The sequence below is a fragment of the Musca vetustissima genome, unplaced genomic scaffold (assembly GCF_032173495.1).
Source record: "Musca vetustissima isolate MV318-11 ecotype Yass unplaced genomic scaffold, APGP_CSIRO_Mvet_v1 utg23234, whole genome shotgun sequence".
Lineage (NCBI taxonomy): Eukaryota > Metazoa > Arthropoda > Insecta > Diptera > Muscidae > Musca > Musca vetustissima.
Genome location: NW_026873816.1, coordinates 21,858 through 93,946, shown reverse-complemented (window position 1 = coordinate 93,946; position 72,089 = coordinate 21,858). Strand labels below are relative to the sequence as shown.

The window sequence follows — 72,089 nt, the reverse complement described above, 5'->3', positions numbered from 1 at the left end:
GGAAATTATTACAATTTGTGATTATTACAAGACACGGGGAGGAAAATCTTGATTTGTTTGTTTGCTATTTTTTCTTACACAATTTGTATCATTAATATTTGTGTACAGATTAAATATAATACTTGGTCATTGCTATGATTGGGTAGTGATAATAATCAGTAGAGGAGAAACTTTATTGTTCTGCTAATAATTATGGAAAGAAAAGATTTTCTATAAGAAAAAATAAATGAACAACTAAAAACAAAATTTCAAAAATCTCACGTAATTATAAACAAAATATATTTATACCTTTGTATGCTATTTTAGATTGATTAAAATGTAGTCCTAAATCAGAATTACTTTTAACAAATTTTGACTTTTGTATGAAATTTTTGCTTATAATATACAAGTCCCATCTTCAAATGTTATATAAGTTTGGTTAATATATTAGGTGTGTGTAATGGTTTGTTCAAATCGGGTACTCAATAAATTTTCAGCAAATTTTTAACAATAATTTGTATGGGAGGTCCTGAAAGTAAATGGACGATATTTCTCATCTTCGAACTTGATTTAATTTTGGAGGAAAATAATACGATTTCCAAATTTTCGAATTGATTGTAATTTCACAGTACGAATTTTTAGTGGGCAGAAGATATCCTAGTATCCTATAAGTCATAAATTTCCCATAAGTTATAAGTTTGGCATAACCCCATATGTCATTCACGTATATTGAATGACTTATCCGGTATATTGATGGTCATATCCACATTTTCTACCTGAAGGGAACAAATATCGATACAATGCAGAATTAGTTTCGGTATATTCATACTTAAACCGAATTGACTGAAATTTATCAATTCGTTTTTAATGAGAAATAAGACTTTTACAAACATTTTTAAAAATACCATGTTCTGAAAATCTCTTCACATTTCTGTGCTAACCGGTGTTCGATATTTTGAAGAGAAATATATGCACATAACATTTTCTAAAAACTCCACGTTCTGGTTCTGTTAGTAGTTCTGATAGAATTTGCTATAAATTAGAAGTTCGACGTTTGAATGGGAAAAATATCCACGCTTCATTTTCGAACCGATTATCGGTTATTCATTCAATTGAGCTTGCAATAGTTCGTCAAATCAATGTTTTGCTGCCCCCTATCTCTATCAGAAAATTGTAAATATAAACATATACTCAGGAAAATAGATAAAAAACCTTACTGAAAATTTTATTGTAGGAGAAGTTTATGTCAACAACGACACCCTTTCACCCATCATATTATATGGATCATATATAAAAGATTTTTCTGGAGTTGGATGTTTTCTCAATTGTCAATGATTTAAAATGCCTAGATTGAAAGTAAAGTTAAATTTGCTATATTTCGTAATGAAAACCATTCCATTACTTTCGTGTTACTACTCTTGGCAATATTCGATTAGTCTTTGTGTTATTTTCGTTAATCATTGTTTTTTTCTATTCCAGCTAAATAGATGGTTGCTCTGTTGTAGCCTGTCCTATGTAATAGAGCTACCATCTATCGATGTCTAGAAACAACGCCTCATTAAATTGTTTTGCAGTGGTCGGGCCCTTGCTTATTTAGTGTTACAATTTTAGTTCTGGGTGGCGCTATTTCCTATCATTCCAATATAAGCCTATATTTTGGTTATCAAGACATAATCAGGAAGGAATATAGAAAATAATCAAAAAAATTTACTGTTCATGTCAACAACGACACCCTTTCATTCAAAACAGCCATCATATAAGATGGAAAATTATTTTTCTGAAATTGGATGTTTTCTCGATTGTCAAGGATTTAACATGACTAGACAGAAAATAATGACACGTTTCCCATATTTCGTAATGAAAACCTTTTAAATATTTTCCTGTTACTACTCTTGGCAGCATTAGTCTTCCACGTAACATCGCCATCATACTTGATCGGTCTTTGTGTTAGTTTCATTAATCATTGTTTTTTTTTATTCCAACGAAGTTGATGATTGGGGATTTTACTCATTTAGTTGCCATTGTCCTCTGGGTGGAGCTATCTAATCATGTATTGTTTATGACAACTCCAATTAAAATTTGTCCAGGTAGTTTATGTCTTTGCTTATTTAGTGTTACAATTTTCCTCTGGGTGGCGCTATATACTGTCATTCCGATATAGTCCTATATTTTGGTTGTCCAGTCATAATCAGGAAGGAACAGAAGAAAACCACACTGAAAAGTTTGATGTTCTGAATAGCCATCATATTATATGGAAAATGATTTTTCTGGAGTTGGATGTTGTTGTCAAGGATTTACCAAAAGGAACGAAAACCTTTTTAATACTTTCCTGTTACTTGTCTTGGGAGCAAATTTTTTTTATATTCCAGCTAAGCAGATGGTTGGTCCTTGGTGATGGAGCTGCCGCCAATCGTTGGCTAGAAACAACGTATTCTTGAATTTTGGCCAGTGATTGGGATCTTTACTTATTTAATGTTGCCATTGTCCTATGGGTGGCGCTATCTACTCATGCATTGGTGTTCATGCCGAGATTCATTTTTAAAATTCCCGCCTTGTTAAGCTTTCAAAAAAAATATCCTTAAAAAATCTACGCCTTGTTAAGCTTTCAAAAAAAATATCTTTAAAAAAATCTACGCCTTGTTAACCTTTGAAAAAATATCCTTAAAAAATCTAAGTTTTATATCTTAAAAAATATCCTTTAAAAAATCCACTAATTTTATATGACAAAACTTTTTAGGCAAATTAAGAACAGAAACATTTTTTTAATTCATATAAACAAAAATACCTTTTTATTAAAAAAATGTCCTAAGACATTTATTATTATTTTTAATTTCATATACCTTACAAATATAATTTTTTCAGAGTTTTTTTCTACCCAAAATTTCCTAAGGCATTGCAAAATACTTTTGATTTCAAAATCTACATTTTTTCGGGCTATTCAATTATTTGCATTGTTTGGCAATTGTTTGCTGAACCAAATATTTTGTAGATTTTCCATGCACAAAAGAAAAAAATGGGTGCAGTATTTGATACCCCACACCCCAGCTACCACCAAAAAACCGAAAACATGAACAAAAAATAATATTTTGCGCAAAAATATTAAAAGAAAATGAATGTAGGCATATTCGTTTGTTTGGTTTGTCAGCATATCATTGTCTTTGGTTATGTTGAAGGTGTCACAAAATCAAATTTGCTATATTTTTTTTCTTTTCGTTTTTTTGGGTAGCTCAAAAAGTATTCTTAAATAAACGCTTCTATTGTTGGTTTCTATATAAACAAATGTTTGCCAAAAATATATACGGCTGCAGTTGTTTCTTTAGTATCGATGATTTATGTCTGGTGTCATTACAATGACATAGTTTTTGAGAGTTTGTTGTTTTTATTTTTTATTTCATTTTCATTTTGGTTTACATATAACAATGTCTCAGTAATTAATTGGCATTTAACCAACAAATTTTTGACATTATGACGTGGCGTGTGTTGGTATTACGCATTGTGTAATGTTTTGGATAAACAACAAATTATATTAAAAAAAAAAGAAAAACAAAAAAAAAACAAAAAAAAATTTTTGAAAAATGAAAATTAAATAAATGAAGTTTTATTGAGTGGAGAACAAGGAAATAATAAAAAATTGTTAATTAATAATTATCAATAATTTAACTAAGTGGGTTAAGTTAATTTTTTTTAAATTTTTGTAATTTTTATTCATATTTTTTCTAAAAATTAAATTAATAATAATATTTAATAATTATTTAATTTTTAATTTTTGTTTAATTTTTAATTAATAATTTAATAATAATTGATAATTTTTCTTTATACTTCCAGGTATGCATCTAAACATTAAATTAACATTTGTAAGTTTTTTGCAATAAGTTTTGCTGCAGAACATAAGAATTAAAAAATGAATATTTTTAAATTGTGTGTCATTAATTTGCTGCTAAGAAATCTTTACAAAAAAACAAACACATTTATTGTAAATGTTGAGCACATTTTCTAATATACCTTCCTTAAATCTCAACCACTCATTATTCATAAATATAACATCAAACAATAACAATTGCCATTAATTTCTGATATTTATTTCTCAATATTCTGAATGAAACATCTGAATGAAAACATCGTTTTCATGATGATGAGTGTTTTTTGCATAAGTGTTTATTGCATATTTTTTGCATATTAATTAATACATTTTTTATATTTATGGACGATAATAAGTATCATCATTGTGCCGATCGGTGTTGTTTTATGTCAGCGAAAAAAACATTAATTACTTCGCGAGGTGATTAAAATGATTTCTATTACATGAAATGTTCTAAATGACCAATAAATCATTTCAAATGTAAACTGCTGGAGATGTTAAGCACTCACTACTGATATTAAATCAACAATTTAATTGCTGAAGAGCTAATGATGTTGAAATGTGTAAAATTCAACATTTATTATTTTATATGAGCAATAAAAATTGGATTCTTACAATTGAATTAAAAAATTAAATAAATAAAAAAATCAAACATAATTAAAAAAATTTTTGACGCCTGGTAGTCTTTGAAAAAATTCTTTAAAAAATCTACGCCTGGTAGTCTTTGAAGAAAAACTTACGCCTGGTAGTCTTTGAAAAAAATGTACGCCTGGTAGTTTTTGAAAAAACCTACGCCTGGTAGTCTTTGAAAAGAATTGTTTAAAAAAGCTACTCCTGGTAGTCTTTGAAAAAATTCTTTATAAAAAACCTACGCCTGGTAGTCTTTGAAAAGAATTGTTTAAAAAAGCTACTCCTGGTAGTCTTTGAAAAAATTCTTTATAAAATCTACGCCTGGTAGTCTTTGAAAAAAAATTCTTTAAAAAATCTACGCCTGGTAGTCTTTAAAAAAATTCTTTAAAAATCTACGCCTTAGGCTGAGATGGTCTTTGAAAAAAATTTCTATAAAAATCCACGCCTTACGCTTATATGGTCTTTGAAAAAAATTCTTTAAAAACCATACGCCTGGTAGTCTTTGAAAAAAATTCTTTATAAAATCTACGCCTGGTAGTCTTTGAAAAAATTCTTTAAAATATCCAGGCCTGGTGGTCGTTGAACACAATTCTTTACAAAATCTACGCCTGGTTGTCTTTGAAAAAAATTCTTTAAAAAATGTACGCCTTGTTAAGCCTTCGAAAAAAATATTCTTTAAAAAATGTACGCCTTGTTAAGCCTTCGAAAAAAATATTCTTTAAAAAATGTACGCCTTTTTAAGCCTTCGAAAAAAATATTCTTTAAAAAATTTACGCCTTGTTAAGCCTTCAAAAAATATTCTTTAAAAAAACTATGCCTTGTTTAGCCTACAAAAAATATTCCTTAAAAAATCTACGCTTTGTTAAGCCTTCGAAAAAAATATTCTTTAAAAATCTACGCCTTGTTAAGCCTTCAAAAAAATGTTCTTTAAAAAATCTATGCCTTGTTAAGCCTTCGAAAAAAATATACGCCTTGTGTTGCCTTGAAAAAATATTTTTTAACCAGTAAGGATAGTAGTAAAGTCGGACTGGGTCGACTATATATATATATATCCTTTACCACTTTGGGGATATTCTACATTATTCTTTTCGAAGGAACATTGAGATGAAATGGAACGAACTTAAATGTGCGATCTTTTTCTATAAGTGCCATTCTGCAACCTATTCCATGCTTTATATATAGATTCTAAACAAACTTTACACACGCTAGTTGGTATGCTTCACTGTTTAAAATGTAATATCAATCAGGCAAAATTTCATGCATATCGAAAGATATATAGGGTCCGATTTAAGGTAAATGGGGCTACCTTAAATCGGACGAAAATATATATGGGAGCTATATCTAAATGTTATCCGATTTTCTCGAAACTTGGGACACGTCATTCTGGACCTAATTCAGTACTCTATTCCAAATTTCGTGCAAATCGAAAGATATATAGGACTTTGATGTTCCATTTACTTTAAATCGGACGAATATATATATATATATATCCCGATTTTCTCTAAACTTGGCTCACGCCATTCTAGACTCAATTAAGTACGCTATGCACACTTTCGTGCAAATCGAAAGATATATAGGGACTTTAATGCCCCATTTACCTTAAATCGGACGAAAATATATATGAGAGCTATGTATAAATCTGAACCGATTTTTCCCAATATCAATAGGGTTCATCCCTGAGTCAAATAAATGGGCTGTGCCAAATTTCATCCAAGTTGGATCATAAATGCGACCTGCACTTTGTTTACAATTTAACATGGACAGACAGACGGACGGATATGCATAAATCGACTCAGAAAATGATGCTATCCATATTCTCAAAAGGAACCACAGGTGTATCTCGTTTCCTTTTGCCTGTTACAAACATATGCACAAAGACATAATACCCTGTACCACAGTGTAATGATGGATGTAATAAATCTACGCCTTGTTGGAACTGCAAAAAATATGCTTTAAAAAATCTACGCCTTGTTGGAACTTAAAACAATATTCTTTAAAATATTTATATAATATTAAAAAAATATTCTTTTAAAAATGTAAAATTTAAAAAAAATAAAAATTAAAAAATCTACGCCTTGTTGGAACTTAAAAATTTTTATAATACTCGAAAAAATATTCATTAAAAATCTACTCCTTAATGGTACTCTCGAAAATATTTTTTAAAAATCACGCCTTGGTGGTACACAAAAAAAGATGAAAAAATAACTACGGTTTTTTTACTAAACAAAATATTCTATTTCAAATCTTGTTTCCGATATTTTTCTTATTCATTTCCATTTTCTCATCCATATTCCAATTTTTATTAACTGAATTTAAAAATATCCCACAGGAAACCTGATGCATTGCCAATTATATAAGAACACATTGCCAAAACAATTATAATTCACAACAAAGAAATTTGTTTAGCTAATCAAAATTTATCTTTCAATCTATTATTATTTAATATTCCAGATACAAGTCTTGGCTTCTTCTAGCTGGAAGTTCATTGACTTGGATTACTTTGGCGGGACTATTTCATAATCATTTAATACAACAACAAATAAAAAATAACAGCAAACAACCGGACAATAACTAAATCACAGGACCGATAATAAAATTTGAATTTTTGTTTTTCTACTTCGTCTTTTCACACGAAAAAATAGAGAATAGAATTTTTCGCTCCACAATAAATGAGTAAAACAAAAGACTTAAGCAACAAACGTGTATGGCATGCATAACATGATTATGTGTTATGTGATATTGGCCAATTACTATTTGTCACTGCTAACATGACATAGATTATTAGCTGGCCACACTCGATTACTCACATGCTGATGTATCCAATGATCATTACAATAACAATTAACACTACTTTTACATGTGGGAATTGTCTTGTCTTGTATTTCAATTCAATTAATTGTTGTTGAAAGTCTTATAACACATGACAAAAACAACAACATCGACATTAAACACCATTGACACAAGATGTAATGTTTGATATACATAAGCCATGATTATGTCAACTTATGTCACCAAAAAAATACACATGTAATTTCATGTAACATGAAATTGATTTGGAAGTATATAAATAACAACAAAAACACCAAAAATGTGTTATATTGACAGCCCAGTATTGACTTCATTATTACTTCCATTGCCTTCATTATTTCATCCACAGGTCTTTTTTTGATTTTTAATTAAATTGACACAGGCACAAGTAAAATAAACTTGTTGAAATAATAACCTCCACCTTTCATTGTGGCCAACCATAATGGACAATGTCTGCGATCAGAAAGAGTTATTGGCCTAAGGGCATTACATTGCATGTACAAAGCCCAATCGATAGGCAATAGGTAACAGCAACCAAACCCACGAAAAATAATGTGGTCAAACCTGAGATAATATAATAATAAAGTTTTCGAGACACACATACACGTGCTTAAGGTATTACTGGTTTAAGCCTGTATCGAAAGTTCGGGCTAATTTTTTAACTTCTTAATTTCCGGTGAAAGGTTTCTAAAAATTGGAGTATTTTTTGTTAGCCATTATATTCAAGATATCAAATATTTAGTTTAATAAAACCTTGAAAAATATTTTTTTAATAAATCCACGCCCTTATTAATCCTTAAAAAATATTTTTCTAAGTCCACGCATTTGTCAATCCATGGTTTTTTTTTAAATCCACGCCTTTGTCAAACATTAAATAATGTTTCTTTTTTTAATCCACGTCTTTCTCAAACCTTAAAAAAATTGAATAAATCCACTCCTCTATCAATCCTTAAAAAAATATTTGTTAATAAATCCAAAATTTGTCAAACTTTGAAAATATTTTTTTTTAATAAATCCACGAATTTGTTAATTCTTGAAAAATATTTGTTTAATAAATCCACGCCTTGGTCAATCCTTCAAAAATATTTTTATATCCTTCACCACACTGTGGTACAGGGTATTATGTCTTTGTGCATATGTTTGTAACAGGAAAAAGGAATCGAGATAGACCCATGGTTCCTTTTGAGAATATGCATACAATCACTTTCTGAATCGATTTACGCATGTCCGTCTATCCGTTCGTCCACACATGTATTTTTGTTAACAAAGAACAGGTCGCATTTATGATCCGATTTAGATGTAATTTGGCACAGCTTACTTATATGGCACACGGACATACCCTATTGAAATTGGAGAAATTTCACAGAGTACTGAAATAGGTCTGTGAAGTTTTGTTTAAATCGGTTCAGATTTTGATATACTCCCAATATTTGTCCGATTGGGACAAAATTTTGCACAGAGTGTAGAATTAGGTCTTGAAGTTTTGTTGCGAAGTTTTGTTAAAATATTTGTCCGATTGAGACAAAATTTTGCACAGCGCACTGAATCAGATCCATACTTATGCATGCGAAGTTTTGTTGGAATCGGTTCATATTTATATATAGCTCCCATATATAATTTCGTCCGTTTTTATGTGAATAATGCACCAAACTCCCAATATTTTTCTGATTGGGACAAAATTTTGCACATAGTACTGAATTAGGTCCGGATTGATGTCTGCTCACATATATAGTTTCATCCGATTTTTTGTGAATGATACAACAAACTCTCAATATTTGTCAGATTGGTAAAAAATTTTGCACGGGCTACTGAATTAGCTCCAGACTGATGCATGCGAAGTTTTGTTAAAATTAGTTCAGAATATAGATATAGCTCCCATATATAGTTTCGTCCGATTTTTTGTGAACCATACACCCAAATCCCAATATTTGTCCGATTGAGACAAAATTTTGCACAGAGTATCGAATTAGGTCCAGACTGATATCTGTGATGTGTGATAAGGTCTGTTGAAATCGGTTCAGATTTTGATATAGGTCTTATATATATATTCGTTCGATTTTATGTAAATGTTGCACCGAATGGCCGATTTACACCAAATCTGGCAGACGGTATTAAATTGAATTCAGAGTGATAACAAAAAACAAATGGTGTATGCAACGGTTGCTCAATTAGGTCCATGTGTTTATATATAGATCCCATACATCATTTTACTCGATTTCATACAAATGGTACACCAAAGAATCCAAGTCTTCCCGTTTGGTTCAAATCTCCGACTCCGTCCGACTTTTGAACTTTCTTTTTAAACCAGGCCTTTGGCAATCATTGAAAAATATATTTTTAAAGAATCCTTGAATTTTTTCAATAAATACATGTCTCTGTTGGTCTTTTAAAAAATATTCTTCAATAAATTCACGCCTAATCTACTCATTATTAAGCCTTCTTCAAATTATTCTTTAAAAGATCTACTCATTTTTAATCCGTTCAAAAATTATTCTTCAAAAAATCGTATTTTTAGGCTTTCAAACAATTATTCTTCAAAAAAGCCTTCAAAAAATTATTCTTTAAAAAATCTACGCATTGTTAAGCCTTTACAAAATCATTTTTTTAAACATCTACGCACTGTTAAGCCCTCAAAAATTATTGTTAAAAAATCGATCATTGTTAATTACTAAAAATACCAAGATAATCATAATTAAAATATCATAATAACAATTAAAATCATAATTTAAATCCTAAATAAACCATTCAATAAAATAGAAAAAGTTGGAGATACCCTAACTAAACGTTAATAAGCATTGAAGTGTCATCCACCTGTTTTTTTATATAGATTGCGCAAGTATTTGTTTTTGTTTGTGTTTTTACTGTCTTTATTTTTTTTCAAATTCATATTTTATGGTGCTTTACTGCCACTGCAGCGATTTGTTGATTGACTGGGTTGCTTCCCATTAACTCTCTCGTGCGCGCACTCGCACACACATCTATATCCACACTCACCATTTATCTGCAGATGATGATGATGAATTCAAATAGACGCAGGCGTCGTCGGCGCCTTGCGCTTTCCAACGTCACATGTGAACTTGAATCAAGGTCTTTGCCACACCACCAAAATGCTGGAAAAAAGTTGTGTTATGACTGCTATTTTGGTGTGTGGTGTGTTTGAATTGTTGGCTAACTGGCTGGCTGGTTGGCTCTATGCCTGTCTGCTGTTTCCCTACTTAACAGTGAATGACAGAGAAACCACTTTATGATTCCCGTAGCCGTGGCTTAGCATCATGTTTGGCCCGTGGTTTGTTTTTTTCTCGGCTCATCTGTGCTTTTTTTGATTCCCGTGTTCAGCTTCTTCAGTGTATGCTGCTGATTTTTTTTCGTATGTTGTACAACATGTTTGCCTGCTGTCTTCACGATTGTCGCTTCACATGATGTATGAGTTGTTTGCTGTTTGGAGATGTATCCAAACATACTTTCATAGCCAAGACCCGGCGATCGTATAGAGGAAAGCCAAAAATGTTTTTTGTGACTAATAGTAAACATTTTATTTCGAAGGCGTCAGTTTTTGGAGTTTGGCAAAAGTTCGGTTGTTATTTGTTTGCTTGGCGGATACATGTGTTGACAAGTCAGATGGCTATCTTGAAGTTTTATTTCCTTGACAAAGAACGACGTGCTATAATCCTAATATTATTATTAATGGTTAGGTAGAAGCTACTCCTACTAACTAGGCTATGTATATAGAGAATATAAGCTATATTTAGATGACCACTGGAAAAAATCGTAATAACTACTAACAATAAAATCGTATATTACTTCGAAAATATATTTCAACAAGTGAGTCCTTAAATAAATTAAAAACCTATATGGAAAGGACCAATGTCAAAGAGACCGACTCTATACAAGATGTGTTGGTGAGCGGACAAAATCTGCATATTATCGGATTTTATGTAAACGATGCACCATTCACATAAAATCGAGTGGTGTATACAAGAAGAAAACCCGGAGTTATAAACGGTCTGGACGAATTTCGTATACCCTCCACAAGATGGCGAGCATTCCAAATAGGTAAAATCGGTCGATCTGACGAATTTTCATAAAGCATAATTAGCCATAAATTGCGCAAAAAATTTACATTTTCTGCGACCTTTATATTAAAAATCTACTCTTATGCTATATCAAACAAAGTACATTGAATGATAGGTCCTTGAAAAATATTCTTTAAAAAATTGACGCCCTCAAAAAAATTTCTTTAAAAAATCCCACCCTTTGTGAACCTCAAAAATAGACCAACAATCAAAATTTACTACGAAGAAGCTCTTTACTCCACATGGACTCCAATTTCCAAAATGCTGTTGCATTGGATGGAAGAAGAGTTACGCACCATCAATATGATAAACATTGGGTGGGGCCTTCACATTGCGGCAATGAAGATTTTGGACCTCAAAAAATATGTTTTGAAAAATCCAATGGAAAAATATTCGGAATACCTTTTATGGTATTGTTAAAAGGTTATAGGAAGACATGGACCTATATTGAAAATTTTCTGCGAAGAAGATTTCTAATTACCAATAATCCACGCTTATAGCACAGATATACCTCGTAATAAAAAGTCCTTAAATATAATTCGGATATGCGCAGAAAAAAGGTGCTATAAATAATACACTTTTGTAGCACGAATAGACCCTTGATCTATTGGAACTATTAAAATATCATTAAAAAATCAGGCTTGTAACCCATAAATGCCCTGAATTTGCTCGCATATACCATGACAAATAGTACCGCATATACCATGACAAATAGTACCTAAACCTTGAAAGAATATTTATAAAAACCATGCCTTTTGTGCACCACTAAAAAATCGTTAAACTATTAAATATGGCTTGAAAAAAATCCATGACCTTTGGAGACCTCGAAAAAATATTCATTTAAAAAATCCACGCCCTTTGTGGACTTTGAAAAATATTCTTTAAAAAATCCAAGCCCTTTGTGGACCTCAAAAAAATATTTTTTGGAAAGCGCCCTTTGTGGATCTCGAAAAAAAATATTCTTTGAAAAATCTACATCCTTTGTGGACCTCAAAAAAATCTTCCTTAAAAAAACCACGCCCTTTTGTGGACCTCAAAAAAATTCTTTAAAAAATTCACGCTCTTTATGGACCTCGAAAAATAATCTTTAAATAATCCAAGCCCTTTGTGGACCTCGAACAAAATTTTATAAAAAATCCACGCCCTTTGTGGACTATGAAAAAATATTATTTATAATATCCACGTCCTTTTTGGACCTCAACAAAATCTTCTTTAAAAATACCACGCCCTTTTGTGGAGCTCAAAAAATATTCTTTAAAAAATTCACGCTCTTTATGGACCTCGAAAAATATTCTTTAAATAATCCAAGCCCTTTGTGGACCTCGAACAAAATTTTTTAAAAAAGCCACGCCCTTTGTGGACTTTGAAAAAATATTATTTATAATATCCACGTCCTTTTTGGACCTCAACAAAATCTTCTTTAAAAATACCACGCCCTTTTGTGGACCTCAAAAAATATTCTTTAGAAAATTCACGCTCTTTATGGACCTCGAAAAATATTCTTTAAATAATCCAAGCCCTTTGTGGACCTCGAACAAAATTTTTAAAAAAAGCCACGCCCTTTGTGGACTATGAAAAAATATTATTTATAATATCCACGTCCTTTTTGGACCTCAAAAAATATTCTTTATATAATCCATGCCATTTGTGGCGCTGTATGGCTTGAAAAAAAATATTCTTTAAAAGACCCACTCCTATAGCTCTGGTATGGCTTGAAAAAATATAGCTTTGGTATGGCTTGAAAAAATATTCTTTATATAATCCATGCCATTTGTGGCGCTGTATGGCTTGAAAAAAATATTCTTTAAAAGACCCACTCCTATATCTCTGGTAATGCTTAAAAAATATAGCTTTGGTATGACTTGAAAAAATATTCTTTAGAAAATCCACGCCTATAACTCTGCTATGGCTTGAAAAATATTCTTTAGAAAATCCACGCCTATAACTCTGCTATGGCTTGAAAAAATATTCTTTAGAAAATCCACGCCTATAACTCTGCTATGGCTTGAAAAAATATTCTTTAGAAAATCCACGCCTATAACTCTGCTATGGCTTGAAAAAATATTCTTTAGTAAATCCACGCCTATAACTCTGCTATGGCTTGAAAAAATATTCCTTAAAAAAATCCACGCCTATAAATCAACTATGGCTTGAAAAATATTCTTTAGATATCCATGCCAGCCTGGCTTCAAACAAGTTCTTTAAGAATGCTAGTCTGCTTTGGCTTCAAAAATTATTCTTTAAGAATCCTCGTCTAGTGCTCTACCATGGCTTAGAAAAAGTATTTTTTATGCATGGAAAATCATAATATCGAATAGATCTATAATTTCCATTAATTAATTAATAATAATTAATTTTCAACACTTATAAACTTTATTATTTTATTATTTGCTATTAAATGTAAAAACCTGAAAAAAAAACAAAAGACTTAAGCAACAAGCGTGTTTCTCTCCCTCTCTCTATAAAGTTTCTATTTGAAAACATAACAACTTATTGCATAATCCATAGCAATTATTCTAACCATGTTCTACTATGAAATTATTCATATCTCTCAAAATAAAACAACAATAACAACAACGAAACTAGTCAAGGCCTTTTCACAGCCTTTGTAATTATTATTTTGAAAAAAAAAATGCTTAGGAAATATTACAGCCATTTAACTTCCTTTAATTTTGATATCAACACCAACATGATGAAATTTAAAAAAAAAAAACTACCTTCAAAACAAAACGAAAAATTTTCAACTTCCCTTCTCATAGTAAACAAAACCCAAGTCATGGAAAACTTACAGCAACAACAACAACACGGCTAACGTTTACTATTTTAACAACAAAACGTCATTCATTCTAGAAGACGGTAGTAGTAGCAGCAGCGACTAGAAATTAGTAGAATTTGTTTTATTTTATTGTTGTCTAGAAGCATTACAAAGAAATCACAGCACCGCCAGGCAGTTAGTGAGGTGCTTAACGTCTTTGCAGAAAATCTGCTCGAAACTCCATTAGCTTTAACACCATAGTGTCTGTGTCTAAGTCTTGTAATAAGATGGTGTGTGGCGTTTCTACTTCGTTGTTTGGATTTTTGTGTAAAATTCTAGAGAATTGTTGTTGTTGTTTGCTGTTTAACATTTGCCAGCCGTTTTGCTGCACTTGTCACGCTCTAATTTCAAGTTCCCATGACTTGACTATTGTAATCTGGTTAGAAAAATTCCCCACCAACATGTAAGAACAATGGAATTGGATTGGTTGCGGCACCAGCATATGAAATGGAAATTTCAAAATGTGGAATTTTTAATATCAGAAAAAAATCTTAATAAATAATTTATTTAGTCAATGGTTTTTATGGACTCTTTGGAAAAATGTATACCTTTCATGAGCTTGCTATAAATTACAGATCTCATCTATAAACCAAATTTTCCAAATTGACATTTGAGATGATTTTTTGAGTAAAATCTGATCAATAATGTTAAAAGGTTATTCGATGGTATTTAATTTATGTAGGAGATGTTTCTTTTAAATAAGAAACAGTAATGAAAAGACAAAAGTTGTATTGGGCCGAATTGATGATGCCGTACACCACCTTGGGTATATATATAAGAGATGTGTGATCCCAAGATTCTTATTGATAACCTTATATATGATAGATATATGAAGACTGATTTAAATCAAAATGTAATTTAAATTTAATCAGAGGAAATCATAAATGGAGGCTATATATTAATCTGAATCGGTTTCAACGAAACTTAATACAGGTCATTCTAGACTCAATATTTTACGCTATGTAAAATTTCGTCATTCTATACCCATGTGTAAAATTTTGTGTCAATCCGAGCCTTTCAAAAATATTTTTTTAAATCCACGACTTCAGTTTTTTTTAATGCTTTGTTTCAAAAATCCAAACATTTAAAAAAAAAAATTTATTTTAAAGAACCCACTCCTTTTAAGATTTTTTTTAAGAATCCACTCTTTTTCATAATCATTATAGCCTTCACCACTCTGTGGTACAGGGTATTATATCTTTGTGCATATGTTTGTAACAGGCAAAAGGAAACGAGATAGACACATGGTTCCTTTTGAGAATATGCATAGAATCACTTTCTGATTTATGCATGTCCGTCCGTCTATCTGTCCATGTTAAATTGTAAACAAAGTACAGGTCGCATTTATGATCCGAATTGGATGAAATTTGGCATAGGTCACTTATTCGGCCCAAGGACGAGCCCTATTGAAATTGGGAAAAATCGGTTCAGATTTAGATATAGCTCCCATATATATATTTAACCGATTTAATGTAAACGGTCCCTATATATCTTTCGATTTGCACGAAATTTGGTACAGCCTAATCATTTAGGTCTAGAATGATGTCTGCCAACTTTCGTGAAAATCGGTTCAGATTTAGATATAGCTCCCATATATAGTTTCGTCCAATTTCATGTAAATGTTGCACCAAAGTCCCTATATATCTTTCGATTTGCACCAAATTTGGCATATCGTACTGAATTAATCCTAGAGTGATGTCTGCCAAGTTTCGAGAAAATCGGTCCAGATTTAGATATAGCTCCCATATATAGTTTCGTCCGATTTCATGTAAATGGTGCACCAAAGTCCCTATATATCTTTCGATATGCACGAAATTTGGCATATCGTACTGAATTAAGCCTAGAGTGAGTGATTTCGAGAAAATCGGTCCAGATTTAGATATAGCTCCTATATATAGTTTCGCCCGATTTAAGGTAAATGGTGCACCAAAATCCCTATATATCCTTCGATTTGCACGAAATTTGGCATAACGAACTGAATTGAGCCTAGAGTGATGTCTGCCAAGTTTCGAGAAAATCGGTCCAGATTTAGATATAGCTCCCATATATAGTTTCGTCCGATTTCATGTAAATGGTGCGCCAAAGTACCTATATATCTTTCGATTTGCACCAAATTGGGCATAACGTACTGAATTGAGCATAGAATAATGTCGGCCAAATTTCGTGAAAATCGGTCCTGATTTAGATATAGCTCCCATATATAGTTTCGCCCGCTTTCATATAAATGTTGCACCAAAGTCCCTGTATATCCTTCGATTTGCACGAAATTTGGCATAACGTACTGAATTGAGCCTAGAGTGATGTCTGCCTTGTTTCGTGATTTAGATATAGCTCCCTTTCATTATAGAGTGATTTTAAGTAATTGACGCACCAAGGAACCAATAGGCTGATAGGAACAAAACGTTCTGAAATTAGTATAACCTAACATGTGACAAGTTTGTTTGAAATCGCTTAATATTTGGATAGAGCTTCCATGTATATTTTCGCCCGATTTCAAGTAAATTGGGCATCAAACTCCTCATGTTAGTCAGATTGACATCAAATTTTGCACAATTTACAAAATTGAGCATAGAATTACGTAGTTGCGTTTTCTAGAAGTACAGACATAGCCCAACGGATGACCTATTTATGTTTGTTCGAAGTCGATTTATATACTTTAGTCGATTTATATCACATATTTTATTTCATCCTATTTCATGTTAGTAGTCCTGTTTAATATACCCATAGTGGTGAAGGGTATCATATAGTCGGCCCCGTCCGACTTTACTACTTTCCTTACTGGTTCAGATTAAGTTTGATGTGTGCGAAGTTTTGTGGAAATCGGTTCCGATTTAAATATAGCTCCCATATATAGTTTAACAAATCCAATATTTTTATTTCAAAATCTGACCATTTTAAAAACATATTCACCCTTTATAAATCATTAATAAATATTACTTAAAAATTTACGATGTGCTTGTCCCCTGGGAAATATTCTGTGGACAAAACCACGATTATGGCCCCAATACAAAAATATGCTTTCAAAACAACTATGTAGCTCCTATATTCCCTAAAATTCCAGGCTTATAGCTTTGTAGGTTATTTTGAAAAATATTTTTTAAAAGATCACCCCTTATGCACTCTTGGTACCTTGGAAAATATCCTTTATACATTCATGAGTATATTATATGGTCTCTTGTCTATTGAAGATAATCCTACACTGATTTTCTTGAAGTTTAGATCTCAAATCTCCCTTTTAATTTTAATACAATATCGAATAAAGTTGCAGCATGCAACAAGTTAATAGAATTCTTGTCATTCAAGTCAGCTTTTTTATTGATTTCCCATTCCGAAAAAAACAAACTTCGATATCTATTTTTGCAAAATGTTAACACCAGCAATATTTACCAAAAAAAGAAGAAGAAATCTTCAAAATAATGCCAAGTAAATTCCATAAGTATGACATTTACTATAAGGTCAACCTGATCGACTAGACTTCAAAAAGCAAGAAATTCAAAATACAAAAAATTGGAGAAAAAAAAAACAAAATAAAAAAGCTACAACATATTTATTGAACACGAATGTGTGATAAGCAGTAGTAGCAAGCAGGTTGCAAACAACAACAAAATCCGTACAACAAAAGTAACCAACAAAAAAATCATCATCACATACATTAAAAGTTCAAATTCAAAGAAGATATTTCAAAGACAAGCCTCTAAAAACAATAAAAATGTTAAACGTCTTAAGAATTTGAAACAGCCAGTAAACAAAAAATGTTTCATGGAAAGCCCCATAAGTGACCTGTTGCTCTAGCAGATGAAGACGAAGAAGAAGAAGAAGCTACCAAAACCAACGTGTTTAAACATTGAATGTCGACTTAAGTCGAAGTTTTTTGCCCAGTAATTGATTGGTAGCTTCTTTGGGGGTTATGCTGTATCACAGATCCGACAACAACAAACCATTCAACGAAGAAATAGAAGAAGAAGCAGAAAGAAGTTGCTGATGGATAACCAGCATTACCATCAACATCATCACCACAGACTAATGTTTAAAGTTGCCAATGTTTATGTTTTGAAGTTGTCTCTACCCCCTGGTTGGGTTTTTGGCAAAACACCATTGCCAGCAGCAGCACCAACACCACCGCCATCAACTCCAAATAGGAGCAGCAGCAGCAGCATCATCATCGTCAGCATATTCTGGCACCAGGTAGCAGTCGTGGCCATAGAGATACCCCCATTCAAAATAGTTGACTATGGATAATGACTGACTGTCTGGCTTAATGACTGACTATGCAGTCTTGAGTTATTTTAAATATTACTTGACTAGGTAGTTCGGTTTGTTTGTGTTGTTGTTTTTTGTTGGGTTACTCTCGAACGTTTTTCCAGCACAAGTTCATCATCATTTTCGCGTGTCCAAATTTTCAGTTGAAGTTTTTTTTGGAGGAGAATTTGTTTAATGTTTAACTCGTGCAACACTTGTCGGGAGGCTAGCTATCTCGCTTGGTTGGATGGTTTGTCGTGCCACAGAAGTGTGATTTGGTTTTTTTTGAATTTTGCTTATATTTGAATGATGTCCACGATGACGACGAAGATTCGTCGACTTGGTTGTATTTAAATGTTAAATTGATTGATGACTTTGCCGGTTGTTACTATAATTTATGATTTACAATATTATCGATAGATAAGTCATTAAAAATTGACATAAAGGTGATTGGAAATTTGTTAAGAAAGAATAAGTAATACGAAAGACTTAAGACACGAACTTTAGATGTTTTTATGTTTATGTGTTTATAGCCAAGAATAGAACGAAATAAAATGCTATTGTAATTAGTTAAAAAAGACAATTGATTATAAATAGATTATAAACAAACACCGTCTAGAGGTCTGCAATGTGAATAACAATTGATTATGCTATGAAAGGATTATGCTCCTTTCATTCCTAACCTCATTAATTGACAATAAATCAAAAAAAAAAAAAACAGTAAGGAAATTAGTAAAGTCGGACTGTGCCAAATTACAGTCAATTCAGCTGAAAATCATGTCCAAAATCTTCAAAACAAAAAGTGGACTTACAGCCTTTACATGATGTTAAGCCAGCGACAACAATAACAAAAGAGATTCCTCTATTTTTATTTTTTTAGATCGATGAATTTTGCCTCTTTATACATAACTGTATCAAAATCTCAATTCTCGAAATTTAGACTTGTTGCCTTTACAAGTTAAGCAGGCGATATATTGGAGCTATATCTAAATCTGAACCGATTTTCACGAACACACATCATTCTGGACCCAATTCAGTACCCTATGCCAAATTTCGAGCAAATCGAAATATATATAGGAACTTTCGAGACCCATTTACCTTAATCGGACGAAACTATATATGGGATCTATATATAAATCTGACCCGATTTTTTCGAAACTTGGCACACGTCATTCTTGACCTAATTTAGTACGCTGTACCAAATTTCGTGCACATCGAATGATATATAGGGACATTGGTTTCCCATTTACATGGAATCGAACAAAACTATATATGGGAGCTATATCTTAATCTGAACCGATTTTCACGAAACTTAGCACACATCATTCAGGACCTAATTCAGTACTCTATGCCAAATTTCATGCAAATCGAACGGTATATAGGAACTTTGGTGGACCATTTACCATAAATCAGACGAAACTATATATGGGAGCTATATCTTAATCTGAACCTAATTCAGTACTCTATGCCAAATTTCATGCAAATCGAACGGTATATAGGAACTTTGGTGGACCATTTACCATAAATCAGACGAAACTATATATGGGAGCTATATCTTAATCTGAACCGATTTTCACGAAACTTAGCACACATCATTCAGGACCTAATTCAATACTCTATGCCAAATTTCGTGCAAATCGAATGATATATAGGGACTTTGGTGTCCCATTTACCTTAAATCGGACGAAAATATATATGGGAGTTATATCTAAATCTGAACCGATTTTTCTCAATTTCAATAGGGTTGGTCCTTGCGCCAAATAAGTGAGCTGCGCCAAATTTCATCCAAATCGGATCATAAATGCGACCTGTACTTTGTTTACAATTTAACATCTACAGACGGACTGACGGACATGCATAAATCGACTTAGAAAGTGATTCTATGCATATGCTCAAAAGGAACCATATGCACTAAAACATATGCACTAAGACATAATACCCTGTACCATAGTGTGGTGAAGGGTATAACAAAACTGTTTTTGAAAGAGTTTTTACACGGCTTTGTAGTATGACTTTCTACTGCACTACGCCACCCTCGTATTGATCCTTTATAAATATGTTTTTGAATTTTGAAATATTAGTTGAAGACCCTGGAATTCCTGTCGGTTTGTTTTCAAATTCATAAGCTACATTTTAAACCAATCTCAGAAGCCAGGCTTTCTTGTGGTCCTTTAAGAATTATTTCTTCAGCCCGAGGCTTCCCTGAAGGCTATAATCTTTTTTTTTGGTATACAGAACTTTTTTGGACTTTAAAAATATTTTTTTTTTAAATGCAATGCCTGTTTTTTGTGCTTTGAAAATATTTTCCTTGCGCCAAATAAGTGAGCTGCGCCAAATTTCATCCAAATCGGATCATAAATGCGACCTGTACTTTGTTTACAATTTAACATCTACAGACGGACTGACGGACATGCATAAATCGACTCAGAAAGTGATTCTATGCATATTCTCAAAAGGAACCATGTGTCTATCTCGTTTCCTTTTGCCTGTTACAAACATATGCACAAAGACACAATACCCTGTACCATAGTGTGGTGAAGGGTATAACAAAACTGTTTTTGAAAGAGTTTTTACACGGCTTTGTAGTATGACTTTCTACTGCACTACGCCACCCTCGTATTGATCCTTTATAAATATGTTTTTGAATTTTGAAATATTAGTTGAAGACCCTGGAATTCCTGTCGGTTTGTTTTCAAATTCATAAGCTACATTTTAAACCAATCTCAGAAGCCAGGCTTTCTTGTGGTCCTTTAAGAATTATTTCTTCAGCCCGAGGCTTCCCTGAAGGCTATAATCTTTTTTTTTGGTATACAGAACTTTTTTGGACTTTAAAAATATTTTTTTTTTAAATGCAATGCCTGTTTTTTGTGCTTTGAAAATATTTTCCTCAAAATCGCAGATTTGGCCAATTAGTTTTTATATTTAAATAATATTATTTGCAATCTCCACGATATTAGGAGTTATAACTTACACTCCTCTTGGAGCATAGGGCAATAGTCTGTCCTAGATTATGGGGGCTGCCATCTATTATTGCAGAGAAACGCTGCCTTCTTGAATTTTATGCACTGGTTGAGATCCTTGCTTATACAGTGATGCCACTTTTCCATTGGGTAGCGCCAATTCCGATCATCGTCATTTAACTTGATTAGTCCTTGTGTTAGTTTTTATGTGAGCTAAGTAGTAGCTTTTCCTAGGTGATAAGGATGCCATCTGTCGTTGCTTAGAAAAAAATGCCTCGTTGAATCTTGTGCCGTGGATTGTGTCCTGACTGTCATTAGTTTTGCAATCATCGTCTAGATGGCGCTATCTTCTGGAATTCCCATTTTGTGTTTTCCTTATGCTTAGATGCTGAGGTTGGTTATTAGAATGGGTGATTGGGGTGTATTTCATTTAACGAAGGGTACCGCCATTTCCTGTCATCGTCATTTTGCCCGAATAGTTCTTGTTTCGTTATGATTTTTGTAATTTCACCTATGTAGATGATTTGTCTGTTGTAGCCTAGAAACAACGTCTCCTTTAATTTTGTTTGTGCATTGAGATATATTTCATTTGAAGATGGGTGGATTTACGCCACCCCTTCCTTCCGAAAAAATATTCGTTATAAAATTCACGCTTAATCTGAAAATAAATCCCCCACCAACCACCGCCACACCAAATCCAATAAACCACTAATATTCAATTATTTGACATGTGAAATCCAATGAGACATCAAACAATAAATCACTTCAAACTGATCCATACATATGTTACAAGTATTCTAACCTCTGACAACCATAAGAACATCGTCGCTGAAAAATAAAACCAACAACGATATGAACATTTTTATTCTAACAACTATAAAAGTCATGGTTAATCATGCAATCGATCTATGACCAACTAACTCATCAAGTCGGTAAAACAATAGACCACAAAATAAAACCAAAACTCTAAAATTCAATAACATGGCCAATATCAACAAAAAACACATACAGACTAACACATATCGGGCGATCGTGGTCCCAAGAATCGTTGTTCTAGGTAACAAAAACAACAGCAGTAAAAAATAATACATAAATCGTAAATTACATGATGATCTTCAGTCAGCTGCTGCTGCTGATTCTCGTCAATTGTTCCATTGTCTAGTCAAACAGTTAATTAGAAAAGCAAAAACCCAGTAGCCAATGGCTACTGTTTTGGTTGACCTTTTTATAAAATTCAAGAAAAAAAAAACCGAGACAAGCTGGCGGCTAAACCTCAAATGGGATCATTTGCTAAACTTTAATTCTAGTACAAATAAATAAAACAGAAAATTGAATTTTGTTATTAATTTAATTTTTCTTCTTAAAATTTCATTTCAGCTGCCCAATCACAAAGCAAACGCTCATCCCGCATCACCAGCTCACGCACCAGTTTTGGCACAAATGTGAAAAGTTCCTCCACATCCTCGTCATCGTCCAATTCCAATTCGAATGGTGTCAATTTCGATTGTCCCGAAGAATTCGGCTATTATCCCCATCCCACAGACTGTACTCAGTACTATGTTTGTGTATTTGGTGGCGCCCTTTTGGAAAGTTGTACCGGTGGTCTAATGTATTCACATGAACTGCAAACATGTGATTGGCCACGTAATGTAGGTTGTGAAGTTGTCGATAGCGGTGATCGTGATGTTGTTATTACCAAACAACAACAGCAGCAAGTGCAACAACAGCCACAACATGTTCCTAGCCGTATACGTTTTGGTTCATCGTTTACCAGTCCCCAGGCCCAGCAACAGGAACCTCGCCAGCTGCAACAACAACAGGTTTTGAAACCCACTGTGCCACCTCAATATCATCGTCAACCACCACAAGTCATTCAGGCTCAAGTTCAGACTATACCACCACCACCCCAACTGAAGGTGTCACCCAATCCCGTCATTACATCCCGCGGCCAGCCCAAACATTTATTGGAAGCCCAAGAGGAAATCGCTAAGGTAAGTAATTTTTGGATCTCAACTTAAATATTTTGAGGATAGAATATTCACGGTCGATGCTTTTATTAAATACGATTAGTGGACATATTTTCAAGAGTTTTTGATACATTTTATACACATGGAGGGTATCATACATTCCTGTATAATTTATATACAAATGGAGAATATCATAACGATTATGATAAGAATCCACCTCCAATTTCTGATCATTATCCTCCACTTCTCTATAATTTATGACCAATTTAATACAGAAACTAGAGTTGAGTCGTTCCAGAGGGAACCACTTTAAACGAACTATTCAGCAAAAGGAACGAGCGGTACTTCTTTCTTTCATATAGTTATATTTGCCTTCCTCCTTCAATTTTTTGCTCTCGTTTGCCAAGTTTCTTTTTGATCCAAACGTTCATCTACATCATCACGTTTACTGGCGTCTCAATGAACTATAGAACTTAAAGGAACTAAATGAATTACCTACCTCCCTTTGCGGAACACATTGCGTCTAACAACATCTCATTTATGATAATTGTATCCCACATTTCTGTATAAATTATTGACGATTTATCATAGTAGCTAGAGTTGGGTAGCTCCGCGGCGGATTAGTTCAAAGCAACAATTCCGCCAAAGAAACGATCGGCATTATCCTTCCTTTTGCTTCAATCGTTTTATTTTTACGCTAGTTCGCCTACTTTATTCCGATGCAATCGGTCATCAAAATCTTCCGTTAATTTACTGAATTAAATGATATGCACTTATGAACTATTGAACTAAAATTAACTATGGACCAAATTAATTTTGCGAAAAAAAGTTTTGTTGGACCGTTCCAGAGCGATCTTGTTCAAAGGAACAATTCTGTAAAAGGAACGATCGATACTAGATATGTTTCCTTCGTTTATCTAGTTCCAGTCATTCATGTTTTCATTCTTTCACCAAGTTCCTATTAATTCAATCATTCCCGTACATTCACGAAATGAACTGACGTGTACTAATACACAATTGAAATAAGAGGAACTATGGAACTAAATTAATTGCTTGGTTCATTTTGCGAACCAAAAATAAATGAAAGAGAAACGTATATCATTAAAAATATCTAATAATCATCAGGAACTGCATTAGAAGTTTTAGCATTAAAATATCCAGATTTGATTTTTTTTTTCATGAAAATCTGTGTACTTTTTTCTGGTTCATCAGCTGTTTTGCCAAATTCCGGAACTGTAAATTATTAGAAATTTTTAAGAATCGTCATGAACTTAATCAGAATTATTAACATTACTTGATCTGCTCTTCCTGGTTCTAGGAACATTTTTTAATGGATTTCAAATGAAAAATATGTATTTTGACAGCTTAACTGATGATCAGAAGTTATTTTTAATGTGCCTACGAACGATTCATAAACCAAAAAATACGATTAAGAAACTTTTTGCTATTTTGGTAAAAAGAAGCTAGAAATTCCTATCCGTTCTCTCAAAGAGATTGCCCAACACTATAGTGTTGCTTAAGAAGACGTTCAATTCAAAGTATTCACCGAAAGGAGCTGCTGGATTAATTCGATTTATTTTTTGATTCATAAAAATGTGTGTATATTTTTTTTGGTAGTGTTTGGCGGGTTATTTGGGATACCATTTGTATTTTGTTTTTGCAAAATAGTCAGGCTTAATCCCAGTTTGTTGTTTTTATAAAAAACAACTATTTCTTAGTGGGGAATGTATGGCATGTCCGCCGAGGGGTGGCATTAATTCGCCACTGATTTATTTTTTTTTTTGATTCATAAAAATAGCTTCTGTATTTCATTTTTTTTTTTTTTTTTAATTTCTTATGATGGTTTTGCAGGATTCTTACCAAATTCCTTAACTTTAAATTGTTAGAAATATTTAAGAATCATCACGAACTAAATCACAAACTTTAAACTCTGATCGTTGCTTCAATGGGATTGTCAAACACAGACGCGTTTTCCCAAATGAAGACCAAGTTCAATTAAAGTATTCACTGGAGGAGCAGCTGAGTTATGTCAGGCGAACCACATTCACTAAAAGTATAATGAATATATGCTTTACAAAGACCCGAACGATTATACAACGATATTCACCAGGCAGAGCAGTTCACCGGGTTGGTCGAAGAACGAGCCTTTTGGAAATCATCCCTAAACAAGTTTGACAGTAAAATGATATGTCAAAGATTCCTTTTCTAGCGTTAGACATATCTGCAGATAATTCACGATCTGTACTTCACGAAGAAACTGTTTCAAATGCAGGATTAATTTCAAGGGGCAACAGAACTAGATCAGAAAAATATATATCTTCAGTTGTACTTAGTAAAAACTCGTTTGTCATTTACTCTAGCTCGTTCTATTTTTAATTTCACCATTTCGACAGAACATTTCCGGGTCGTCTTATCATCGTTTCATGTTCGAGCACATTTGGTTTCAGTCTACAATTTTTTTTTTTTTTTTTTTTTTTTTTTGTGAGAACCTTGAAGCGACGTGTGTTCACTAGGTGTCTTGTGTAAAGGAGAGACAATTTAGTTAAACTGAGATCTATTTTAGTCTACTGTCGATTTAAGATAAGAGATTTTTTTTCTTGAATGTTTGTGGATGAGATTTCGGGGAGTAATCTGTACTACAGACTGATGAGCTTGTATAGAGTGTTTGATTGCGACATGTGAGCTAAAGATATGCGTGTGTTCACTACATTTGTTATGGCAGATGTGTTCAGACACTCTCTTTTACACATTAGTCTAAGATAGGTTATGTCATATTGTCATACTTAGTTCTTAACAAATCATTTTATATTAATAAATTACTTCACGGAGAATATCCGTGTCAAAATTATATAGAACCCCGCTTGTCACAATGAACAGAAAAATTCACAAAAATGAATGATCGGAACTAGGTTCAGTTTTTTAGTCAATGTACTTCCATAAGTTTACCTAGTTTCAATACTTGATATACTTTTAAGATACTGCCACTATATCACGGCTGGCGAACGGAAATATAACTATGTTACAAATGGAAATATGTAAACGATTTGTAGGGGCCAAGGTCTGTGTCATCGGTATTTATGGTGACATAACATATATATCTTCTTCCTTCTCTTCATATTCATCATCGTAGTAGTTAACTGGAGTGGTAGTCTTGGTTTTCAAACTATTCACATCCGATTTCTAACCCTTTGCGACCTATTGGTAACCTTATGTGTCAGGTATCATCGAACTGGGGAGCCTTTCATTGACATATTTCCACATATCCACCATGGCTAGATTTAAATGTGCTATATTTTGACTTTGGATATTGAATATATATTCCGGTGCGATGGAGCCATTGCAACAAGTTATACCATTTGCGAATTGTTTGAAACCTGAAAATTTAACCTGTTTCGATGGTGTGAAAATATTTATATTCCAAGTTTTGAAAGTGGCTTAAAATGTCCAAGGTTTTGTGGTGCTAGAAAATATTTTGATTTTGTCATTGGCAATCAAATTATATTTGAAATAATTACATTCTGTAGAAGTACCCTCATAGTTCGGGAAGTACAGCTCATAGATCGAATCCTCTTTGCCTCCATGATAGCTTTGCGATGGAAATTGATTTTGTTGATATCCGTCCAGGGGTAAATTTATAGATTATGAAATTCTCCCACGGTATTGGTTTGTGAATTGTGAATTTTAATGTCACCTTGTTGGGAGAGTTCTTGGAATTTTGAGCGGAGGCTGGGGTGTTGCGCTCGTTCAATAACCGATTATCCATATAGAAAAAAACTGAAATTGGTGGCGTATATAATTTTTGCTTTGTTCCTTCAGTTCCTTGAGAAATGGTAAGATCCGATTGCTATTGATCCCATCTTAATATGCTGGCATTAATCAGAAGTGAAGAGCCAAAAATTAGTCGGGGACATATTATATAGCTATTATATAGCTAGTGTACACACTTTAAGTTTTTGGTTGATAGTTTTAAGAGACCTGATATAAAATTTCCTGAAAATAGCTCAGAACATCTATTGAAATATTGGAATTCAGCCTAATATAAAAATCGTAAATAATGTATATATCTTTTCGCAATTTCAGCTCTATGCCGATGCCCATGACAGCTTACCTCCCGTTGAGGAAGAAGAAAGTGATCGTCAACAGCGTGTTTATCGTGGCCAACCCAGCACCGTCAGTCAAGTGCAAAAGGATCGTGATGGTATTCTGCATCAGGCTAGCATTAATGCCATACCCAGCAATGACAAGTATAGTTCTTATAATTTTGGCTCACAATACAGGTAAGTGATGGCAGACACGAAGAATATGCAAAAGCTTATAAGGCATGTCAAATCAATTCAGACACATTTTAAGGATAATTCGCTAGCGACTTTTTTATTTCATTTCACTACGTATTTTATTTCACACTGGCTTTTATTGATTTTGGCAAAATGAAAAAAATATTAATAATCGTAATTCTTTATCTTTGCTTTTATTTATTGTTGTTATCTATTATCTATTTTAATTCAATACTCATTTAATGCTATTTTCTTCTACTTTTTTTACTATTTACTTACTATACTCTATACTTCATAATGAAAATGCAAAATATTTTTTCATACTTCAAAAAAAATCATAACAACATTTTCAAAACTCAATTTTGAAAATCAAAAAAATGCATTTGCAACTGCACCACTACCATGCAATGGACTGATATATACCGAACCGGACTTGACTTATGTTTGCTTTATACAAAATATTGTAGACCAAATACCATAGACCTTGACTTAGTGACCAGCAACAATAGACTTGAAGAGGAAGACAACAACAACAACAATGGCTATGATGACTTATACATTGTAGACTCCAAAGATCTTGACCTCAATACCCATCGCCGCATGAAACGTGATTTAGATGAACAGACATCGACGGACAAATCGAAAGAAGTTGAGGACGAGGTAAAAGGGGAGGTTAAAAAGGTTGATGAGGAGGAAGAAAAGTTGGGCGCCTCCTCCTCCGCCACTGAGGAAACTATGAAGGAAATTTCGACATTGGTAGAGGAACTCTATGGTTCGGAATATAGGGTCTCCAATCCTGAGGAGCTCATGGATTTAATGAAAAATAAAATCAGCAAAGATATGGAGGAAACCCAAAATCTACTAAAGACTGCTGAGGCCCTGAAAGACCAGGAGGGAAGTGAAAATGATGCGGAAAAGACCTCGAAAGGAAAAGAGGAAATGAAGAGAATTTCTTTGGCCAAAGATTTGAAAATTGAGGAAATTAAAGAAAATTCTCAGGAAGAGGAGCAAAACCCCGAAAATACAGAAAATAAAACTGAAGTACCGATAAACAAAGAAGATGATAATCAGGAGGATTTATCAAAGAAAAACAATGAAGAAGGAGTCCAACCCCTTGCCACGGAACTACCAACCCTAAATCCCGAAAATATTCCCACCGAAATCATAACCCGCTCCCCTGATGAAAACATGGAAGATATGGAATATGTGGATACCAATGATAATGCTGTGGCCGAATCAAATATCAGAACCATACGTCAATTAAGGCCCTATAGTCAAACACCAAATGCCAGACCACGCATACAATGGACCACATCGGGTCAGGGTCACAATTATCGGTCCATCGATTCAAATCCCTATCAACAGCAACAACAATATCATCCTCAAGCCTATCAACAAACTTCCTCGCCCTATAACTTTGGGTCATTTAACCCATATCTCTCACCACCCTCGACACCGGCCTATGCACCTCTCAATTCGGTAAATTCGAATTATAAGACCAATAACTATCAAACAGCAGGTCAGGTTTCACAAAATTATAAACAAAAACCCAAGGTGGTGTATACCGGTTACAATCTCTCCCTGCCACCACCACCCAAGGAGAATGCCAATGATTTTCGGCCCATGGTGGGAAATTACTATACCCCGACTTCCACTTCCATCATAGGTAGCAGTACCCTCAGGCCGGGGCAATATCAACCGGATTTACTGCCCTACATTTTACAATCCCTCAAGGAGTTGAAGGAGCAAAGGAAAAAATTGCAGGCCACCAATTTCAGTTACTTCCACTTGGATAATCAGCCACTGAATGAGCGCACCACCCCAGCCTCGGTGCAGAATTACAAAAGCTCTCCCAACAAGGTGACACCCAATTCTCACTTTTCACAAATTAGCACTGTGGGCGGATTTTATAACAATAAAAATTTCCCTCTCGTCGGATATCAACAAAACAAATATCCCGCCCAAAGCTATCAAGAGGATCCCCATTACGATCTAAGCACCACCACCGAAAGTAATTATTTCCAATATAATTTAATTGCCAATCAAAAAATGAAGAACTTCTATAGCACCCTGAAACCGCAGACATCTCAAGCCCCCCTCACCACATCGAATATAAATATTGTTTCCGCCCCACAATTGGGTAAATTTCCTGGGTTCGAACAGTTCGCAAATGGCATAACCTATGCCAATGGCTCCACGGCCCCCGAATCATATCAAAGCTTTTTGCACAGCACCACTACAGAATTGCCACTACGCGTAAGACCCTCCTCCGGCCCACAAAGTAAACCCATTAAATTACAATTTGATCTACCCGAATTTATATCGAATCTCCAAAGTCAGGATATGGCCCATTTAAATCCCGCCGTGGTGGATATGTTGAAATATGTCAAGGAAATGCATAAGGAAAGACCTCCCACCTCGGTGACACCCGGCACCCTGAACATCAATGAGGTGACCTATAGGCCCACTACTCCAGCAGTGCCTTTGATTACCACCCGTAGGCCCTCAAAGGGTTATGAATCGTATTTGAATAGTTTGAAAACGACGACCACCACAAAACCTCGCCCTCCACCACCCTCCCCCGCGGACTATTATGAGGAAGAATATGAAGAGGAGGAAGAAGAAGAGGATGTAGATGTTCTGCCACCCTCACAAATGCCACCCTATATGCCAATGACCGAAACCATGGCTCCACCCCGGCAAGAAATGATGCCACCACCCCTGAAACCCACCGAAAATCCCAATAAAAATAATTATCACCATCAATACGATACAGGCTTTGTGCAGGTGACCACCACACGCCGCCCATTCTGGGTGGCCCATCAACAGTTCCAACAATTCTATCAACAAAATAATAACCAAGAGCAGGATCAGCAGCAGCCATCACAGCAACCAAATCAGATACCCTCCTTCATTAATTTCCCCAGTGATTATTTCCAAGAAATTAAACAAAAATTACCCTCACCTCCCCTGAGACCACAGATCAGCTCCACGACCTCGACAACAACTACGACTACAACGACCACGACTACCACATCGACCACACCCCGACCCATGACCTCGAGTACAACCACGACAATACCCAAAATGCGTTATACCATTAGACCGAATCGTAATCGTGGACAAAATAAATGGAAGACACAAAATCAGAACAGCAACAACAACACAATTAGTAATAGCAACAACAACAATCAAAATAGTGGTACAAAATTCATGACCATTGACCTAAAGGATAAACCCCAAATAGGCATTAGAAAACGTCCCCAACAATTGGCATCTTCTTCCAGTGGAAGCGGCAGCAATAACTTAATAATGCCCATGGACATGAACGGACCCAACAGGTATAGTGTGTAAGTTGATTGAAATAGAAATCAACAACTTTCCCCCAATTTTTTTTCGTTTTTGTTGTTCAGAATGAATACCCAAACCTCAAGAAACCAGAAAAAAAAAACTAAACACAAAAAATACATAAAAAATTATAACAACATTTTTTGTTTAACCCCCTACCCTGTTTTGTATAAAAAAAATTCTTAAATAATCCTCCCCTTTCTTTCCCGATTTTGAGAAAGAAAATCCAATATATTAAAACAAAAAACAAAATGACACTATATATTGCTGTAAATACGTTTGGGGTTCTACGACCAAACCTGTGAATACCTCCCAGTGGGACTAAAACCAAATATAAATAAAAAGTCTTGTACAGTTTTTTAACAGAGATTTGACTAAAAGATAAAACCCCAGGACATCCAAAAAACTCCCAGAAAAAATACCCATGACGATAATAACTGAAAATCTATATATAATAAGAACAGAGTTGCCAATGTTGATATATTTCAGAAAAAAATGTAAAAAATATATTTTAAAGCACGGAAGATAACTTTTTAAACTTTTTAAATATTTAATTTTCAAATAAAAAATTTAATAGGCAGATAATTATTTTATTTTGTTATAAAGCTATTGGAGATGTTCTATCATACATCAAAATAAATTACTTGGCAGTGTTTTTAGGAGTAACGGATTTCTTCTAACAATTATGTTTTTTTTTTATTTTATTTACTTTTTTTTAAAAAAAAGTTACTCCAAATGAGTAAAAATTGTTAAATACTTAAATATTCAATAATTCCATAGAGAAGAGCCATGTACAAATAGCATTGCATACTTTTAGGCGTTGCAACATTAGGCCATAATAAGCATTACTAATTTATTATATATTAATTAAAAATGTAAACAAATGAATGAAGTATTTATATCATTGATATTTTTGGGTTTTATATGCTCTAGGTTCGAACCTAGGTTCGAAAAATTGAATATAATTCGCAGATTGGAGCTATATCTAAATCTGAACCGATTTTCACTACACCCAGCACACTTCATTCCAGACCCACTTCAGTACGCTGTGCAAAATTTCGTACAAATCGAATGATATGTAGGGACTTTGGTGCACCATTAACATTAAATTGGACGAAAATATATATATGGAAGCTATATCTAAATCGAAACCGATTTTCACGAAACTTGGCAAACATGACTCCAGGCCCTATTCAGTACGCTGAGCAGAATTTCATGCAAATCGAAAGATATTTAGAGACTTAGGTGGAGACATTTCTAAATTTGAACCAATTTTCACGAAACTTACCAAACATTACTCCAAATTTAATTCAGTACGTTGTACCAAGTTTCGTGCAAATCGAAAGGTATATAGGGACTTTGGTGCACCATTTACATTAAATCGGACGATACAATATTTGCACCCTCATGACCGAGTACAGATACACTTTCAAACCCTGGCATATTTTCCAAATCTTTGGTCACCTTATGTTTTGGTTCATTTAGAGCGAGTACAAAATCTCACAAATATAATGTTTTCGGTTCATTGCACCATCTAAATATCATCTTAACATCACCGCTAATTATGGGCGTCGTCCTTGGCCATAACCGGAACTTCATGTAAAATTTCAAAGTGATCAGCTCGACATTTCCGCCCTCTAGTGGGGAAATAGTAATACTGAACAATATCATAACACATAGATACCTTTAAATATTTACGGATAACTTCCACATTCGAGTACATACAACAACAATAATTGATATAAAATTAAGGGTCAATCACCCCTCTTGGATATACTATCAACTTCTCAGGTCTATGTTCTTCGGGAGTAAATATATACGCTCCAGAATAAAAATTTTGTAATTTTTGACACAAAAGGGTCCATTTGACCTGCTAAACTTAATCTATGGTCAAACACCTTTATCTGTGTAAAATTTCGTGATGTTCGGGTCGTAAATGTGGCCTCTAGCGCGATCAGAAAAACAGACAAAAACAAAGTTTTTGGTCTATTTCACCGCCAAAATATTAACGGATCTTTAACAATAGGGGTCTTCTCTGACTACAACCGTTCATACACGGATGGACGGACATACGGAAACACAGGGCTAGATCGACTCAGCTAGTCAAGATATGGCGATATGACCAATATTTCGCGGAGTTACACAAACAGCTATAATACCCTTATAACATAGCTGTGTTATGTAAAAAAAAGGATTTGATTCTTTGAAAAAATAAAATTTTTAAAATATTTTAACTATTTTTTAATGGCTGACAAATAAATTAAACTTAAAAAAATAAAAACAATATTTCATAAAATCTACGCTTTAAAAAATTTTTGAGAAACCTACATTTATTAGTCGATTTTCGACCATTTAGATTTGTCTTCTGTCCTTAAAAATAATATGGCCCTCACTTCTGAGGGCCATATTATTTTTAATTTAATTTTTGTATTTATTTTATTAGACTTCTAGAATTTTCTGTATCCTGTATTCTCACCACAAATTTTCAGTTAGTGCTACGACATGATTTTTATATCTAGGTATATAATTTAATTATCCAGTTTCAATTTTTTTCTGAAATATATCAACGATATGCAACTCTGTCAACTGTAAATACTATCCTACAATTTCTCTTATTATCCTCTCTTATGTCTTACCATGAAAACCATGAAATTCTATTCATCTGAAATATTTGTTGTTTTAATTTTTCGACCAATTGAACAGAATATAATTGCTGTGAAGAGCTGTAGAACACGAAAAAAAATGTTTTATCGAAGTTATAAAAATTAGCAATTATTGTAATTTTTTATCAGTTATTTTATAAGAAAATTAGGTTATTAAAAATTATAATTATTTTTAATGCATTGAGTACATCAGAGCGTATAACAGATGTCATTACTTATACGTACCATAGTCCATCATCATTATGGTATTATAATAAGAAAAATTGGTAAAATAATAAACAAATCATAAAATTTATATTATTACTTGAATAAAAAAAAATAAAATATATGTTTAATTTATTTATAGTCCTTTCGGATATATTCTCTGTAAAGCTCTATATATATTCCACAATATATTAGTGTTGAGATTTTTAACAAATATCTTTAAAGACGACACTATGTTAAGGAGGTCATTATTTAAAAACCAAAGGCATGCTTAGAACTCTAAAAATCTTTATAGTGTAGATAAAGTTATTAAGATTTTCTATATTTTTAAAAAAGGCAGGATCAATCCCAAAAGAACGATTTATTTGTGGATAAATAATCAACAAGGGTTAAGTCAGAGTAGACTAAAGTTCGGATCGCGATACTAATTCTCATAAGTTCTTTTAGATTTTTTAAACATATTGTATTTAAATATCCCTTAAACGATCCACCATTAGAGTTCTGATAACCCTTTGAAAATATTCCATAACAAGGTTTCAAGATGTGAAAGTCTTTTAGAAATATTATTTTAAAACCAACAATTGAAGCTCTGATAGTCTCCTAAAATATACATAAACATTTACGGGGCTAGCTTATACACATTTCCACGCATATAATCCACGTTCAGAGCCTTGATAGACATTTACACATATACTTAAAAAAATTTACAGCTCTGATATCCCTTTAAAAATATTATCGAAAAAAAGTTTTACAGCGGTGATAGTCCTTTAAAAATTATGCTTTAAGAATCCCTATCTGAAACAATGACAGTCTTTTTAAATTATTGTTAAAAATCCACGCTTGGAGCTCTAATTGTCCTTTAAAAATATTCAATAACAACTACACACTGGGAACTCTTTAAAAATATTTTTATTTATTTATTTTTCTTAGAAAATTAACATATGAAATTAAAATATTCTTAATATGTCCACGATTTAAGCTTTAATAATCCTCTAAAATATTCTGTACAAAAATTCGATGGTCCCCTTAATGTTTTCCTTTTAAAAAATCTAGGGATAGACCATTAAAAAATGCTTAACAAAATCCTCATTCAGAGTTTCTGTAGTCGGTTAAAAATCTACGTTTACAACTAGGATATTCATAAAAACATCTGAACTTGGAACTCTTATAGTTCTTAAAAAAAGCCACGATTAGAACTGTGTCAGCCATGGGAAAATATTCCTTAAAATCTACTCTTATAGGTCCTTCGAAGCAGTTCTGCAAAAAAATCACGCTTCAATAGTTCTTTAAAAATATGTTTGGAAAAGTTCTCGCTTAGACAGTTCTTTAAAAAATATTTAAAGCCCATATTTAAAAAAAAACATATTTAAATTCACAAAATTGCTGTGAAAACATTTTTTAAAAAAGTCCAACAATCTCATCATAATTTCAATAAAAAATCCACCCCTTTAGCTCTGATTAAAGTTCACTTAGTCATTCAAAAAATACCTAAAGAAACAGCAAATATTTTTTTTAATTATTAATATATTAATAATAATTTTTAATTTGTATATGTGATTTTTTGAATAGAATTTTCATGGAAATTTCATTTCGACTACTTTTTAGTTCTATCCTTTATCTAACTATTCTTCCTTTCTCTTACTAATGCTTTCTAACACCATTTATACATACAAAACTTCATCTCATAACTTTCTATCTCTCTCACTCCTTCTCCCTCTCAACTTTTTATCTATGCTTCTACTAACCTCCATTATTTTTGTTTATTTCAAAAATTATTTGTTTGTGTATATTAAAAAACTAGTCTGTAGCTGTATTTAATTTGTATTTAATTGTGTAAAAAAACACAAAACTAATCATAAACATTTATTTTATTTTTTCATTTTCTTTTTTTGTGTGTATATATCAAAAAACAAACAAAAAATATCAAATTTAAATATATATCATTGTTATAAACCACATTCACATTAAAACCCCAAAATAATATATATCCAAAAACAAAATCTAAATTATAATAAAATTGTTTGTATATAATAATGGCTTGTAATACCACACACAAACGAAAAAACAACAACAAAAAATCCCATTACACAAATCCAAACAAAAATCGAAACACAGAATTGAATCTTCATCACCATCAATACATTCACAAACGGCAACACCGGCCAATATTTTCTTGCAAAATATCAGGCCAACACCACAACAACATCATCATCAACAACAACAACAAATCCAACAGGAACAGCAACAACAACACCATTTATTACAAGAACATCAGCAAGTGATTGTTGAGACCATACCATCGACACAAACCCAAAATCATTATCGTCATCAACAACAGCAACAACAATTGCCACCGCCATTACCAACTCTGGCTCAGCCCCAGCCATTCAGTCCCAATCGCAATTACTATAATACAACATCGGTATCCACGAACTATAATAACAATAACAACAACAACAATCATAAAAATAATAATAACAATAACAATCATAATGTTGATGTTGTCTCATATATACCACAACAACAACACCAACATCAACAACAACCCCATCAATTTATACCCCAACATTCATCTCAACAACAACAACAACAAGAACAACAACCGCAACTAATACCACAATCAGATATCCAACAATCTGAACAAAGTCCTTATGATAACTATTATTCTGTTTATGACGATGATATCGATTTGTATAGGGACATAGAATACCAACAACAACAACAGCAGCAGCAACAGCAACAACAATATCAGCAACCTATTCGCCAATCGACCTATCGCCCATTGGATGTTTTCACAACACCCGCTCCAGCACCGCAATCAGCGCTACGAGAAACTTATAAACCACAACCTGCCCCCAAACAGCAGCAGCAACAACAACCACAAGAAAGACCAACGTATACGAATCAACAGCCGTTGGTCTATAATTCCGATTATGATGAAGATCTGATTGCCCAGGTATGTATAAATGAGATCACTTAGAATTTAAGAAAACAAATATAAAAAAAAGTTTTTTGAAAAAATCCACGCCTTCAAAAAAATATTTTTTGAAAAAAATCCACGCCTTCAAAAAAATATTTTTTTTTTTAAAAAATCCACGCCTTCAAAAAAATATTTTTTGAAAAAAATCCACGCCTTCAAAAAAATATTTTTTAAAAAATCCACGCCTTCAAAAAAATATTTTTTTTAAAAAATCCACGCCTTCAAAAAAATATTCTTTAAAAATCCACGCCTTCAAAAAAATATTCTTTAAAAATCCACGCCTTCAAAAAATATTTTTTGAAAAAAATCCACGCCTTCAAAAAAATATTTTTTTTTTAAAAATCCACGCCTTCAAAAAAATATTTTTTTTAAAAAATCCACGTCTTCAAAAAAATATTTTTTTTTAAAAAATCCACGCCTTCAATTAAGCCACGCCTTCAACAAAATATTTTTAAAAAATCCACGCCTTCAACAAAAATATTTTTTAAAAAAATCCACGCCTTCAAAAAAAAATTTTATTTAAAAAAATTAACGCCTTCAAAAAAAATATTTTTAAAAAAATTCACGCCTTTTTAAAAAAATCCACGACTTGAAAAAATATTTTTAAAAAAATTCACGCCTTCAAACAAAAATATTTTTCAAAAAAAATTCACGCCTTCAAAAAAATATTTTTTAAAAAAATTCACGCCTTCAAAAAAATACTTTTTATAAAACCCCCGCCTTCAAAAAAATATTTAAAAAAAAATCCACGCCTTCAAAAATATCTTTTTAAAAAAATCCACGCCTTCAAAAAATTTTTTTAAAAAAATCCACGCCTTCAAAAAAATATTTTTAAAAAATCCACGCCTCTGTTGGACCCCTAAAAAATATTCTCTAGGCTCCAAAAAAAAATTCTTTAAAAAATCCACGCCTCTGTTGGACCCCTAAAAAATATTCTCTAGGCTCCAAAAAAAAATTCTTTAAAAAATCCACGCCTCTGTTGGACCTTTAAAAAATATTCTCTAGACTCCAAAAAATATTCTTTAAAAAATCCACGCCTTTGTTGACCCCTAAAAAATATTCTCTAGACTCCAAAAAATATTCTTTAAAAACTCCACTCCTCTGTTGACCCCTAAAAAATATTCTCTAGACTCCAAAAAATATTCTTTAAAAAATCCACGCCTCTGTTGGACCCGTAAAAAATATGCTCTAGACTCCAAAAAATATTCTTTAAAAAATCCACGCCTCTGTTGGACCCCTAAAAATAATCTCTAGACTCCATAAAATATTCTTTAAAAAATCCACGCCTCTGTTGGACCCCTAAAAATATTATCTAGACTCCAAAAAATATTCTTTAAAAAATCCACGGCTCTTTTGGACCCCTAAAAAATATTTTCTAGACTCCAAAAAATATTCTTTAAAAAATCGACGCCTCTGTTGGACCCCTAAAAAATATTCTTTAGGACTCCAAAAATATTTTTTTGAAAAGCCACGCCTCCGCTGGACCCCCACAAAATATTCTTTAGGCCTCAAAAAATATTTGTTAAAAATCCACGCCCCTGTTAGACCTCAAAAAATATTTGTTAAAAATCCACGCCCCTGTTAGACCTCAAAAAATATTCTTTAAATCTCAAAATATTTTTATTAAATCCAGGCCTCTGTTAGACCTCAAAAAAATATTCTTTAGACTTTATAAATATTCTTTCAAATATCCACGCCTCTGTGAGGCCTCTAAAAAATATTCTTTCAAATACCCACGCCTCTGTGAGACCTCTAAAAAATATTCTTTCAAATACACACGCCTCTGTGAGACCTCTAAAAAATATTCTTTCAAATATCCACGCCTCTGTGAGACCTCTAAAAAATATTCCTTCATATATCCACACCTCTGTGAGACCTCTAAAAAATATTCTTTCAAATATCCACGCCTCTGTGAGACCTCTAAAAAATATTCTTTCAAATATCCACGCCTCTGTGAGACCTCTAAAAAATATTCTTTCAAATATCCACGCCTCTGTAAGACCTCTAAAAAATATTTTTTAATAAATCCACGCTTCTGTGAGACCTCTAAAAAATATTTTTTAATAAATCCACGCCTCTGTGAGACCTCTAAAAAATATTTTTTAATAAATCCACGCCTCTGTACGAACTCTAAAAAATATTTTTTAATAAATCCACGCATCTGTAAGACCTCTAAAAAATATTTTTTTAATAAATCCTAAAAATATTCTTTAAAAAATCCACGCCTCTCTAAGTCCTCAAATAATATACTTTAAAAAATCCCCGCCTAGGTTAAAAAAATCTTACATTTACATTTCTTTACATTTTATTTTTTATATTTTTCCAGATCGAACAAGATAATGCCTACGATCAACCCACAAGACCACCACCATCAAGGTAAGTCCCATAAACCGCTTCTCAAAACCTCGGCTATTTAATATTAATATTCCAAAAACAACAACACGCCATAACACCTGAAAATAAGACAACAAGTTAATAATACAAAACCTCCCCCGAGAAAAAATCATTATTTATATATAAACAAAAAAATTAAAAAATCATGCTAACCCCCCAAAATAACTAACCTTGCGCATTGAATATAAAAAATTGATAATCATTTTATTTATGAAAAAATATCAACACACAAAATTATAGGCTTCGCATTCCATTCCAAAAAAATTGTTTTTAAGGCATGTCTGTGTATGTGTCCTCTGTGTCCAGAATGTTTGTTTTTGTAATTGTTGTGACCTTTAAGCAATTCCCAGGCCATGACCATCTCTCATAGAATCTCCATGCAAAAAATAAAAAAACAAAACAATTTGAAACACAGAAAAACTACTCAAAATCATAACAAAAACAACAACAATTTCCTAACTTTTAAAAACCAACATCAAAATTTAATTTTTATGTTCAACATTGTTCTTTATCCCAAAAATTCTCCTACTTTCCTATTCTTACCACAATCACGAAAAATCTACACCTTATGATATACTCACAACACCACCTACAACAACAATCACCAACAAAATTTATTGACCAACCACATTGATGATCATCCCCATCCCAACCCAAAAAAACAAAAGGAATGAACAAGTGGCCATTAAAACCCTCAATGGACCCTCTTCGACGGTACGCAGCCTGTTGATCAATGATGAAAGGAATTATTACAGTACATTGACGACACCTTTACCACCCAGACAACCCTCCGCGATAAATGTCTCCCTGACAAATGGCAATAGCAACAACAACAACAATGATGAATATGTCTATGAAACGGAATATATTGATGATCCCGATTATTATTACAATGATAAGGTACAACGTCCCGATATACCCACCACTGTGGTGAAAATCAATAACGATAATTATAATCGTGGAAAGCTACCACAAGATAATCGCATCGTCAATCAGGTGCGCTCGGAAGTTACACAGGCCTCGACAAGAAGTACAGCACCCAGTACAACTGTGCGTAATCCCACCACAAGTACCTCGACGACTAGTACAACAACCACGACCACAACCACCACTCCTAGGCCAACCACTACAAGGACAACTACCACCACAACAACGACTACAACCACCACTACCACTCCAAGGCCCCAAACGTCAACTAAATCAAGGTATTGCAACGATCTAATGGAGATCCAAAAAAACTCTCCAGCCAACAACTATCTCTTTTTCTTAATGCTGCATCCAAAAAAACATTCACCAAACTTGTAGTGGGCTTTCATTGGAATTCTAAAAAAATCAACAAGAAAAACATGGCTTATAAATGTACGGAAACACACACCCACACGAACACAATTACATTTCTCAAAGAAAACACACTTAACCCCTTGGAGATGAACACAAACACACACCCAACACTTGACATTTTAGAAATTTTGGCTCCACATCCCCTCCATTGACTATTCTTGCCTGACTCTTCTTCCTAACTTTTTCGTTTTTCTTTCTTTCTGTAGTGAAATCATTGGCTTAAATCATGTTTTTTCGAATCAAAACAAAAAAAAATTAATTAGAAATCACAAACTCACAAGAAACACAGCTGAATGCATACAATTATACACAAATACACCAAAAATACACACATACATATACATATATATGGAGATTTGAAACGAAAAGAAATAACCTCTGTCTCTTGCTCGCTCGCCGCTATTCCTCTCCAGAATGCCTGTTTTACTAAAACCTAGATCTGGACATTTGAATGTATGCATGTTATGTGTTAAGATCTAGTAGCAGGATATTTTTTTGCATGATTGAACATGACGGAATTAATAATTTTTATATAGATTTTAATTGTGATGAGGATATAAAAGTGGAACCATAATAAAATATATATCTTTATGCTTGTGTCTTAAGTCTTTTGTGTTAACATGACCATTCCCTAAATAACGCCTAAAAGTATGCTATACAATTTAGAGAAAACATCAATGGCAACACAAGTAACTTATTACATTATAAAAGGCGATTATTTTATAGGTATTAGGGATGCCGATAACAATAAATATGTAAAAAATCGGAAAATATAAACCATGGTACCAGATGACTCTCTCGATAGAGGTACATACTACGAATTTTTAAAAATCATTATAACTTTCGATTTAATTGGTTTGGTTCAAAGTAAAAAAATATTTGAGATATTTTATTTGTTATTTTACGATTTCTCAAGGTTCGTTTTATAGATTGATGAACTGTAATAGAGGTTCTATTGACTGTCCGCCCATATCTATTGATTACATCTAAAAGGGCAATTATTTATTCAGACATATAGGTCACATTTAACATCCGCATGTTATGAAATTTGGCCCAGCTCCTTGATTTGGAACCAGGGCGAACCCCAGTTCATTTAAGGCCGGCCTCATACAAAGATGGTCCCGCATCATTTTTGACATTTTTAGGGTTTGAACAGCATAATTGGGTATTTCGAGTTCTTGGATGGTGAAAAAGTATTTTTTTATTCTCATTTGGTGGAAAATCTCCCTACCAAAACTATTACTACCGACTAAAGTTTCGTTGCAGCCTATGGAACTCCACAGCATGATGAAGGGTCCGGCCGAAATTCACGTTTTAATTGTTGCTAAGTGAATGGCTGGTTTACTTTAGCCTGTCCTAAGTGAGTGCCATCTATCGTTGCCTAGAAAGAAATGTCCTCATGCCTATTTTGGTGTTATCCTTATCCGGCCGAAATTCACGACGTTTGAACTATTGATAATTAGATTATTGGTCTGATGTAGCCTGCCATCTATCGTCGCCTAGAAACAACATCTCCTTGAATATACTGCAGTGCCAACCACTGTTCTTGCTTTAATGAGTGTTGCCATTTGACTCCAGGTGGCGCTACCTCATGCCATTCCTATTTTGTGTTATCCTCACTTGCTGCTGTTGATTATAGAATGTCAGGAGGCATCTGGAGGAAGATGTAATCCACTTTTTACATTTCATTTCGAAAACACATTCTTGGATTTTTGCTGTCGTTGGGATTCTTGATTTAATATCTACTGTCATTCTTATTATGTATTATGTCGAGGGTCTTCGGATGCATTTCATATTCGAAAGTGCCTTTGAAAGATTTTTTGCTCCTCCTGAAGGATTTGAACACGGGACGAAGGTTTATAATATATCTGTAAGCAAACGTTAATAAATTAAGCATTAATAATCTTTACTTATTTTACTGCTATTCCTCTTGATGCTTTAGGGAAGCCTAATCCCTGAAGCATCGGCATTTTACTTGCATAGTTGAAGTTTTTTTATCTTTCCAAGTAAGGTTATTTTGTCTTGGGTATTGGTGCATCTCCAGATGTTTCTTGCACGACCTTGATTTGCGAACCAGTCTCTCCAGGTCTTTCAGTTCTTGTGAGAGAAGGCAGACATCCTACGCATAAATCATGTCCACGAGTTTCCGTGAGAGCCTCTATGTTATGCCTCTTCTCTGAGAGCAGACCTCATTTCACCCAGTAAAATTGTGAAATGTAGGGGTTGACTGAAGACATCCTTGCTTTACTCCCTCGTCGGTGAGAAACAATTTGCTTATGTTCCCGTTGTGAAGAACTGAGAGTTCTGCGTTCTCGTACATCGTTCATATTTTTGAATTATTTTCCTAAGTGCACTCTCTTTGCTCAATGCTACCCATTTGGCAGTTCGTCTGATGATCTCGAAAGTTTTCTTGAAGTTAAGAGCTGGAGGAAAATTAAAACACAGTTTGAAACATTTTTCCTTAAGAACTACTTAAACTAATCTAACTTAGCCTAACCATAGATACACAACAGCTATCAGTTCTCACCTTGCACATGAAGGGATGTTTTTTGCGGTGCATTTCTCCGAAGTCGATATGATATGAGGTCGAAGTAATTTAGATCCAGCTTTCAGTTTTTGATTATAAAGATTCCGCTCCTCTTTTTACACGTTTAATTTTGTTCATGCTGATAATGTTATACCGTATATTCAGCATATCTTCCATTGAGTCGCTATTGAACAGCGGCGTTTCTGACGTTACTAATTTCATTGAAATATTCTCTTCATCTTTGAATTTAATCATCATTGTTTGCTAGTAGCCTGGGATTACGATCTCTTATTGCTTGACTCCTGCTTATATTTGTGAGACTATCTATAGTTCGGTATAGTTTTCTCATATTGTTCTGACTAGCTGATCTTCCTCCTTTATAGCTTTCTGCGCTTGTATTTGATGTTGTTGGTGCTCAGCTGCAACATGAGTTCCCCTCTTTGAGAAATTAGGTTCCAAATGTTCTGTGACTACGTCTATTTCTTTCGCAAAATGATGATATATTCCCATGTACGGTTACTGTTTATTGGTATATTTTCGCATAGTACCGTGGCTAGGGTAAATCTGGCTGTGTTCTTCTTGAACTTTTAAAGGCGTAATAATTTTCACCTAGATGGTCTTGTATTTCTTCTTGGACATTTCAATTTGTTCTTGAGTTCATCTATGGTAAGCTCTGTCAGCTACTCTTTGGTTTCAGACGTCTGATAGAAAGAGCTTTTCCATTTTCTACTAACGCATATGTGATATATTGCCACTCGGTGATGTCCACGTGTATTTTTGAATATCCTTGTGCGGGAAGATGATTGTTCAGCTATCTGACTGTCTTAGTGATGGGACAGCCATCTATCGTTGCCTAGAAACAGAACCTCCTTAATTACTGTAAAGTGGTCGAAGTCCTTGCTATATTTAGTGTTCGTCATTATGATATTTTCCTGTCGCAAGATCATCGCTTTTATTCCAAACCATTTCGTTTATAGATAAGAATTCAATTACATACTATGTCATTTGCTGTTCCAGCTGTACAAGCATCGATGATCCATGCTACTGTAGGTTGTCCTAGTTGATGGGCGCTGCCATCTATCATTGCCTAGCCCGAACGATTTCTTAAATATTTGCAATGATTGGTGTCTTTGGCTATTTATTTATTTAGTGTTACCTTTTTCCTCTGGATGGCGTTATATGCTGTCATTCTTATTTATGCAATTTGTTGGCGATGAGATTGCTTATTAGAGCTTCTGTACAGTTTCCTCTGGAGGGGGATGTATCCTATTCCGTGTGTCAAAGGTCAAGCCATAAAATCAGTTCTTATCCCAGCTAAGTAGATCATTGACTGATCATCGACTGTAGGTTGTCTTAGGTGATGGGCGCTGCCATCTATCATTACCTAGACCGAACGACTTCTGAATTATTTGTAATGGTTGGTGTCTTTATTTAGTGTCGCCTTTTTCCTCTGGATGGCGTTATATCCTGTCATTCTTGTTTATCCAACCCTCATTTGTTGATGTTAAGATTGCTTATTATAATGCCAGGCGCTTCAATATAATTTCCTCTGAAGGGGATGTAAGCTTCTTTTTTCGAAAATCACTTAAATGAATTTTTTCATCCTCTGCTGGGATTAGAACCCGGTACCCATTGGCTTGTAGTCTGACACGAACTGAAAATAATCAACATTTTCTTAAAAATTTAATGTTATTAATTCGATATTTCATTTATATGCAATATTTTTATTATGGTTCCAAAGTGTGTTAGAAATTACATGTTAAAATCCCAATTTTTTGTTATTAGGGACATAGAAATAAATATAATTTAGCATGAGCATGATATTTCTCTTATCAAGCAATATTTTAAGCCATATGCATGTCATTTCTCTATTTAAAAAAATAAAATATTCAATACAAATATTTGAAAATCAGTCAGTGAGAACCTGTTTTAATTAAATGAATATTTTTTTAGATTTTTAATATTTATATTTTTCTTATAAAATATTTTTAAAGCATAACTTTATATATAACTTTATTTATATAATTTTTTCTCTCTTTTTTATATACTTTTTTAATAATATATATAAACCTAAAAATGGTTCTTCGTCGATGAAAAAAAAATTTAATCCAATACCAACAAAAAATTTCCCATTATCACAATCATCACAATATGTTTCCCCAAATTTTCTTATTCTTCGAAAATTTTTTCCTCTGTCTGTGTGTTTTTTCTCTTAATCTCCCGCTCTCTCACTCTCTTTTTTTAACTCCCTTTTTTACTGACCCTTGTTTTAAAAAATTCTGGACATTTGTTTCACTTTTTCTTCTTGGTCCTTCTACCATCACTTATATTAGCCATCACCATAGGTCCCATTATCACCATTATGTAGATGATATTGTAGAACAACAAAATCCACAACTACAACAACAACAACCACCACCAATTAATTATAATAGTCATAGAAATAATCAAGCCAATCGCGATCACGATGATGATGTTGAAGAACAAATCATTTTTAATATTGGCAAAATTCATACAAAAACTAGAAATAATTTAAATAATAATAATAAAAACAACCAACAAAATATTAATCAATATGCACAACAACAACAAGAGTTACACCACAAATCACCATTACAACAACAACAACTGTTACCCGTACAATCCGTTACTGAGACTCTTGTACTACCATTTAAGGCTAATAAGACTGAAAGATATTTACTAACTGTATTAACGGATAATGTGGATTTCTCCAACAGATCCAATGCAAGAAAATTACAACAACAAGAACAACTACAACAACATCAAGAATTACAACAACCACAACAGCAACCAAATCATGAACCCGAACAAGACCTACAAAAGTCACAATTAATACAAAAACCACCACACCATCACAATAGACATGTAGCCAAACAACAACAACCAAGTACCACAAGTACAACAACCACGACCACCACAAGAACCACAACAACAACCAAACCCACCACTACCCTACCCTATAGATCCTCTACCACCCACATAATTTCCTCTAGCTCAGCTCGAGCTTTAGAAAAAATCCCCTACCAAGATTCCTCTCAGGCTCCCTTACGGGAACGCCATCCCACCTCCACCCATAGCCTACAAGATGTGGAAACTGTCTATGGTGAAAGTCAAAATGTCCAGGTGCAAAGTGCTGAACCACCAACCAGCTATGCCAACAACAACAATAATGTCCCAAGGGGGGGTAAACCGAATTTAGTTAGGTCACAAAATGATAAGGTTGCAGCGGACAATGAATTTCGGGCAAAAAGTTATGAGGTTTATGGCGGAGGTGGCATAAAATCGAATGAATTCGGGGACTCCAATAAGAAACACATAAAAAGTTACATTATTTCGGACTTAACCCCACAAAGTTTTAAACTCAAACCCACCGAAAATCTAAAAGAAACAGCCGCCAAGCGGGGAAATTCCGCCTCAGATGCGGCCTTTGAAACATTAAATGGTGCTAGTTCTTCGACAACAACAACCACGATAAGATATCCCGCCGCTGCTGTTACCTATAACAATGTACCCGAACCCAAACCCTTTGAGTATAAATTACAAACTGGCCAGAATGGGTTTACCCTAAGGGCCCAGCATATCGAGTTTCCCGTAGAGACAAATAAACCGATTTTTGAAAGAATGCCGGTGACTCAGTATTTTACAACGCCCTCGAGTAGGTTGCACTCACATGAGTCCTCAAGTAGCACCTCAACCACCACCACTACCAGTACAACTACCACTTCAAGGCCCCTTATTACCACCATAGAGAGCTTAAAGCCCGCTCAGGAAGTTATTTCCGATGAACCTTTTTATGATGACGTCATAGAGCCCACAACTTATGTTCCGCCGATGCGTACCTGGCGTAATGGCAGACCTACCATACAAAGTACAACAACCACCACGACAAGTGTGGCCCCCACAAGCCCATATAGGCAACCATTTTATGACTACACCTATCGAGGTCAAACGGAGTCCAGTAAATTACAATCGGTGGCTAAGGAATATTTACCCAGGTCAACAAGTACTACAACTAGTACCAGCACCACCACAACAACAACAACAACTAGCACCACACCAAAGCCCACAACCACTACCACCATCACGACAACAACGCCAACTACCACCAGTAGCATCACCTCAAGCTCCACCACCTCACCCTGGGCAGTGCAGACATATACCGCCCGGGCCTCCACATTTAAGGATAGCCTACAGAAGACCACCTCCCCCACAAATCTGCGTTATGTCTCCCCCTATAAAAGCCTGGAGGTGATATTACAAAAAGATGAAAAATCCGCCTATGCCAATGGCAGAACCACAGCCAAGCCTAAATATCAGACGGTCAACTCCACACCACATCCATTTTTACAAACCACTGCCAAGCCTTTGAGAAGCTATTTCCTCATTACCTCACCTCCGAGAAATCTCAATGAGACCCTGTTTGCCACAATTGCATCGAATACGAAAAATTTCAGTGTAAGTGATGCGGTAATTGGTTCATTGCCAGGGCAAGGCTTTCGCAAGCCACAAGTGGTGACAACAACCACGACATCTTTGCCCCCAACCTCTACCACAACAACTGTGGGAAGTTCCACGGCCACCATATCGACGATAATTACCACCTCGGGATTAAAATTGAACTCGGATAAGCCAAGATCTCGTGGTAGATCACGCTATACTTTGGCCACAGGGAGCAGTAACATCTTGGAGAACGATGAGCAACCCACAACATATTCGCCGCGTAATCGCTACCGACCAAATGAGGTCGAAGTGACAACCCTCTCACCAGCTGGCCGTAGAAAGGTGCAAAGGGCACGGATTTCGGCTGTGAAAAACTTAAGAAATTCCGAATCGCGGGATAAATATCAAGTGCTAAAACAAAATGAGCAAAGGCAAGACGCTCAGACACCACGGGCTGAGGCCTTGGTGGCCCATCGCCCTCTGGCGGACAATAATAATAGCATAGACAACAACAAATCTGACACAGACACCAGGTCAGAAGATGCAACCGTGGAAATTACCGATCGTCCCTTGAAATATTATTATTCGAATAAATATCGACAACAATCGGGTGCCCACAACTTGGCGGATGGTTTGGAAAATGCCGGATACATATCCACCTCTACCACAGCGGCGGGAAAAAATCAGCTGCATAAAAATTCTCCCGTCTTGGAACAGCTGAAATTATTCCTAATCGGTGACAGTGAGGAGGAGAATAGTGAAAGTGCCTCACCACAATTTGTCAATGATGATTTCAAGCAACCGGAAATCAAGGCCGCCGTGGAGGAAATCAAACAATTATATGCCACAGGGCAAAGACAGACAACGACAAGTATACCTAGAACAGCAGCGACATCGACGACTACGACATCTTCCACGACGACGACAACGACCACAACTCCCAAGACAACAACCCCGACCACAACCACCACTAGCACCACAACAACAACATTAAGACCTACAACCACAGCCAGACCCACAACCATAGCTTCTTCTTCTTCTTACAGCAGTAGTTTAGGCCCTCACACACACTATAGCAGTAGTAGTAGTAGCAGTACTACAAATTTATATACCACCCCCTCTAGTCCCAGCACTTTGAATACTACAACTACTACAACAACACTCCACTCGAATTCCTACTCCTATTTCCCGATTAGGTATACAACACCCAGCACCACACCGTTTGGTCCGAGTTCTGGCAGCAGTAGTAGCGGTAGCCGTGTCACAACGCCTAAATATTTTGGCAAATATTCAAACCCCCTAGCCTCTACTTCTACTTCCACCGCCATCAGTTCCACAACCACAACTCTCAAGACCCCTCCATCCCCTCCCAGCTACAAAAAATACGGTACCACACCAACTGCTATATCAACTACCACCACCAATACCATCACCAACACCAACTACAATCAGGTTAAAACAGCAACGGTCGCCGGCTCGGGAGCCCCTGCCGCCATATCACCACCTGCTAGAGTATCCCGAGTAAATAGTGCTCTCAAATCATCCATTGCTGCAGCAGCTGGCACTGCCATAACTTCTTCTTCCTCCTCCTCTTCTTCTGCTGCTGCCGCTGGCCCGCAGAATGCTAACAATGCCGCTAACGGTGGTCTGGCGTCGTCGTCGAGAAATAAATTCTCATTGGGTTCGGCGGTTAAATGTTCCGATACCACGTCCAATGCCAAATGCAACGAAATTCCCTCGAGGTATTTGTCTAATGAATGCAAGAACAACCACAAAACCATACTCTATATTTTTTTGCTCTCACCTTTTTTTATTATTTTTTCAAATTTTCTCTTTCTTTCTTTTGCAAAGTAAACAAAAATCTCAAAATTGATTTTTAACGTAAATCATAGCTAAAAAAAATTCACCGGCTTCTTTAAAAAAACCAAACAACAACAAATTTGCAAATTAAAAAACAATTCTTGCACTCTTATTAAGTACTCTCTCTATTTTTTTGTTATAAGTATTTTTTTATTGTTGGACCCATTTTTACTAAAAAATCAAATTACGGCCTAACAGCCTTACAAATTTACCCATTGCAAATTTTCTTTAACCAGAAAAAAATATTTTGGAATTTATATGGCCCCCTTTTTTATATATTTTTTTTAGCAATTTGTTTTTTTTTCTAATACAATTTTTCACATTGTACGCTCAATTAATTAATTTTGTTTTTGAAAAAAAAAATAAGAAAATCACATTTTTTATAGAAATTGTTACAGGTGGTGGTAAAATTTTAGAATTTGAGTTGTGTTACGTTTTTACGTTTGTTTTTTGGGTTTTCGTTAATTTTTAGAATTTTTTTAACGCACCAATTTTTAGTAAAACAAAAAATATTCACCTTGAAAGTGAGAACCGAAAAGCTCATTTAGCACTATAATATTTTTTTGAAAAACAAATTCGAAATAAAAGCTTCATTTGTTTTGTATGCACCTTAGTTTTTTTGTTGCCTTAACGAAATCGCATTTATAATAAAAATTACCGATTTTATTTCCTCATTTAGAATATAGGATATGCATCTCAATTCAAATTGAACTGACGTCATTACAAAATGAATTACAAATGCGTAGATCACATCACCCTATGGATATCATCATTTTTTTCCACAAAATTAAAAAAAATCACGTCGCTCCTAACCTCAAAAATCACATCGCTCCTAACTATGATGTCATATCTGAATATTAAAGTTTATTGTATGCTCTCAAGTTCATAAAAACGATGTTTTAGGCAAACGTTCATTAAATATATTCGATTGTTCATAACATTCATGAATTTTTCCTAAAATTTATGAACAAAATAGCTAATCCACGATTTTTAATGATAGGTTTTAAAATATCAAATTGTTCTAAAAATAAAGAAACTATCCCTAAAACAAGACTAGTTCCCAAATATATGCTCTATTGTTAGTATTTTGTTCCTAAATAGTTATGAAACTTTTCCTAATGTTCTTGCCTATCTACAGCTATGCTTTCTTCAATTTTTCAGTTTGCAATTAAATGAAGACTTGCCTTGGGCAACAAATATTTAAGGATTTCTTCTTCAGTTCCTTCATTACATCATGCTGATCATCCGATTTAAATGGAATAAAACTGAATAACTGCTTTCTGTGGTACCGGAAGTCTAAACTCCATACTTAAAAGTCCGCATTCTATACAATTAGATGAACAAGTTTAAATATTGGAGTACCTATTCTAGGCTAAGAATTATTTTTGTAATGTTAATTTTGTCCTTCGGGAAGGATACGGACCAGCGAACTATGGACCTAGAGCCTAAATCAAAATACATCTATTCTTCAGTGGATTTTTTTTAGTTCCCTCATCCGTGGGTACCTCCAACACAATTTTCTTTTTTTCTGTTAACTCGTCATTTTGGTCCTTCGAGTCGGATAATAAACCAACGATCTTTGGATGTACAATCCAAATCAAATGACATTTTTGCCCAATCTTCATTTGATATTTTCTTGATCTGGCACATAATTTCTGCATCGCCAAGCGGTAAGACTTTTTCTTGTCCTCGATTTTCTCATTCAGATTAAGCCTTGAAACTGGTTTAATCTGATTCTTAATTCTCCATTCTTTATTTTTCATATGCAAATCAAATTCCCTGCAAAATGAGGTTGTTATGGTCGCACCAAATATTGTTATGGTCGCACCAAATATTAGTATATGCTGAAGATCCGATATAAATCAGCTTTCCATAATTTGGCTTTAATGCTTCCAAATTGAAATTCAATTCCGCCTTCAACATCATTTATGAACATGCGTTTTAATTTGAAGAACATATTTTCTATTTTTTAAAATCTATATATCTGATTTCTCTGGAGACAAATGCCTGAGGTCCATATACTACATATTTATTACGGGGATATTTCGTGAAATATTGAACAGGTTTGAAAATTAAAAAAGAATCTAAAACCCACAACTGCAACTCTTCAATGTACTTAGATGCTAAGGTCTGCTGTGCCTGTCCTAGCTGATTGGTCTGCCATCTATCGTTGCATAGAAACAACGCCTCCTCGAATCTTGCACAATGGTTGCGATCCCTGCCAATTTAGTGTTACTATTTTCCACTGGATGGCACTCTATCCTTTTATTCTTGCTTTATAGTACGTTTACATTGTACCGGATTTAGCTAACCCAGTGGATTTCAATTGTCAATTCCATTGTCTATTTGTCAAATAAATCCTCATAAAGTAGTTTAAATCTGAAAAAGTTCTAATGTAAATGCCGTTTGATTTAGTCTTGTTATTTTCCTCCAGGTGGTGCTATGTGCTGCCATTCCTATTTTATATTATTTTCATGAGCTGATGTTAATATCGAGGTTGAATGTAAGAATAATTTTTCAAATATTCTAAAACGATATTTAGAAATCTTTCCTTCTTCGTTGGAATTCGTTTTTATAGTCAGGCTTACTATTCACTGCACTACACCACACGCACGGGCATAACCTTGCCTGCAGGTTTGATAGTTAACAAAATAATATAAAACCCAAACTACAGCTCTTCAAAATACTTTGATGCTAAGGTCTGTTGTGTCTCCCCTTAGCTGATGGCTACTGACCTCTATCGTTGCATAGAAACAACGGTTTCTTGAATTTTATGCTGTGGTTGCGATCCCTGCTTATTTAGTGTTGCTATTTTCCTCTGGGCGGCGCTATTTCCATCCATTCTTACTAAATCAGACTTCATGTTGTGTAAAAAGAGGGAGAAGTTCCGCTGTTGCTGAGTCGATTGAAAATCTTAACCGCATTTTCTGCAAAATTGAGCAAATGAACGATTTGTTGTTGCTGATGCCGATGTAGGTTATAGGAATATCGGGAGGCTTCGAATGCATTTCATCTGCTTTTAACAAATATTAGAAATTTAACTTAGAAATTTTCAAATGCTTGTTGTTTGTTTTATAAGGTTATATTATTAGAACAAACAGTTTAATGATACAAGTATTGTGTGAGTTTAGGCTAGAGCGTCAGATTAGTTTCAGTAGTTCTTAAGGAAAAATGTTTTACAATAAAATCAAAATTGATTGTCTATATTCGTGCTGTGACATTAATTCGTATTTTGTGAAGGCATCTATTTAATAGCTCCGATAGTTGTTTTTTAAAAAAAAACTTTTTTAGAAAATTCTAGTTCATATTGATTCAATCGTCCATTTAAATCATTCGTTCACTAACTGAATAAACTGTCGTAAATCAATGAACTGGAACAAAATGAATGGCCTAGTTCCATTTGCGGAGCAAACCGAAAAAGATAGAACCGCTTCAGAAAATTCATTTCATTATTCTGTATTGAATAATAATTTAGAGTTGTATTTTTGTTATTTTTTATAATTCATAATTCCCATCTCTGATAGAAGTTCCATATCAAATGAAATCATTACCGTTTAGAATTTCAAATTTCCGTAAATGTCATCATTTGTCATTCATATGTAGTTTCATATAATTCACAATAACTCATTCAAAATGTAATATCAGGATTTAAATTTTACCACACTGTCAGTCACATAAAATACTACACATTTTACAAAATTAATAATTGAATTGCGTACACTGAGAAAAATTGTTAGAAAACAATAAAGTTAAACTCAGAATAACCCTCTAATTGTCAAAAACAAACAGATTTGGGACGTTCCGAAACGATCTAGTTCGAGAGAACTATTCCGTAAAATTTTTTCTCTAGTCGTTTCTTTGTCCTTTCGTTTACCTTAGTTCCTTTTTATGCAATTGTTCAGCCAGATCACTCATTCATTCACTGAATTAATTAAAGTAAAAAAATGAACGATTAATCAAAAAGGAACTATGGAACTAGTTCGAACTAGATCGAAACGCTTCAGGATTGCCCTACTCTACAAACAAATTAACCCCAACGACGTTCTTGCCTTGTAATTATTCGTCAGACCCATGGCACAATGATTAGGTAGTCCATTTAGCGCAGCTGATGTTCGATTAACTGTTATGCGATAACTGTTGCGTTATTTCTACTTGAATTCAATGTGCAGTGTTGCCAACCATGTGAAATATTATAAGCAAAAAATTTGAAAGGTGGACGAGACAAAAACAAAGGTTTTTGTTTTGATACATATTTTTTAGATTTCTTATATTTTTTAATTTTTTTCAGGTTTAATTTTTATAGAAAAGACAAAACGATACTTGAAAACTTAAAAATCATGCAATGAAATTAAATACAAGACGTACACATAAAATACACTTCGAGAAATCAGTTGTTGAAAACATACAGTCAGTCATTGAAAATACTACTCTAAACAAAACTTTTTGGTTCTCACTGTAAAAAATAAATGTACATTTTGTAATTCTTCTTTATTTTGAGTTCTGTTGGGGATTTCTTGTAGAAAAAAAAATACTTTGAATATTTTGTAAATTTCAAAATTATTTTTCTATTTTTTCAGCTTGAGAAATAAAATTTAGAGGTGATGGTTTTTTGTAACTAACATTGTATAAATTGGTGTAAATTTGTTTATTAATTCTATTTTTGTTTTATAAAATATCTATAGCCTTCATAAAGTGTCATTTTGTTTTTTTTTTATTGTCTGCTTTAATAATTAAATTTTATTATTTTTTTTATAAATTTATTATAAAATATTTATTTATAATAATTTTTAACACTGCCTGTTTTTTTCTAATCGCTTCCTTTTGTTTTTTCTCTCTTAATCTCATTTTTTTCTCTATATTTTATCCCTGATTTTTATGCTGCTACTATTTTTGTCTAACATCTAAAAAAATCTACTAAATTTCCAACAACAACTATTTGCAAAAAAAAAAAACAAAATTTATTTTTAATTGAAAAAATAAATAATCAGACTTAATTCGAATAGTAACAGGAATCGTGGTAGCTCAACAAGTTACAATCAAGGAGATGTTGCATCGGCACCGGTGACCAGCAATCGTGGAACGCATCCACCGTAAGTATAATAAAAAAAAAAAACAAAAATAAGTAATAGAAAAAATTAAGAAAAATTCTGTAGAAAAAAATAAAAAATACCTCGGAGAATTGAGGTCGATTTTTTTCTATAGAAAAATAACTCATAAAACTAAGAGTTGCGGGTTTTTTCTAGAGCAAAAAATTGACTGAATGAGGAACTGAGACCTTCAGAAATTTCTATTAAAAAAATTGCCTCAGTGAGGAACTGATGTCTTCAGAAAACTGAGAGTTGCGGATTTCTAGAGCAAAAAATTGACTGAGTGAGGAAATGAGATCTTCAGCATTTTCTATAAAAAAAAAAATCCTCAGTAAAGAACTGATGTCTTCCGAGTTTTTCTGTTGAAAAAATGTCTCTGTGAGGCACTGAGGTCTTCCGAATTTTTTCTCAGTGTGGAACTGAGGCCTTCCAATTTCTTTCTCAGTGTGGAACTGAGGCATTCCAAATTTGTTCTACTGAAAAAATGTCTCAGTGAGGAACTAAGGTCTTCCGATTTTTTTCTATAGAAAAAATAATTCGATTTGTTTATTCTTTAGAAAAAAATCTTATATCAATTCTCTGGGGTATTTTTATTTTTGGCTATAAAAAAAATCCAAGGTATTTTTCTAAAGAAAAAATCCGACCTAATTTCTCAGAGTTATTTTTTGCTATAGGCAAAAATGAGGTATTTTTTGCTTAAAAACAAAAATCCGACCTCAATTTCCATAGGTATTTTTGCTATAGAAAAAAATACGTCCTCAGTCCTCTTTTTTTGGCTATAGAAAAAATCAGACTCTAGTTCTCCGTGATATTTTTTCTGGAGAAAAAATCCGACCTTAAATCTCAGAGGTATTTTTTGCTCAAAAACAAAAATCTGACCTCAGTTCTCTCTTCCCTGAGGTATTTTTTGCTACAGAAAGAAAATCCAACCTCAGTTCCGAAATGTATTTTTTGCTTGAAAATAAAAATCCGACCTCAATTTTCATAGGTATTTTTACTTTAAAAAAAATACGTCCTGGCTATAGAAAAAATCCGACCTCTGTTTTTGAGGTATTTTTTACAAAAGAAAAAAATCCGACCTCCGTTCTCCGAGGTATTTTTTCTAAAGAAGAAATCCGACCTCAGCTTTCTGAGGTATTTTTTTGCTATAGAAAAAAAGCCGACCTCTGTTGCCTGAGGTATTTTTGCTATAAAAAATCCGACCTCAGTTCTTTGAGGATTTTTTTTCTAAAAAAAATCAGACCTCAATTCTCAGAGGCATTTTTTGCTTGAAAACAAAAATCCGACCTCTGTTTTCTGAAGCATTTTTTTATAGAAAGAAATCCCACCTCATTTTTTTATGTATTTTTTTAAGGAAAAAATCCGATCTAAATTTTCTCAAACATTTCTTCTATAGAAAATAGAAAGATTCTAATATCTGTTCCTTTATTTTCCTTTAGCCGCACCCGTCCCACCTTGAAACCTTCTGGAACAATTGTCAGCAAGGCCCAAGAGTTCATTGATATCTACAAGAATCCTCCATCTCGACCCGAGCCCTTGTATCCCCAACCCACTCCCGACAAGACAGCTGCCAAATGCCGCAAGGATGTTTGCCTCTTGCCCGATTGTTATTGTGGTGGTAAAGATATACCCGGTAAGTAGATAAATTTCTAAAATTATTTTTTCGAAAAAAAAATTTAAAATTTTCAAAAAAATTAAATATTTTTAAATTAAAAAAAATAAAAATTATAAAAAATAAATTCTCCACAAATATAAAAATTAGGAGACTTAAATGTTGAAGAAGTTCCACAAATAGTTCTGATCACCTTCGATGATGCCATTAGCATGCTAAACATAGAACTCTATGAGGAGCTTTTCAATAATGAGACGCGTAAAAATCCCAATGGTTGTCCCATTCGGGCGACATTTTATGTGTCGCATGAATGGACCGATTATGGTATGGTCCAGGATTTGTATGCTGATGGCCATGAAATGGCTTCACATACTGTGTCGTAAGTTTTACCATCTGAGATTTAGAGGTTTTGGATGATGAATCTGAAAAAAACGCCTTCATCATGTGATCATGTCTCTCATGCCGACTCCCCTTATTTGTGTTTTTGGGTTCTTTGCAATATATATTTTTTTAATATAAATATTTTTATGTTCCGCTTCTTTTTGCTTTATTTTAATTTGTTTTCGAATTTTTTACTTTATTTTCATGTGCCCTTTCATTCAAAATTTTATAAACAAAATCAATGCTGTTTTCAATTTAAACCATTAAAAAAAACATTTACCATTATTCATCATTGCCCACCCCTTCGACTCTATTGTACAAAAATATCCCCACCTGGCCCCCACCCTCGAACCTTGACTGAAAAAATAGGTGATCTACCTGTGGAAAGTGTCCCCCAAATTGTATTGATTACCTTCGATGATTCCGTTAATGATCTGAACAAACAATTGTATATTGACCTATTCGAAAAGGGCCGTGTTAATCCCAACGGTTGTCCCATCACGGCCACTTTCTATGTCTCTCACGAATGGACCGATTACAGTCAAGTTCAAAATTTGTATGCCGATGGCCATGAAATGGCTTCGCATACGGTCTCGTAAGTATTTTTTTGTCATTCCAAATCGTAGTGAGAAGTAATAACAACAACACCACTGTAGTTAGAAACAACAACAACAGAGAGCACGAAGTATGTAGACATAACAAACACCAACAAAATACAACAACAAATTACAAAAATAATAAAACGTAGAAAAAAATCCTACATCAGTTCCACCTGAGGTATTTTTTTCTATAGAAAATATCCGACCTCAGTTCCACCTGAGGTATTTTTTCTGTAGAAAAAAATCGACCTCTGTTCCAGCTGACGTATTTTTTCTATAGAAAAAAATCCCAGTTCAGTTTCAGCTGACGTATTTTTTTCTATAGAAAAAAATTCGACTTCAGTTCCAGCAGAGAGTTCTCTGAGTCATTTTTTTCTATAGAAAAAAATCCGACATCAGTTCTCTGAGCGATTTTTTTCTATAAAAAAAAATCCGACCTCAGTTCCGTGAGCTATTTTTTTATAGAAAAAAATCCGACCTCAGTTCTCTGAGGTTATTTTTTTCTATAGAAAAAAATCCGACCTCAGTTCTCTGAGGTTATTTCTTTCTATAGAAAAAAATCCGACCTCAGTTTTCTGAGCGATTTTTTTCTATAGAAAAAAATCCGACCTCAGTTCTCTGAGCGATTTTTTTCTATAGAAAAAAATCCGACCTCAGTTCTCTGAGCAATTTTTTTCTATAGAAAAAAATCCGACCTCAGTTTTCAGAGGTGATTTTTTTTCTATAGAAAAAAAATCCGACCTCAGTTTTCAGAGGTGATTTTTTTTCTGTAGAAAAAATCCGTCCTCAGTTTTCTGTAGAAAAAATCCGAACTCAGTTACAGCTGATGTATTTTTTTCTATAGAAAAAAATCGGACCTCAGTTGACCTCTAATCCGAAATCGACAAAATAAAACTATGTCTCCGACACCCTTAGTAAAGAATCTATACCCTAACCCCTATAAAACTGTAAAATAATATTAGAAAAATACCTCGAACACACCTCTACAACCCCACACACACTGTATATAACACACACACTCCTTTGCACCCTACAAAAAAACTCCAGCGCACATTTCACAAAATAATTGCATAATTTAAACTAACCCGTAACACCGATAAACCCCTTATGAAGACCACCCATATTAATTCCGAACTTTTTTGTACCCAAAAAAAAAAAAAACAACAGTCACAGTTTTGGTGAACAATTCTCCCAAAAGAAATGGACCCGTGAAGTAGCTGGCCAGCGTGAAATACTCGCCGCATATGGTGGTGTCAAACTGTCCGATGTTCGTGGTATGCGTGCTCCCTTCTTGTCCGTTGGTGGCAATAAGATGTTCAAAATGTTATACGATTCGAATTTCACCTACGATTCATCGATGCCTGTCTATGAAAATCGTCCACCATCTTGGCCCTACACTTTGGATTATAAGATTTTCCACGATTGTATGATTCCACCTTGCCCCACAAAGAGTTACCCCGGAGTGTGGCAAGTGCCTATGGTAATGTGGCAAGATTTGAATGGTGGACGTTGTTCGATGGGTGACGCCTGCTCCAATCCATCTGATGCTGAGGGTGTAACCAAAATGATCATGAAGAATTTCGATAGACATTACACAACCAACAGGTGAGTGATAAGGACCCTGTGAGGATTTCGGAATGGAAATAATAACTATTTTATTTTATTTGCAGAGCTCCCTTCGGTCTCTTCTATCATGCTGCCTGGTTCACACAGCCTCATCATAAAGAAGGTTTCATCAAATTCTTGGATACGATTAATGCCATGCCTGATGTATGGATTGTTACCAACTGGCAGGCACTGCAATGGGTCAGAGATCCCACCCCATTGTCGAGAATTAATTCATTCCAGCCATTCCAATGTGATTATTCGGTGAGTTTTTATATAGCTATACGATATTAAAGAAATCGTATTAGACCTCCACGTCTTATTGGATATTAAAAAATATTCTTATTGGACCTTTATAAAAAATATTCTTATTACACCATTAAAACTTTTTCTATTATAACTACACGCCTTATTGGACTTAAAAAAATATTCCTATTAGATCTTTAAAAATATTTCTAACTAGATCTTTAAACATGTTTCTTATTAGACCATTAAAAATATTATACTTCTTACGCCTTATTGGTCATTTAACAAATATTCTTATTGGACCTAAAAAATGTTCTTATTCTTATTATTCAAAATATTCTTGAAATACTTTAAAAAAAAATTATACATCATTCTTTAATAAATCCACGCCTTATTAAAATTTTCAAAAAAATCTTATAAGACCTTTACAAAATATTCTTTATAAACCCACGCCTAATTGGATATTTCAAAAAATTTCTATTAGACTTTATAAAATATTTTTTAATAAATCTTATTAGGAGTTTAGAAAATATTCTTATTAGAATTTTTTTTAAATATTCTGTAACAAATCCACACCTAATTGGATATTTCAAAAAATTCCTATTAGACTTTAAAAGATATTCTTTCTTCTTCTTCTTTATAAATCCACACCTAATTGGATATTTCAACAAATTCCTATTAGACTTTAAAACATATTCTTTAATAAATCTTATTAAAATTTTAGAATATATTCTTTAATAAATCTTATTAGAATTGTAGAAAATATTCCTTAATAAATCCCCGCCTAATTGGACATTTCAAAAAATTCCTATTAGACTTTAAAAAATATTCTTTAATAAATCTTATTAGAATTTTAGAAAATATTCTTTAATAAATCTTATTCGAATTTTAGAAAATATTCTTTAATAAATCTTATTCGAATTTTAGAAAACATTTTTTAAAAAATCCACGCCTAATTTGATTTGTATAAATATTCTCATTGGTCCTTTAAAAAATATTCTCTTTGGAATTTTAAAAATATTTTTATTTTCCCTTGAAAAATATTTAAATCTACGCCTATTTGGACTTTTAAAAATAATTTTATTGAACCTTTAAAAACTGTACTTTAATAAATCTACGTCCAAATTTGACTTTTAAAAATATTCTTATTGGATCATTAAAAAATATATTAGACAATTGAACATATTCTTTTCAGACCTTTAAAATGTATTCTTTAATAATTGTACACATAATTTGGTTTTAAAAACTATTCTTATTGGGCCTTTTAAAAAATCTTCCTTTTAAAAATGTTCTTATTAGGCATATATAGAAAATATTCTCCGTTTAAAAAAATATTCTTTAATAAAAATGAAAGACTTCCTTTTAAAAATGTTCTTATTGGGCCTTTATAGAAAATATTCTCCGTCAAAAAAACATGCTTTAATGAATCTACGCCTAATTGGATTTTGAAAAATACTCTTATTGGGTATTTAAAAACAAATCTTCCTTTTGAAAATGTTCTTATTGGGCCTTAATAGAAAATATTCTCTATTTGAAAAATATTCTTAAATAAATCCACCCTTATTGGACAATTTAAAATATTCTTATTATACTTTAAATATATTCTTTAACAAATCTGCGCCTAATTTGATTTTGAAAAAAATCTTCCTTTTAAAAATGTTCTTATTGGGCCTTAATAGAAAATATAATTCGTTTAAAAAATATTCTTTAATAAATCCACGCCTTATTGGACAATTGAAAATATTATTATTAGACTTTAAAAATATTCTTTAATAAATCCACGCCTTATTGGAAATTGAAAATATTTTTATTAGACTTTAACAATATTCTTTAATAAATCCACGCCTCAGTTGGCCCTTGAAAAATATTCTTTAATAAATCCACCCCACAGTTGGCCCTTGAAAAATATTCTTTAATAAATCCACGCCTCAGTTGGCCCTTCAAAAATATTCTTTAATAAATCCACGCCTCAGTTGGCCCATGAACAATATTCTTTAATAAATCCACGCCTCAGTTGGCCCTTGAAAAATATTCTTTAATAAATCCACGCCTCAGTTGGCCCACTAAAAAATATTCTTATAAGACTTTAAAAAATATTCTTTAATAAATCCTCGCCTTATTGAACCATTAAAAATATCCTTATAAGACTTTAAAAAATATTCTTTAATAAATCAAGACTAATTGGGCATGGTAATATTTTCTTACAAGACTTAAAAAAAAATCAACACTAATTGGACCTGAAAACATATTCTTTATTAACCCACGCCTTATTTTTCACTCCCAATTGGATAGCAAAAATATTCTTATTAGACCTTTTAAAGATATTTAAAAAAAATCCACCCCTTATTGAGACTATACAAATATTCTAATTAGGCCGTTACAATATTCTTATCAGAACTTATATAGACTTTTATATAATATTCTTATTAACCATAATTTATTAGACCTCTGTTGGTCCTTGAAAAAGTATTCATTATTAAATATCCGCCCATTTCGGCCCATACAAATCCAACCCCTTTTTTAAATCAATTTCTAATTTCCTTTGTTTTCCTTTGCTCTCTTTCAGGATCGTCCCAAGCGTTGTAATAACCCCAAAGTCTGCAATCTCTGGCACAAATCTGGTGTACGTTACATGAAGACATGTCAGCCATGTCCTGACATTTATCCATGGACTGGTAAAACTGGCATAAGATCGTCGCGCATTGACAACGATATTGAAGATTCGACAGCGTAATTTTTTTGTCATAAATTTTGCTAGGATTAACAAAATCGATACAAAACACAACCTTCAAAATTAACAACAACAAAAGGCACAAACAACAACAGCAATCAAGGACGAAATTAAAATAACAAAACATATTCACTCGTTTTCGCACGAAGCAAATCAACAACAACAACATTACACCATGCCCCCCTTTTCATCAACAACACATTGATGCATCCTTATAAATAATACTCTCATGCCCTCCACACTCCAAACAACAAAATTCCACTTGGCTCCTTTATTCATTAAACAAAAAAAATAATTAATATATAAGAAAAAAAACCCAACAACAACAAAAGAACTTTAGTTAAGAAATTTTTCGTTAGTAAAATTTTCATTGTAACTAAAAAGAAATTGTTTAAGTGATTTTATTGGCATAATTTTGAAAAAGAAATTCATTACTTAATTTTTAAAAATATTTTTTGTTTGTTAATTTAATTTATTATTATGTTTTTTGTTTCTTTGTTTTTTGGAATTATATAGAAAAAAGAAAAATATTTTAATTCGGTCGAAAAAAAAATTGTATATGAAAATTAAAAATTATTTATTCAAAATTTTTTGTTATATTTTTTAAATAGTAATAATTTTTACAAATAAAACAAAAAACAACAACAACAAACATCATAAAAAAACCTGTAGCATGTAAAATATATATATTTTTTTAGTTTTAAAAACAAATTCAAATAACTAATTTTTGTTTTGTGTGTGTTTCTTTAACCCATTTTGAGCTTAAAGAAATCAACAAAATGGACAAAACAAAATATGGCCACATTTAAGCGCAATATTAGTATTAAAATAAAATCAATTTAAATACAATATTTTTTTTTAAATTTGTTTTTAAACATTTACACATATACACGCATACACATACACCCACATCTACTCACCATTTAATTAGCAACAAATAAATATTAGACAAAATTCAAAAAGCAAATTCATATTCCTAAAAACAAAAACGTTGTAAAATATTGAATTTAATTGTATTCTAATTATATTTTGAGTGTATTATAATTATGTGTATTATTAAGGAAAATTTTAAATGATAATAATGATATAAAAATGATTTAAAATAAATAAAAACATAAAATAATTATTGTAGTGTATTATTAAGTTGTCATAAAAACATAGTATAACATATGTGATAAAACACTATAAGAGAAAAACAATAACAAATTTGTTGGATATAACTAGAAATTAAACAGCAACTAATAATCTTGATATATCTAGAAGAATATTGTTACCAAATTCCCTGTCCATCCTTTCCAATACCATAAACCTCTTGGGCATACCATTTTCTATTGATCCTAGAAAGAAATTCAATTTATTATACCGTTTGGAGATTTTTTACAAATATCCCGGGGTGAAAATGGTTACTTAATAAAAAACTTAAGGTTTGAGGTTTTGAGATTACGATAAAAATAAAAAAATCGGAAAAATCCATCTATATATGGGTTGTAGCTCCGATTTTGGTAGGCCTCATAAATGAGTAACCACAATTTTTCGATATTTTGTGAATTTAGGCCACGTTTTCCCAACGGAATCGACTATAGTGGCGTGCTAAATCTTACCAACTTAAAATTAGAATGGCATAGCCCTCGTATAAAATTCCCGATCGATTTTAGGTATTTATAATGTCCAACTAATGACAGAGGGTATAAAAAATTCGTTTAGGCCAAATTTACCGATATTTTCATTATAAAATGTCTCTCATCGTTTCCGACAATTAGGAGTCGATTTATAAATACCCGCCTGTGCACTATAACTCTCAGAGGGGGTAACCGATTTCATCCAAACTTTGCAGTTCGTATTATTATTATTTTTTTTTTTCAAATTGAAACCAAATTCAAATATGGGATATATCAATCCGCTCCTCCTGCACCTACCATACAAAATGGTCAAAATGTTGCTGAAAATTTGTTTTGAACCAAACTTTTCACAACCTATATTTTGACCAAGCCTGTGTATTGTTGAAATACATATCGGTTCATCCCTCTCACATTTTTAATTTTTATAAATCCAATATTAAGCAAATGGAATGTCCGATTTGATCCACATCGTAATAGTTCTAACAAACCTAGTCCGAAGATGGAACACATCGGTCCACTCCTTCAGGTACCTCCGAAATGTACTTCCTATTCGGTTCTACTCGCCTTTTACCTACAAATGATAAACAACACAAAATTATTTCAGAATGCCAGCTCTATCGGTTCACTCAAAATTCAAATTGTACTAAATTTAGTACCAATTTTATGCGTACTAATAAGTACGAATTTCTTAAAAAACTTCTTATTTCGCAATTTCAGGGGCTCACCCAAATCCAAATTGTAACAAATTTAGTACCTTTTAGTTCACATTAGTATAAATGTTCTAAACATCCGTCATATCCCATTCTTACACTCCAACATAATCCTAATTCCAAATTTAAGAATTCCAGATCTAATTAATTCCAAATGTCACTATTCCAGCCCTATCGGTTCACCCAAAATGTAAGTTGTACCAAATTTAGTACAATTCAGTACACATAAGTACGAATTCACAAAACTACCTACATGCCTCAATTCTACACTCCAACAGTAATCTTAATTTCAAATTGTTACTATTCAAACTCTAAATGCAAATTGTATCAAATTTAGTACCAAATTTAAGGATTCTACCTCTATCGGTTTACCTACATCCAAATTTAGTACACATAAGAACAAATTTCCATTACTACCTGCATACCTCAATTCTACAATGCATTAGTAACCTTATATCTATATTTCCAAAATTTAATGTGTATCAAATATATTACTGTTTAGTACTTTTCGTATAAATAAGTAAAACATTTCCAAAACTGCCTACATATTCCAATCCTACACATCAACAGTAATGTTAATTTAACATTTCAGGATATCAGCTCTATTCGATGCTTCAAATTCAAATTGCACCAAATTTAGTACCGTTTAGTACTTTTCGTATACATGAGTACACACTTCCAAAACCACCTCCTTATATTGACCCTACTTCTCAACGTTGATTTACATTACAAATTTCAAGTTTTAACTGTACGAAATTGTAGCAAATTTAGTACATTTGAGTACTACAAAACTGTACTAATCATATATCCAAATTTCAGTGTTCCCGCTCTATAGGTTCACCTAACCAAAATTGTACCAAATACAATACAATTTAGTACATTTTCCAAAAATGCCTACATATCCCAATCCTATACTCCGACAATAATGTTAATTTCACATTTCAATTCAAATTACACGAAATTTAGTACTGTTTAGAACTTTCCGTATACTTAAGTACATTATTCAATAACCACCTCCTTATGTCGATCCTACTTCTCAACATTGATTTGCATTACAAATTTCTAGTTTTTAGCTCCATCCGTACAAAATAGTACCAAATTTAGTACATTTGAGTACCTTCCGCATAATTTTCCTAATCCGCTAATTTCTGCACACTTCGAAAAAAACTGTAGTAATCTGATAACAAAATTTCAGTGTTCCAGTGTCCCTAAATACAAATTGTACCATTTGGTACTTTTCGTACAAATTTCGAAAACTACCTATATATATCCCCATCCTAATGTTAAATACAAATTTCAGATTTTTGAGCGGTCATATAAAGGTACCCCCAAAATGTCGGTTCTTTGAGGGTTTTGACAGCGTTTTTCAACCGAATTCGCTGTAATTTAGCATATTGTGTTCTTATTGGATACTAAATCTCCGCACTAAACATTATCAACAACGGTCCTCTTTTTTGGGTAGCCTCCATATAAATTGACCCCCAACATTTGCGGATCTTAAGGATTTTGGACAAGTTTTTCAATCTATTGCCTACAATTTGACGTGTTCGATTCTTATTGGGTACCAAAGTTTTCCGCCAAAAGTTATCAATATTGGTCCTATTTTTCGGGTAGCTCCCATATAACGGTACCGCCGAATATCTGTATTTTGAGGTTTTTGAGCGCGTTTTAAACCGAATTTGCTGTAATTTGGTACTTTCGGTTCTTATTGTGTACTAAATCTCTACACTAAAAAATATAAATATAAGTCCCCCTTATAACGGCACCCACAAATTTTCGGTATTTTTAGGGTTTTTAGCACGTTTTCAATCGATGTAATTTGGTATCGTCGGTTGTTATAGGGTACTAAATCTCTACACTAAAAAATTATAAATATTGGTCCATTTTTTTGGTAGTCCATATGGGCGTATTCCACCGTTTTTAGGGGGAAATTTTCAGATCATACCCTATAAAATATGGAATTCAAAGACGACGTATCCATCTGTACCTTCGGAGGATATCGAGATAAATAACTCGAAACGGATGATAATGAAATATATCAGGCCTCACTTAGGCCCAGCACCCATATAATAATACCTACCGATTTTCGGTATTTTTAATATTTAGTTTGAAGAAAGGTATTGTGTTACAAAACTAAAATATTAGTTTAGAAATTGAGTCATATCGGTCTTATAATGATAACCGCAACTATTCCCTAATTCCTCAACGACGTAATCTTGCCTTGTGTAACTTTCCCCTCTAAATTTCAGTATTTTGAGGATTTTATACACCCTACCATGCGTTATCGGTCCACGTTTTGGGGTTTAAGATTTTAGGAAAAATCCCCATTAAAAATCGTTGAAATTTGTATTTGATGTACATTATGGTTAACAAAAATCGATTGGTAGAATTATCGTTATAGGTCCACTTTTTGATATATTCCCTATATTTTCATTTCAAGTAACTGCCATTCCTATGGTGGAGGGTACCCAAAGTTCGGTCGATCCGAACTTAACGTTTTTCTCTCGTTTGTTTTCATGTAGATTTTCAAAACATTTTTTGGGTTGATGTTATTAACTTTTTCTCCCAGAACTATTAATATATATATATATATTTCTTTCGATATTTTTCATTATAAATTCGAAACAATTTACCATTTTTTTGAGTCACAACCCTTTATTTATTTTTTGTTTCCGAGGTGAAAATTTCGAAACCAGTTGACAATTTTGTGAGAACATATATTTCCAAATAATTTTAGCTGAATCAACATTCTCTCTTAAAAAAATTTCCATAATAAATTTGATAGAAAACCTTTGTAAAAATGGAAAGTGTTACTCGAATTTATCCCTTCTGACCGACTTAGAAGTATTCCAAAATATTACTGGAACCCAATGTGTTTCAATAATTTCATAATTGCATTAGAAGGTATAACATTGTTTTCCCCCATCCTCTACAGGCATGAAACATAGAACTGAAGGTCACTACAATATTCACAACATTGTGATTAATAGGAAATTTATAAGGAAAAGCTGAAAATAAATTGGATAGGATAAAAATAGAAAAGTAATAAAAATATAATAATAACAAAATAGCTAGAAAAGTTGTAGGGAAATTATTAATTCGAAAACTCATTAGGAAAAACAAGTATCCGAAATATAGATTATGGAGAAAGTTTTAAAACTGTTAATAGATTCAGATATTAATTCTAAAATATATATTGTTATCTGGAAGTAATTATTCATTCCTAAAAATCATGGGAATTGAATTAATATAAAATATTCGATATATTTTTCACTCCTGATTGACCATATATTTTCGATATATTTTTCACTCCTGATTGACCACAGAACTTTATGATCACACACCTTTGTCCCATGTGATTTTTTTATTCCCCTTTTCTTCAAATTAATTACGCAATTTTGTTATTATATTTGTTTTCTTAAAACCCTGGGAAAATTTTTATATAGTAAAAAAATCTCAAATACAAATGTTTGTATTGTAATACTTGAAGCATAATACCATTATTAGAATTTCTAAGGGACCTCCCTATTTTTAAACTTTTTTACCTAATATGCCTTTTTTCCAATTCTAATTTTGAAAATTTTATTTTGTAATTGCTAAACCTTGAAATGAATAAAATAATTCCATTGAATAAATATATATGTATACACATATTTTAAAATAATAGTAATCAAAACCTAAAGCCCTTTTATAGATTGACATAACAAAACAAAAGTATTATTAATATTTTTCGGAAAAAATATAACAATTTTACAATTAGAAATTAGTTTAATTAATAAATAAATATAGTTTAATATAAATACACACACATACATTGCAATTACTATTATTAATTTAAAATTTCCAACATTGGTTAAATAGAGTATTAATATATAGTCCAAAAAAATGATTTTTTGGCTGTTAATTAATATAATTTTAGGTTAAATTTAATTAACATTACAATACTTTTATAATTGTTTTGAAGAAAAGGAAAACACTTATGAAACGAGTGAATAGAGTTTTACACATACAAATTTGTTTTTGTGCTTAGAAAAAAAAACTAGAAGAAAAAAATATGGATCCGATTTTAATTAATAATAATGCACGTTGTCTTAGAAAATACTCTAATGGAATTTTTAAGAAAAAATAAATAAATTATAAAAAAATGATTAAAAAAACAATTTGTTTTATTTTGAAAAAAGATATGGTAAGATATTAATAAAAGTTTTTAAATAAAATTATAAAATATTCTTTAATGAACTCATCTGACGGATGGGTGTTTAAAAATGTAATCTTTAATAAATCCACGCCTGGATGGGTGTTTAAAAAAGTATTCTTTTATAAATCCACGCCTGTTATGGACCTTTGAAAAATATTCTTTAATAAATCCACGCCTCTTTTATAAATCCACGCCTCAGTTGGCCTTTGAAAAATATTCTTTAATAAATCCACGCCTCAGTTGGCCCTTGAAAAATATTCTTTTATAAATCCACGCCTGTTATGGACCTTTGAAAAAATATTCTTTAATAAATCCACGCCTATATCAACCTTTAAAAAATATTCTTTAATAAATCCACGCCTGTTATGGACCTTTGAAAAAATATTCTTTAATAAATCCACGCCTTTTATGGACCCTTAAAAATATTCTTTAATAAATCCACGCCTCAGTTGGCCCTTAAAAATATTCTTTAATAAATCCACGCCTCAGTTGGCCCTTAAAAATATTCTTTAATAAATCCACGCCTCAGTTGGCCCTTTAAAAATATTATTTAATAAATCCACGCCTCAGTTGGCCCTTTAAAAATATTCTTTAATAAATCCACGCCTCAGTTGGCCCTTGAAAAATATTCTTTAATAAATCCTCGCCTATTATGGACCTTTGAAAAAATATTCTTTAATAAAATCACGCCTATTATGGACCTTTGAAAAAATATTCTTTAATAAATCCACGCCTGTTATGGACCTTTGAAAAAATATTCTTTGATAAATCCACGCCTGGATGGGTGTTTAAAAAAGTATTCTTTTATAAATCCACGCCTGTTATGGACCATTGAAAAAATATTCTTTAATAAATCCACGCTTGTTATGGACCTTTGAAAAAATATTCCTTAATAAATCCACGCCTGTTATAGACCTTTGAAAAAATATTATTTAATAAATCCACGCCTGTTATGGACCTTTGAAAAAATATTCTTTAATAAATCCACGCTTGTTATGGACCTTTGAAAAAATATTCCTTAATAAATCCACGCCTGTTATGGACCTTTGACAAAATATACCTTAATAAATCCACGCCTGTTATGGACCTTTGAAAAAATATTCTTTAATAAATCCACGCCTGTTATGGACCTTTGAAAAAATATTCTTTAATAAATCCACGCCTGTTATGGACCTTTGAAAAAATATTCTTTAATAAATCCACGCCTGTTATGGACCTTTGAAAAAATATTCTTTAATAAATCCACGCCTGTTATGGACCTTTGAAAAAATATTCTTTAATAAATCCACGCCTGTTATGGACCTTTGAAAAAATATTCTTTAATAAATCCACGCCTGTTATGGACCTTTGAAAAAATATTCTTTAATAAATCCACGACTGTTATGGACCTTTGAAAAAATATTCTTTAATAAATCCACGCCTGTTATGGACCTTTGAAAAAATATTCTTTAATAAATCCACGCCTGTTATGGACCTTTGAAAAAATATTCTTTAATAAATCCACGCCTGTTATGGACCTTTAAAAAAATATTCTTTAATAAATCCACGCCTGTTATGGACCTTTGAAAAAATATTCTTTAATAAATCCACGCCTGTTATGATCCTTTGAAAAAATATTCTTTAATAAATCCACGCCTGTTATGGACCTTTGAAAAAACATTCTTTAATAAGTCCACGCCTAGATGGGTGTTTAAAAAATATTCTTTAATAAATCCACGCCTGTTATGGACCTTAAAAAAATATTCTTTAATAAATCCAGACCTTTAGAAAATACTTTTCCTTTACAAAATATTTATTTTTGGATTTTTTTCTATTTTCGCGTCCATAGACCTAAAACAGGTGCAACAAACTATTATTGCATGCTCTCGGGTTGAAGTAATGAATTGGAAAATTATTAACAAAATTAAATCGAATTAATTTTTATAGAGGTGGTGACCTATGGCATGTGTTGTGCTGATGCAACACACTCACACACGTATGTTACTACAAATCCAATCATAAACCATAATGTTTTACCAAAAACAAAACGCTTGTGGAGGATATCGAACCAAAGGGGTTGCTGGGAGACAGTGGCTTGGTTGAGGGAAAATATACGATATTAAATTTTGAAATGCCTGGACCTCCTCTTAATATTCAAATTTCGAAATATTTTTAAAACTGGAAATAAGGTAATGCTTTAAACGTTGTTCTTCGACCTGAGCCTATATCAGTTTCCAGAATATTTTAAAATATTCCCCATTTTTAAATTCCTTGAAACACTGTACATTGTCCTCATACAATGCTATCGAATAACCGCCATAAATACGACTGCAGATTAATATCACAATGCCAAAACACGAAAGGCACTTGTCACGTTAACACCTGCACCAAAGGGTGTGATTTTGTCACTTCATCCGCGGCCATCGTAACAATTTTCCAAAAAAAATGTTCAACGTTTTTCAATCGTTTTTAATAATTTTAATATTTAACCGGGTCTGGTCACTAAACCAAACGGAACCCCTGGAATATCCAGATGACACTCCCGTGACCTGTATGAGTGATCGAATAATTAAACGTTATCAATTCAATACCGATATCTATCAATCGTGTGAAAGTCGCGAAGCTTCCGCAGCCCACAACCGTAAACCGCGTCGTGTTGAACCGATTTTTCGTGGTAAACCCAAACCTCGCCGGGATGTGTTAGCCTCAAAATTCCATTTAAATTTAGATAATCGTCAAACGGTGTCCCTTGTGTCATTGGTCAATAAAATTGCCACCGAATACTTAAGTAAATGTCCACCGATAATCTATTACGACAATTATGTAGAACAATCGGAAAGTTTACTCTTGGAACTGCTATTCAAAACATTCCCCTTCACCTATTATCATGGTGAAATTAATAATCGTTATGTGGCTCATAATCGACGCTTGAAAAATTCCATCGATTCAAATTGCCAAAGTTATATTCTGTTTTTATCGGATCCGCTGATGACACGGAGTATTATTGGGCCACAGACCGAGAATCGGGTTTTGGTCATATCACGTTCTACACAATGGAAGCTGAAGGATTTTCTATCATCGGAGAAGTCGTCGAATATTGTAAATCTGCTGGTGGTGGGGGAGTCACTGACCGCGGATCCGAATAAGGTAAGCAAGCAATATTTTTTCAAAGGTCCATAACAGGCGTGGATTTATTAAAGAATATTTTTTCAAAGGTCCATAAAACTCGTGGATTTATTAAAGAATAATTTTTTAAAGGTCCATAAAACTCGTGGATTTATTAAAGAATCCTTTATTCAAAGGTCCATAACAGGCGTGGATTTATTAAAGAATATTTTTTCAAAGGTCCATAACAGGCGTGGATTTATTAAAGAATATTTTTTCAAAGGTCCATAACAGGCGTGGATTTATTAAAGAATATTTTTTTCAAAGACCAACACAAGGCGTAGATTTTTTAAAGAATATTTTTTTCAAGGATCATTCCGATAATAGGCGTGGATTTATTAAAGAATATTTTTTCAAAGGTTCATAATAGGCGTGGTTTTATTAAAGATTAATTTTTTTAAAAGGTCCATAACAGGCGTGGATTTATTAAAGAATATTTTTTTCAAAGGTCCATAATAGGCGTGGTTTTATTAAAGAATATTTTTTTCAAAGGTCCATAATAGGCGTGGATTTATTAAAGAATATTTTTTCAAAGGTCCATAACAGGCGTGGATTTATTAAAGAATCCTTTATTCAAAGGTCCATAACAGGCGTGGATTTATTAAAGAATATTTTTTCAAAGCTCCATAACAGGCGTGGATTTATTAAAGAATATTTTTTCAAAGCTCCATAACAGGCGTGGATTTATTAAAGAATATTTTTTCAAAGGTCCATAACAGGCGTGGATTTATTAAAGAATATTTTTTCAAAGGTCCATAATAGGCGTGGTTTTATT

General features: G+C 33.0%; 2 protein-coding genes across 4 annotated transcripts in view; both read left to right on the top strand.

Moving 5' to 3' along the window:
- Window positions 1-22,738: 22,738 nt before the first annotated feature.
- Window positions 22,739-61,675, top strand: LOC133328342 (uncharacterized). 3 transcript variants are annotated; one of them, XM_061536931.1, is made up of 10 exons: window positions 22,739-23,354; window positions 27,411-27,607; window positions 36,517-36,775; window positions 39,126-39,175; window positions 54,386-54,472; window positions 55,909-56,102; window positions 56,232-56,460; window positions 58,229-58,666; window positions 58,732-58,930; window positions 61,479-61,675. In XM_061536931.1, the coding sequence occupies exons 1-10, from the start codon at window positions 22,971-22,973 to the stop codon at window positions 61,644-61,646; spliced, it is 2,205 nt and encodes a 734-aa protein (XP_061392915.1). In that variant the 5' UTR covers window positions 22,739-22,970; the 3' UTR covers window positions 61,647-61,675. The 3 variants fall into 3 exon arrangements, with proteins under 3 accessions (XP_061392915.1, XP_061392907.1, XP_061392899.1); XM_061536923.1 differs by lacking the exon at window positions 56,232-56,460 and adding an exon at window positions 56,832-57,057 and having other exon boundaries at window positions 54,371-54,472; XM_061536915.1 differs by having other exon boundaries at window positions 54,371-54,472.
- Window positions 61,676-70,686: 9,011 nt separating this feature from the next.
- LOC133328368 (ionotropic receptor 21a-like) overlaps window positions 70,687-72,089 on the top strand; it is a 5,789-nt gene continuing 4,386 nt past the window's right edge. The window contains exon 1 of the mRNA XM_061536941.1: window positions 70,687-71,296. Within this exon, the coding sequence (XP_061392925.1) occupies window positions 70,703-71,296 (594 nt within the window). The 5' untranslated portion in view covers window positions 70,687-70,702. The remainder of the gene's footprint in view (window positions 71,297-72,089) is intronic.

Coding starts and splice junctions, on each gene's coding strand:
- LOC133328342 (XM_061536915.1), top strand. CDS start 22,971: ATGTATTCACATGAACTGCAAACATGTGATTGGCCACGTAATGTAGGT. Junction 27,608..36,516: donor AATTTTGGCTCACAATACAG/GTAAGTGATGGC, acceptor CGATTTGTATAG/GGACATAGAATACCAACAAC. Junction 54,473..55,908: donor AATCGTGGAACGCATCCACC/GTAAGTATAATA, acceptor ATTTTCCTTTAG/CCGCACCCGTCCCACCTTGA.